This window comes from Euphorbia lathyris, chromosome 8 (genome assembly GCF_963576675.1).
Source record: "Euphorbia lathyris chromosome 8, ddEupLath1.1, whole genome shotgun sequence".
Classification (NCBI taxonomy): Eukaryota; Viridiplantae; Streptophyta; class Magnoliopsida; order Malpighiales; family Euphorbiaceae; genus Euphorbia; species Euphorbia lathyris.
This window is the reverse complement of record NC_088917.1, coordinates 80,181,770-80,253,858: the sequence shown is the minus strand read 5'-3', so window position 1 is coordinate 80,253,858 and position 72,089 is coordinate 80,181,770. Positions and strand designations below refer to the sequence as shown.

Sequence of the window (72,089 nt, the reverse complement as noted above, 5' to 3'; positions counted from 1 at the left end):
AAGAAGTTCCGGCCTATTTACTATGCAAGCAAGACATTAAACGAGGCCCAACAGAATTACACAACTACCGAGAAGGAACTTCTTGCGGTTGTGTATGCCTTCGACAAGTTCAGACCTTACTTAGTGCTATCCAAGGTTGTTGTTCACACAAACCACGCTGCGTTGCGATACTTGTTTGCGAAAAAGGATGCTAAGCCGAGGCTGATCTGATGGTTATTATTGCTTCAAGAGTTTGATCTAGAAATAAAGGATAAAAAGGGAACGGAAAATGTCGCAGCTGATCATTTGTCAAGGATTGATCACCAAGGCAGTCAGGAACAACCAGAGATTGTTGAAAGGTTTCCAGACGAACATATGTACACTGCACAACCTGCGCCATGGTTTGCCGATATTGCTAATTACCTAGCAAGTTCGCTTAAGCTTCACAAACTGTCCACTAATCAGAGGAGAAATTTTTTTACTGAAATTAAATATTATTTTTGGGAAGACCCCTATCTTTTCAGGCTATGCGCTGATCAAATTATTCGAAGGTGTATATCGCAAGAAGAAGGACAGGATGTTCTAAGCCACTGTCATGATCGAGAAGCTGGAGGACACCATAGCGCCAACAGAACTGCAGCCAAGGTTCTTCAATCAGGTTTTTTTCTGCCAACACTTTTCAAAGATGCTCATTTGTTTGTTAGCACTTGCAATGAGTGCCAACGAACAGGCAGCATCTCGGCTAGGAATGCTATGCCCCTCAACAACATAGTTGTTTGCGAAATTTTTGACATATGGGGCATAGATTTTATGGGTCCATTCCCTACATCTTTAGGAAATAAATATATCTTAGTGGTTGTAGATTATGTGAGCAAGTGGGTTGAAGCAATGGCTAGTCCCACCAATGACGCCCGTGTGGTGGTAAAATTCCTGAAAAGGCTGTTTGCCAGATTCGGTGTCCCACGAGCGATCATTAGTGATCAAGGAACCCACTTTTGCAATGCCAAATTTGAAAAGCTTATGGGCAAGCTTGGAGTCTCCCACAGAATTTCCACACCTTACCATCCACAAACGAGTGGACAGGTTGAGATTTCCAATCATGAAATCAAAAGAATTTTAGAAAAAACTGTTGGCAATTCTAGGAGAAACTGGGCAAACAAGCTTGACGATGCTCTTTGGGCATATAGGACTGCCAATAAAACACCAATTGGAATGTCCCCGTTTAGATTGTTATACGGAAAGTCTTGTCACCTTCCTATTGAAATGGAACACAGGGCCTTTTGGGCATTAACTTTCTTAAATTTTGAGCAACAGGCTGTTGGCGATCAGAGAAGACTTTAACTCTACGACATGGAAGAGTTCAGGTTGTTCTCATATGAGAATGCCGTGAATTACAAAGACAAGACAAAGCTGTGGCATGATAAAAAAATCCAGACAAAAACGTTCCACGAAGGTCAGAGAGTCCTCCTGTACAATTCAAGACTCAGGTTGTTTCCTGGGAAGCTAAAGTTAAGATGGACGGGACCTTATATGGTGCACAAGGTGTTTGGTCATGGAGCGGTTGAGATTGGCAGGGAAGGTCAGGAACCTTTTAAAGTGAACGGGCAGAGATTAAAACCATATTTAGAGAACGATCACACAAGGAAGATTGATATTGTTCATTTCCAGGACCCCCCAAGCCAGTAAAAGCACAAAAAGGGTGTTCGCTACAAACACCAATTGTAGCACAAGTAACTTTGCATTTTAATTATTTTAATTTGGTTAAATAGTGTCAAATGTAGTAGATTCATTTAACGTAGAACTGTGATTCGTAATAAGTATCTCATGAACAGGCACAGTGGTAAAACTCAAACCTTTTTCCTAAAGGTGTAGTTTTACAAATGTACCTGTTCAGTAGAGGAGCAGTACCTTGGGAAATTGGGCGGCAAAAGTATAAGTCAGAAAAAAAAGTAGAAACGTCCAATCCTATTCCCATAGGCACTCATCTCGCATGTCTTCCTCGATGAAATCAAACGGATAGGGAGCAATAAATTCGAAATTTAAATCATGACCGTTCGTCACCCCTGCTCCTATTTCGAATGAACACGCCTTTTTGCCAATCTGTCCAGGTGGCGTCCTCTGAATCGACCTCATAATGATAGATTGGCAACGGGACGTATCTTCTCTCCCTACTTAAAGAGCTCTATTTCATTACGGTCATTTGCTCACTGTATTTTTTTTCTTTTTCTTTTCTTCGTTAGTTCTTTTCATTTAGACATTCCATGCTCTGTGCCCTTTACCACTGGGAAACATTATTTAAACTAGAGCACAGCATGAGAACCCGTTGTTCAGGAAAACACGTAAAAGTTGAGGGCTCATCCAAGAAAGAAAAAGCAAAAGGGAAGATGATGGAGCCCAGCACTGTAGCTTTTGTTCCAGACGAAAAACTGGTGAAGAAACTTTCCCAGTTCAAAGACGCAACCATACAGGCTTACTACGAAGAGCTAGCTAAGCTTGAGTTCGGACCCATCCGAACAGTTTGTTGGGAAACCCTAAGGCGGCTAAAGCTTGATGCTCGTGTGCGCGCATTGATGGAGGCAAGCCACTTTGGATGCTTCTTTGAGATGAAGGAACCTGCCTATCGGGAACTGACGCTCGAGTTCTTGGCCACTTTTAGGCACAACGTGGAGATAACCGATCCTGAGGAAGAGGGAAAGTTCAGCTTCCGACTCATGGGTCACACCTAGAGGCCTTCGCTCAACTTGTTCAACCAGATGTTAGGTGTTGCCGATGATGATGACCTTGAATCTGAAAGCTACAAAGAAGCATTTACCAAGACGCCAGATGTCTTTGACCCTACGGTTTTCTGGGAATCGATTTCGGGACAGAAACACTATGACGGTAGCGTGTCCAAGGCTTCCAATGTTGATGACTATGCAGTTCGCTACTTGCACAAGCTAATTTCCGGCACAATATTTGCCCGGGAAAATCAAGCCACCATGCCACATGCAGATCTCACCGCTTTGTGGAGTATGGCAGTTGGGCCAAGAATGAATCTAGACTACTGGTTCGGAGAATACATCAGTGCTTTCTGCAAGAAGAACTCTTCACTCATCTGCTGTGGGAGCATCGTCACCAGGATTGCTGAATCTATCGGAGTTTTTAAGCCCGAAGACCACTCTCGTCTCACGATTGTGAACCACCCGGACCAGATTGACCTCCGGAGCCTACAGAAGATGTTGTTCGGAAAGATGGTAAATGGGAAATGGGTGTGGATGTCGGACTTTGTTACATCAAGGCGAACAGAAAGTCGAAAAATGAAAAGCGAACCAACAGTGTCGGTCTTATCGGATTCTGAACAGGTCGAGAAACCAAAGGACCTGGCCTTCTATCAGAAGTGTGCAAAGCTTTCTAGTGAGGATATAATGGACCGATTCAACGCCATGTTTGCCCAAAATCAAGAAAACCGCGAAATGATATTCGCCCTGGAGCAAAAATACGAGTCACAATAGGGGTCGATCGACATGCTCAAAACCATTTGTATTGAGGAGCATGGCAAGGAAAGTCCTTCTAGTTTTTCTGAAAAGAGTCCGGTAAGATAAATGCCTGAAACACCTCCTAGTGCTAATGTTAATGCTAATGCTGGTACGTCCTCGAAAGGGGAGGGCATTCCTGCCACTGTGGATAGAGAGGTTAACTCCTCTCTCTCCCAACCCACCTGATCTATCCAGATAGTCGTTGTCCTAGCATTTGGTAACCTCTAACACCCTTACTCTTTCAAGTTATGCTCTGCCTGTATTATTATGCTTTCACTTATCTACAATCTGCTGCCGTGTTAATAACATTAAGGACAATGTTTTGTTTTCATTTGGGGGTGGGGATTGTGTATCACAATTTATGCGGGCATGACATGATAAATGCTTTAAATTCTGTTTGTTTAAATTAGTGATTTGATGTAGAACAAATATCCCTTGAGAATCTCTATTGCATATGTCCTTGGTAATTATTGTGATGTTTGTTTTCATTTTCTCTTCCACATGTTTATTCACTATCTATTCGATTGTTTTGTGTTCAGTGGGAATCAAAGAACAGACTGTGCGTGTTTTGATGTAGTGGTTTAGTGTTACTTGCTTGTTTGCATTTTGTGTCCCCAAATCAGGAAGTTCCAAAAATTTTCAAATTTTTTTTCATTCCTCTTTCAAAATTAGTAACCCTTGCCTTACTGCATTTCCCCAAATATAGTGAGAACTTGAGCCTAAGAATGCATCTATGGTATGCATTGATTCTTTTCTGAGAGGGCCAGCGCTCACTATCCTTAGGGAGAATTTGCCTTGGTGCCCTGTTGAAATGGTGATTAGTTCTAACTTTCATAGAAGGAAAAAGGCATTTAGTTTCCCTCTCCGCTACACAAAAAGCCACCTGTGCTTTGCACTCCAATGATTAGGATAACCAACTCGAGCCATGACCTGCTCTTTCTGAAAAACAACGAATGATAGCCCTCTCCCTTCACTTATAACTCTAAACACCCTGAGTTCTGTCTTGTGCTTCGAAAAAAACCAACTGTTTAAAATAAAATCACGTGCTTAAGTTATGCAAATGTAAGCGGTTGAGCAAATATTGCTAAGGAAAAGACTGAAAGGACTTGGGAATATAATGTGGGGAGGAAGGAACCTTTAATGACTGTTCAAAAATAATAAAAAGAGTATTGTGTTATGAGGAAACAGGTTGTGTAGATGGGCTAAAAGGGTAAATAACAGTAATCATTGTAGGCTGTGTAGGTTAAATAAATTGCAAAAAGACAGAGTTCATACACTGAAATAGCCTTTCACTGTCAAACCAGAACCTAAGCCTAACATTACAACCTTTATAAAGTCCTTTGGACTATGTCTGGAGGAACTTTGACCCTTAGATTCGGGACCAATAGGCAAACTCGCACCCTAAGGGTGTGGTGACTGAGCTGAGGAGTGAAATCGCATTCTTTTTCCTATGGTAAGTAAATGCCATGCGAGAGTGAGTGAATTATTCCATTCCTTAGTGAGGCATGATTGGCGAGTAGGTAACTCCTTGTGAAAGAGGAAGTCTAAATTTTAAGATTTAAGGAAGTTCTCGAGCAAAAAGGACACAATGTTTAAGACAAGCTTTAACTCTTCGATGAAATCTTAGCATGCATCTGTTCATTTCCTCATTGCACAAAATAATCTTTGTTCCCCTTATCATTCTCTGAAACAAATTTCATTCCTAACTCTTTTTCTGATTCCTTCTTACAATTTGTTGCTTGAGGACAAGCAAAGGTTCAATTTGGGGGTATTTGTTAGGCATGAAATTGACTAAGTTTAACATAATATTTATAAGGGAATTTGGGTGTTATTTATGCTATATTGCAAAGAATAAGGACTGATTAATGTCTTTATGCAGATTAGTAAAGATAAATGCTAAACATGCTGGAAACAGCTTGTTTCGCTACTGCCAAAGAGGAGTGGAGCCTTTCTTAAGTCCAGCGGTCAAACGCCGGATTACTCAATGATGGACAGCGGCAGATCAGAGGTGGCAGAGGCAGAGACAGAGCAGCAGGTGGAGGAGTGTTAAGGTGGCATTACTCAAAGAAGCATGATGACATGAAGTATCAACCCTTTAGTGTTCAAGGGTCAAAGAGGATTTTTAATCATTTCAGTTTATTTTGTTTTAGTATTAGTTGACTTAATTTCTGGAAGGGTACTCGAGTTGTACCAATTTTGTCCCTGTCTTTCTCCTTTAAGTAGGCGTAGCAAAGGAAAGATAGGAAGTTCGGAACATTTGTAGTTTTAGAGATAGAATAGTTATTTTAGAAAGAAAGAAAAAGAGAGCTCGGATGGACTCTCTGAAGGTTTCAAGAATGACCGATTACTCACTTCTCGATATGAGTGAGTAGTCCATTTTGAATGGGCACGGCCAGGCCGAGCCGGTAATGTAAGTTTTATGTCATTTTCAATGAATGTTTAGTATTTTGCCAATATTGTGATTGATGAGGATTTAACTTTCATGCTTCGGCATTTATGCATGTGATAGATGGATGTTAGGACACTGCTTGCATCTTCACTGATATCTCTATTAATCTCCCAACCTCGAAGCTGACCAGTTAGATGGTTGTGTCAAGGGTTTTCTTAATCAGAAATGCAGTTTCGATCTTAATGCAAGAAAGAACGTAATTAGGACGCTAAAGGTTCTAGTAAATCTTAGGAACTTAAGAACACACGAAAGTTGACTTAAGCTCGCATTAAAACTGATACTTTGGCTTCATTGGCATTATCTCGTATTCATTGGAATGTTGTAAGGCTTAGCACAACCTGTTTGGCAGTGTCGCGCCTGTTCTATCTTTTAAATCATTACCAAGTTATCATATCTCTTACGTCATTAGACCTCTTTTATCTTAAGTAACCAACATCAAACAATCAAATTAAAAAGGAGAAACCTATTTGACCCACACGCTGTTTAGCAACAATTTCTAATATAGATTTGAATCTCAATCCCTGTGGAGACGATACTTAACTTATCACTTTATTACTTGTATCTAGTGCACTTTCTAGAGTCTCATCTGAGGACAACAAGAACCTAATGGATGGAACATGGGCCTTGGAACCGGAGGACGGAACAATAATTTAGAGAGGATATAGGGTGGCCGAATTTTATGTAGTCTAGGGATAAATAATTTAATTGATAATGATAATTGGATTATTATTGTAAATTAAATTATATGATTATGAGATAATGTTAATTAGAGGTTTTAATGTGATTATAACTCTAGTTAATTATCCCTAAACATAAAATAATATCTAATTAGATTAGAATCATTATCTAATTATATTGGAATATAATTTAAGATAATGATAGATATTTAATTGATTATCTAATTAGCAATCATATTTCAAATTAGATTCTAATTAATTAATAATTAAATTAGGGTTAGGAATTGAGAAGTCTATAAATAGACCTCTTCCCCTATGATTTTCGGCCAGCTCAAGTTTGGAGGCTGAAAATTCTCCCGAGATTATTTCTTTTAAATTACTATTTCTTCTATTCCCTCTTTAATCCCGTGTCGAAACTTTAGAGGCAATCAATTTAGATTGTTATTCATTGATTGAATACTAACTGTTTATTTTCTGTTATTGTTTTTCCAATTGACGGTCATCTTCAAATACGGAATTGAAGTTGTGGACACTTTGTTTGCAACAGTAGATTGTTCAATGAAAGGTACGGTTACCCAATCTCTCTTTATATGAAATAAAAATTAAGGGATCTTGGGAAAAGGAAATAGATAAAATAGATAAAATTTTATATTTTTGCTGTGCCTAGACTTATCTATTTTCCTTCAGATGGTATAATTTTCGTTTTAAGTGGTGGCCGGAATAAGGAATTATGAAGGAAATTAGGGTAAAAGGAAAAAGAAATTCAAAGTTTGCAAAGATTAGGAAAAACGATGGTGTACTGACAACTTCTTTTTCTTTTTCAAACTCAACCTAATCACCATAATAATAATAAATAATAATAATAATTAATGGATGGGCTCATATCATATCATTTAATTTTATATTTTATTATTATTAATGGTAGATAAAAATTTGGATGTTATACGTAGCTTTGCCCTCTGCTCTTCTTTTAGAACGGTTTGTACACCTTTTATCTTCTTTTTCCTAACCATAAGAGAATCATCATTTTCTCCTTCTCCTTCATTTTCCTGTTCTTCCTCTTCTCTTCCTCCATCTTCTTTTTCTTCCACGGTCTAATAAATCTTAAATAAACTTTATAGATCTACGGCACAATTGTCAATATAGTCATGGGTTCTCTTAAAACACACACACACACTTTCTCATCATCTTCCATAACAAGTTGAGAATATGGATCTTCATATACTACAAAACAAAATATCCAATGATCAAAGTATAAATAAAAGCACGAACTGGACAAAACACATATTAAAGGTGTGCATATATACAAAACATTTTATTTACTTACATTGAACACTTCTGCTACTTCTTTGAATATCAGGGTTTTTTTTTACCGTTATCCATCTAGTCAGACGTGGGAGGATGTCAATTGCGCACTTGATATAGAACATTTTATTTAATTTCTTTTATCTTATGTGGCGCCTTCTATATCTCGAATATCCAAACATGCACAAAATTTCAAATCAATTAAAATATGTTGATACTAAATTAAATTCACAATATTTATACATGAATCATACTTGAAATATATGCTAGCCTAATTAGTTAATATGGAACGATGATATCGATCTTTCCTTTAATGAAATTCTCAAACTTTTCTTTCTTGACGAATTATAGCCCTTTCCATGGTCTTATATGTCTCCTCCCAAGCAACTACTCTCCATGGAAACTCATCAAACATCTTAGGAAAGTGAGCGAGGTTGATGATATTGTTATTGACTGTTGAGCGATTTCCGCAAGTGCACGGTTTCGCTTGTAGTAATAAAAATATCGATCCCACAGAGATACGTTTTTTAACGAAAAACTTATTTTTGAATCTTTAATTTCGAACTTGTTAGATTTATAAAATGTAAATAAAAAGTGAAAATTGGATTAATTGAATTTAGGAAATTTATTTGATTGAATTTGAAAACTTTGAGTATTTGAAAATGCTGGAATAAGATTATATATTTAGAATAAATCGATTGTTAGAAAGATCTTCTGATTTTAAGGATGAATTTTACAAAACAGGAACATTTAGAACTTATTAGAAAAAGGAATGAATTTGTTCATTTGCATTAAGCAAAGAAAACAACTTAAACTTTGTATTATTATGATGATGAAATAAATGACGGAACCTCTAATTAATTGGCTTTGAACGCGACAAAACCCTTTCGGGATAGTTGCCCTTACTCAAATTAACACTCTTTCGAGATGATAATTTGCCTAAGTGTTCAACAAAGTTTCTTTGTAATGATTTTGAATTCAAGTGCATATTAATGAAAACACCAGCCTCACTTATATTGGATTGGTTACCATAAGTGCTGCATAACGATTTGTCGAATAGAACGGACTTTATTAGATGAAATATAAATTGATACAAGTTTACAGAGAATAAGGAGCATCGAGTTCTTCGAGGGCGTGCAAGTGAAGGGCTTGATCGGTTCCGCTTCCTTGGGTTTCCTAGGAGGTTGTCAGGCTCGGGGGCGAACACTTTACTCAATCTTCTCACTATAACTTCGTAATAGGGATTCGGTCGGCCACTACCATGATGCAAACTAAAACTGGAACAATGTCTAAACGCTACTGAGTTGTAATTAAACTATAAACAATATGTGTACCTCATCTTGTTTTGTACAGAATCTAATTTCTAACTCTCGAAATGTTTTTACTTAGAACTTCGACATAAGTTCTACGCTCTGATTTCTATATCTATATTATAGCATTTCATTACACTTTTTCTCAACATCAACTCTTTATTTATAGATGTTGAAGGGTTGTGTTTGAAGTGATGTATCCGTTGGTTAAGAGTCGTGTCCGTTGTGAAAGGACGTCTTTATCCACTTGAACGAACGCGTTTCTTGGATTTTCAGCATGTGTTAAATGCTCTTGGTGAATTTCTGCACTTACCGAGGATAGTAATCCGCGGCCGTGAATGACGTAGCACTGAGCTTGAGCGACGGACGAAGGGGAGAATTGGTTGTACCGCGCGTGTCGCGGCCGCGGGTCTGGGATCCACTGTCGCGGCCTGGCAGGTTTTCTTACTTCTTGCTTTCGTTCGTGTCCTCGACTTGGCGCTTTCGATTTACGTCGTCTTTGACTCCTTTTGTAGGGTTTTTCTTCTGTTTTAGATCCTTTTTCGTTCCTATTTGGATTTTACCAAATATTCAAGTACCTTGCAAGAAAGAAAGATATTCGAAAGTAAAAGTAATCTAAATAGATATAAATAACACAAATTCGTAATAAAAATGATGTAAATGTTAATGATATTTTAGGTATATTTTGGGCTTAACAAATCTCCACACTTAATCTTTTGCTAGTCCCGAGCAAAATTTCACTGAATTTATTCCTTAACTAATCTCTTTATAAAAAATAAAACATATATCTTTGTGTTTACCTTTTAAATTAGTTAAGCCGAAAAGACTAACTTCACATTGCAAATTTATACGCAAAATATCAAACTAACTTAGTATAAATACGATATATCATTCGTCTTGTATTTCAATTTTTAAATTGAAGTATTCGGGACGATGTAAGCACGCATGTTATTGAGTCTTTCATCTCAAGGCATTTCAAAGCACCAAATTTCCTTTCCCAAACTTGAATTATTAAGTTTTAATTTATTTGCTTAGTTACGCCCGTGATAAGGGTGGCCTCGATCGTAACTTTATATGCATTTGTTTTGTGTTCGCTTAAGAGGTACCGACCATGCCATGGGTGGACGCAATCGTTACTTTAAACTTTAAACACGCTTAATTTTTCTAATTTAAACGTTCCTTTCGTACCTCGATTGTGATAAGGGTGGTCGCAACCGTGGCCAAAAGTACGCTTTACTTATTAATTTCTTCCCTTTCATACCTCGATTGTGATAAGGTTGGTCTCAATCGTGGCCAAAAGTTAAGAATACGATTTATTGATTATAACTTGGAAAAAAGAAAATTAGCACATTCATCCTATATTGACTTAAAATTCAACATGTATTATGGCTATAGTTTCCTTAAAAACTTCAATTGGTGTTAATGTAAGACAAAATCAAAACCGAGCTAAAAAATTTGTTAGTTCAAATTTAATGCCTATAAACCTAATTGAAAATTTAAAATAAGATTTATTGTATCATGAATTTCATGATATGAAATAGAGATTAAAAATAAAGAATTTTTACTTAAATACATTCACTCGAGACAATTTTACTTAAAATCGTGTCGAAGATTTGTGAAAAATATATTTTGAAAAATATTACCCGTATAGAAATATTTATTTCTATCGATAATGATAACCTAAAAATAATCATAAAAATTTTAACTTATGATATTTATAAATGTAAAAATGATATTTCATAAAAAAAAATGTTAAGTTTTTTCATTTGTTGCAATATATTTAAAAGTGTTGCAATATACGTTGCATTTGTATTTTGAAAAACAAGCGATGCATACATTCATTCATTCATTTGCATACATTCATTCATTCGTTTGCATAAAATGATATATGTATATATCTCCTCCCACACTTAAATTGGACCATGTCCTCATGGGGGCAAAAATGGAGATAAAACACTAAAGATAAAACAAACGGAAATAAACGAAAGATATAGCAAAAACATTCATCATAAAATTAATTAAAACTTAAATTGTACGAAACATAAGAAAGAGAAAAATGTACGAAACTGAAATTGAAATAAGATAAGATAAAAATAAAAGATAAAACCTAAGCATGTGGCGGGGAATCCGGAGGTGTTGGTGAAGTTTCCACATTTCGGCGTTGGAAAAATGAAAGCATCCGATGCCGAGTTGAACGATGCGCACGCCTCAAAGTATTGAGGTTGTCATTCATCACCATATTGTTCTCCACCAAATCATCAATTCGCAAATTCATTTGTCGATTATTTGCGTTGATTTGGTTCAAAATCCGCCTTAAATCCACCGGATCATTATCTTGTGTTGCTTGGGCTTGTGGTGCAGCGTCTCCACCTTCCTCCGCTCATTCTTCATCGGTACCTACATTATGAGAACTAGAAGCACCTCCACCCATAGTGCCACGAAGATGTGCAATACGGGTAGCATACGAAATAAAAACAGGAGGAGCCGCAGAAACCAATAAATGAGCCCGCTCAAGAGCCGCAATGTCCAAAACTGGAACATATCCATGGTAGGCGGACATATCAAAATTAGTCAATTCATCCCGTGCTCCCAAAACAATAGCTGTGATCAAATTACCGAGAGGGACTTGAGTGGTATGAGCCCTCGAAGCACGATACAAATTATCAAAAAGCATTCCAATGCTATCCACCTGCAAACCCTTGAACAAACAATCCCAAACAAACAAATCCCGGACTTGAATCTTGGAACTCTCAACACGACCAAAAAGTGAAAAGCTCAAATACTTGTGAAAGAAGAACACACAATTATCCTTAATTAACTTGCTCGAAGTGTTCTTAGAATCAAAAGAAGTTTGGTCAGACAGAGTTTGCCAAAAAGAGTTATTATCAAAATCCCGAGGCTTATCATAAAAGTCACTAGTAGGGAAACCAAACATATTACCCATAGCCTCATAATCAACTGTATAGGTAATACCCTTATTCCGAAAAGAAATTTCTGTCCTCTTTTTGTTCATTGTCAAAGTAACCAAAAACTCAACCACATACTCTTGAATTTGTGGAAAACGCATAGAAGCAAAAGTTTCCCATCCCAAAGTTTCAATAAAAGCAGTAATTTGTGTAGTGAAGTTCAACTTCCTTACCGAATCAAAGTCAAGAAACTGCATATCCACGAACTTGCGATTGGCGTGTGAAAAGTGCTTGAAACGTCCAACTTCTTCTTCAGAATGAATGTCGAAATAAGCCCCGCAACTAACCCTAAGGCGATTAGCCTCAGTGACAGCAGGCTTGTGTCCAACACGCTTTGCTCTAGGCATGGTTATGGTGTTTATGTGTTATGAATGTTAGGGTTTTAGAGAAAAAGATGAAAAGAGAGAAAAGCTTAAGGTTGAAGATGAAGTAGAATGGTTGTGAATTCTTGGAATTGAAAGGTGTAGGTGATTGAAAAGGGTAATGATGAAATTGGGAAAAGGAAAAGTAAGGTATTGGGAAGGGGTAAGAGTAGGGGATTGGTTAAATTTGGAGGTGATGTAAGGTTTGTGTAAGTAATAGGTATATATAGGGTTTGAATAACAAGGTAAATAGTTAGAGTAGGAATAGGAATTGGAATAGGTAGAGTTGAAATAGGAAGAGTAATTAATATAGTTAGAGGTTGAATAGGAAAAGGTGTAAATAGAGGATGAATAGGAAGAAGAATAGGTATAGGTTAAATAGAAAAGGAAAAGGTATAGGAAGAATGGAAAAATAGGTCGAAAACCGGACCTGGAGTGCCTGAATTACGCGTGTCGCGATCGTGGATGTATATCCGCGGTCGCGGATCGCGTTTTTCAACCAACATATCCTCTGAAATTTGAGAAGAAAAATCTGAAGTTACCGAGAATCCAACATTCACGGCCGCGAATCGCGCTGGGCAGCGAATCTTGTGTCTGAAATTTTCTGGATTTTTTCTGATGTTACCGTGGAAGCGCATCCGCGGTCGCGGATCACCTCGTGGCTACCCAAATTCAGCTTATTTACTTCATTTCGTGCATTTTCTTGATAAATTATATCCTGAACTTCTTGAAAAATGAAATCTGTACTTAAAACATAAATGAAAATCATTAAATGATAAGAAAAACCAAAGGTTTATCCTTATTAATGAAAGAAAAAAAAATAAATGAAAATGCTTTAATTAATGAATGTTAAAATTAGAAATATGAAAGGGTTGGAACTAAAATTAATTGAAACATTTATGTGCATTCATTAAGTTAAGTTAAATGAATCTTATGTTAGGAACTTGAAATTTAATTATTAATCAATTAATTAGTTAATGAAATGATTAAGTTTGCATTTAATTGATTCATTGGTCTAAATTTATGAAATTAAAATGTAACCATATAATCAAAAACAAAGTATAATGCAAAAGAGAAATTTTTATTTATTAACATTTATTTACAAACAAACAAAACACAAGCTATGCTAAAAATTCGTCCCCTTCAATCGGGATTTTCTTAGCCCTATATCGTTCTATTTTCAACTGCACGAAGGCTTGTCGTTCGGGTGCAGAAAGAAAATTTGGTCCTGATCGAAAAACTCGCTTCACTAGACCTTCAAATTCTAAAAATTCATAGTCTAGCATCGGGAAAGATTCAGCATCACTCCAAGGAACAGAAATACTTCCCTTGGTCCCTAGAATTATTCCACATATAATATTCTCGAACCCAACCTTCTTAGCCTTGGATCTAGATGCTGCAACAAGACCCTCCATCAGAATTTTTGAAGAATCAACCACGTTGCCTTGAAATATATCGCCAAGGACATAAAGATCAGATTCTTGGACGACACTACTGAATGTGCGACCGAACAGGCTGTGACTCAGAAACTTATGCAAATATAGTATAGAGTTGGAATAGAAAGACTTATTATAGGCAAGTTTTGGGTGGAAAGGCCAGATACCGGTGAGCATTCGCCAAATATCAGTGGACGTCATATCTCTTCCATGATGGCGTTTGGTAGCATCCTTCAAAGGAAAACCAAACCAAGCATGCAATTCAGGATATCCAAAAGTGAAAGTTTTGCCATCCCGACGAAAACTGAGACGCACACGACGCTTGTTAACAAAACGCACAGTGCAGAAAAACTCTAACACCCAGTCTCCAATTATAGGAAACTTCATATCGACAAATCTGGTCCATCCTAGTCGCTCCATGTAACGACTCATATCTTCCTTAATTCCTAATTGATCATTAAGAAAGTCGTCCATGTATAGCATTTCGACAAAGAATGTGTATCGTAGCCTCAAGAAGCGCCTTCCCTCTTCATGATTGAAGATAGGAAAGTTACATCCATAACGCTCTGATATATCCACATGTTTATTGCGTGAAGCAATAACTTTCTTAGATGAAGTGTTTGAGGAAGCCATGATTTTTGGAAAGAGTAAGGAAGAAAAGTTCTGAACTTAGTGTTTGGATTTTATGAATGGTAAGAAAATCAGAGATAGTTCTGATAGAGATGAAAAAGAAAGTGATAGAAAACTGGACCTCTAGTACCTATATATAAGATCCTAGGACGAAAAGAGGTGTTGTTTCGAAGTGAAAAGGCATGAAACAAACCGTTTAGAAATGAGAAAAACTTAGTGTTTCATTCTGAATAGTTACAACTGCTGAGAAAAGGTTCAATCTGGGCAAAATTTCCCCCGTGTCGCGACCGAGGATGCTAACCCGCGGTCGCGACACGCTGATTTTCCTGCGAAAATCAGTTGTCAAAACTCTAAACTCCTGATCCTCTACCGAGAATCCTCATCCTCGGTAAGTTCAGAAATTTTTCCCTTCAATTTTCAATCAGAATTCTCAACTGAGAATCTGAAATCCTCTACAAGTCCAGAAATTTTCCTGACTTCTAGCCATGCCTAAATTCTCAACTGAGAATTTGAAATTCTCTATAAGTCCAGAAATATTTCTACCTCATTAAGAATTTCATATATGTGAATTCTCAACTGAGAATCTGAAATTCTCAACTGAGAATCTGAAATTCTCAACTGAGAATCACTGAATTTTCTAATTTTTATGAAATTCCTAAAAATTAATCATGACTCGAATATATATTTCTATATCTAAAATTCTAAAATGATATAATCTAAAACAAAACAAAAATAAAAATAAAAATAAAAATAAAAATAAAAATAATAAAAGAAAAATGAAATGATTTAAATGTCAGGAAATCTTGTTACGAAACTAGTTCCTATTTCGGAAATATTTTCGTAATAGATTTTACATCGATTACCGTTAACTTTGAAACGCTTACCATTAGTTTCCTCAAGTTCCAAAGAACCATAGTCGAACGTTTTGATGACTAAATACGGTCCGTCCCATCTAGACTTAAGTTTTCCCGGAAATATACGAAGCCGTGAATTGAATAACAGCACCTTATCTCCAACATTAAAGTGTTTGACTTTAATCTTGGCATCGTGCCATTTTTTCACTTTTTCTTTATAAATCCTCACATTTTCATACGCTAGATGACGTAACTCATCTAACTCATTTAAATCGAGCAAACGTTTCTTTCCTGCTTGTTGTAAATCAAAATTAAGTTTTCTAATAGCCCAATAGGCTTTATGTTCTAATTCAACTGGTAAATGACATGCTTTTCCATACACCAAACGGTACGGAGTCATTCCTATTGGTGATTTCAATGCAGTACGGTATGCCCATAGCGCATTATTGAGTTTTTGTGACCAATCTTTTCTTGATGACGAAACAGTTTTCTCTAGAATCCATTTGAGTTCTCTATTTGAGATCTCCGCCTGACCATTCGACTGAGGATGGTATGGCGTTGACACGCGGTGGCGTACTCCATATTTTTTCATAAGCATATCAAAATTCCGATTTATGAAATGGGTACCGCCATCACTAACAACGTACCTAGGACAACTGAATGTACAAAATATATTGTCAAAAAAAGTAATAACTACTTTAGAATCATTCGTAGGGGTTGCAATTGCTTCAACCCACTTTGAAACATAATCAACGGCTACTAATATGTAAGTTTTGCCATTGGAAGGCAGAAAAGGTCCCATGAAATCAATTCCCCACATGTCGAAGATTTCGACTTCCAACACGTTTGTGAGGGGCATCTCATCTTTCCTTCCTAAGTTACCCGTTCTTTGGCATTTATCACAACGAGTAATAAAGGAACCAACGTCTTTAAACATTGTCGGCCAATAGAAACCACATTCCAATATTTTAGCTACCGTTTTATTAACTCCATTATGTCCTCCATACGAGCTGGAATGACATTCTGTTATTATAGATTCATATTCATTTTCTCCAACACATCTCCTAATTATCACGTCACCACATGATTTGAATAGAAAGGGATCTTCCCAAAAATATTGTTTAATATCGAAGAAAAATTTCTTCCTATGTTGGGGAGATAATCCTTCCGGAACGATATAGGTTGCAAGATAATTAGCAAAATCTGCATACCATGGTGACATGATACTTTCTACATGATAGAGATGTTCATCGGGGAAATCATCTCGTATACCGACAGTTTCACCTATAGGACCGTTTTCATCTTCTAGTCTCGATAGATGATCGGTGACAAGGTTTTCTACCCCCTTTTTGTCTTTAATTTCTATATCAAATTCTTGTAACAACAAAACCCATCTAATCAGACGCGGTTTTGCATCTTTCTTAGCAAACAGATAACGTAAAGCTGCGTGATCTGTATAAATAATAACTTTAGATCCTAACAAGTATGACCTAAACTTATCACATGCAAATACTACGGCTAACATCTCTTTTTCTGTTGTTGTGTAATTTAACTGTGCACCGGACAATGTATGACTTGCATAATAAATAACATGTAATTTTTTATCCTTTCTTTGACCTAAAACACATCCTACTGCTAGGTCACTTGCATCACACATGATTTCAAAAGGCAAATCCCAATCGGGTTTAGCAATTATGGGCACACTGACTAAGGCTGTTTTCAATGTTTCAAAAGCTTTAATACAATCTTCATTAAAGTCGAAGGTTGAATCCTTCATAAGTAAATTAGTAAGTGGTTTGGAAATCACAGAAAAGTTTTTTATAAATCTTCTGTAAAAACCTGCATGTCCTAGAAAAGATCTTACTCCTTTGACAGTTGTTGGTGGAGGTAATTTTTCTATTACTGAAGTTTTTGCTCTATCCACTTCTAATCCCTTTTCAGATATTTTATGACCTAAAACAATTCCTTCGTCGACCATGAAATGACATTTTTCCCAATTTAATACCAAATTCGTTTCTTCGCATCTAGAAAGAACTCTATCTAAGTTTTTTAAACATGCATCAAAAGAATCTCCATAAACTGAAAAATCATCCATAAATACTTCCATGATATCTTCGATGAAATCATTAAAAATTGCAGTCATGCAACGTTGAAAAGTTGCTGGTGCATTACATAAACCAAAAGGCATTCTTCTATATGCAAATGTTCCATAAGGACATGTGAAGGTTGTTTTATCTTGGTCATCCGGGTAAATATATATTTGAAAGAATCCGGAATAACCATCAAGAAAACAATAAAATGCATGACCGGCTATCCTCTCGATCATTTGATCGATGAAAGGTAAAGGAAAATGATCTTTCCTAGTTGCCTTATTTAGGTTCCTATAATCTATACAAACCCTCCAACCGGTGGTGGTTCGCGTAGGTATTAATTCACCTTCATCATTCCTTACTACAGTTATACCTCCCTTTTTGGGTACACAATGGATTGGACTGACCTATTCACTATCCGAAATAGGATAAATGATTCCATTGTCTAAAAGTTTAGTAATCTCATTTTTGACTACTTCTTTCATGTTCGGATTTAAACGTCTTTGTCTATCCGCTTTAGGTGGCTTATCTTCTTCTAAGTGAATCCTATGCATTACAATACTAGGATTAATTCCTTTTAAATCTGAAATCTACCATCCTATACTTCCTATTCTATTTCTAACAACTTCTTTCAATTTTTCTTCTTGATTTCCTGTTAATTTGTTAGAGATGATTAAAGGTAGAGTATCACTTCCCCCTAGGAAAGTGTATCTCAAATGGTTTGGTAATTCTTTAAGTTCTAATTTAGGTGGAACTATTACTGAAGGCGGAACTGGTCCATCTTCTCGAATCAAAGGCTCTGGGTCCTTATCTTCTAATTCTTCACCCATTATAGGTTCTATTATTTCTTCTCTTTGAACAATGTCATTAACACATTCTTCAATTAAATCAAGCTTCCTACAAGCGAAATCCTCCATAGGATATTTCATCGCTTGATTCATATCGAACTCGATCTTATCGTCACCTATTCGTAAAACTACTTTTCCTTCCGACACATCAACTAGAGCACGTCCCGTGTTCATGAATGGTCTACCAAAGATTAGCGGACAATTAGCATCATAAGCAAAATCTAAGATAACAAAATCAGTAGGAAAAATAAATTTGTCAACTTTTACCAAAACGCCTTCAATTATACCATATGGTCTTTTAGTGGATTGATCCGCTAATTGCAAAACCATATTGGTACGCTTGATGTCTTCTTCTAAACCTAATTTTTCAAAAATAGACAATGGCATCAAGTTTATACTAGCTCCTAAATCACAAAGACAACTTGGGAATTCCATATTTCCCAATGTACACGGAATGGTAAAGCATCCGGGATCTTTGAGTTTAGTAGGTAATTTGCTTGATACTATCGAACTACATTCTTTAGAAAGAGAAATGGATGAAATTCCTTCCCAACTAATCTTTTTTGAAATTAAATCTTTCAAGAATTTTCCATAGTTAGGGATTTGCGTAATCGCATCCATGAATGTTAAATTTATATGTAAATTTTTAAGTTTGTCCAAAAATGATAACAGTTGTTTATCATGGTCCTTATTTCGGACCCTGTGTGGAAAAGGTGGCTTTGGTACAAAGGGTTTCGGATTAGAGTCAATTGGTGTATCTTTTTGTTTTAATGTATCTTTTTTGGATTTTGGTAAATCATTTCCAGGTAAAGTTGAATTTCCGGGCATTTCCGGACCTAAATAGTTTTTCCCCGAACGAAGAGTGATAGCCTTAACATGCTCTTTCGGATTTTCTTCCGTTTGGCTGGGAAGACTTCCCTCTTTGCAGGATGGAATTGATTTAGCAAGTTGTCCAATTTGAACCTCCAAATTATGGATGCTAGATGATTGGTTTTTGATAAGCTGATCGAATTTATTTTCGATCCGTTTAAAACCATCGTCTTGATTACTTACCTTTCCATTCATAGCATCTATAAATTTGTCGATTTTTGAAGATAAAGTGCTAATCGTATCTCTTGTTTGATTTTGATAATTGTTTATACGATATTGATTAGCATTTGCATTATTATTATTATTACCATCTTTCCAGTTAAAGTTAGGATGATTTCTCCATCCAGGATTATAAGTATTAGAATAAGGATTAGTAGTTTGGTTTTGTCCTTGGACAAAATTTACCTGTTCTATCTCATTCATACCTTCGTAGTCAATGTCTCTCTGGATCGGATCATTAGGATCGCATGGTGCCATAAATTTATCAATTTTGTGCGATAAGGCAGAAAATTGGGCTTGTAACATTGCTACAGGATCAAGATTCATTATACCTTTAACCGATGATGTACATGAGGATGATGGTTTCGCCGTTGGTATATGTCCACGCTCTGTGGGCCACATACTGCTGTTGATTGCCATTTCCTCCAAAAGTTCTCTTGCTTGGGCGGACGTCTTCTTCATAAATAACCCTCCAGACATAGCATCTAATGAACCTCTAGTCGTAGGATTTAATCCATTATAGAATGTCTGCATTAAAAGTGCATCTGGCAATTGGTGGTGTGGGCATAAACGTTGAAGTTCTTTAAAACGTTCCCAAGCTTCATAAAGAGTTTCATTATCATTTTGTGTAAAAGATGTCAACTCTTTGATGACTCTTGCGGTTTTTGCTAAAGGAAAATATTTTTGTAAAAATGCTTGGGCTAATTGGTCCTAAGTTTCAAATGTTGCAGCAGGCATAAAAGTTAACCAAATTTTTGCCTTATCCTTCAAAGTGAAAGGAAAGAGGCGAAGTTTGATTGCTTCGGCTGTTACATCAGTAATTTTAAAAGTGTCACAAATTTCTAAGAAATTTGTCAAATGTGCATTAGGGTTTTCGTTAGGCAATCCGTAAAACGTTACGTTGTTTTGCAACATATTAAGCAAAGTAGGCTTAATTTCAAATTGATTTGCGTTTATACGGGGTCTAACTACACTATTAGTTACACCGGCCAATCCTGGCCTAGCGTAATCCATAAGTGTCGGTGGATCGGCCATAATTTCTGGCTGGTCTACTTTTGTTTTTAAGGGTGTTTTGTCTTTTTTGTTGTTTTTGTTGTTTTTCTTAAGTGTTCTTTCAATTTCTGGATCAAAAGGATCTGGTGGCGTGCCCGAATTTCGTGAACTGCGCATCAACTTGAAATTGTAACACGAGCCAAACTACCTTCAAAACAAAATTGAAAGCAAATATGTTATAAAACTGAAAATAAATAAAATATAAAAGTTGTATAAAAATAATGTATAAACCTAGATTCGAAAATAAAATGCGAAAAATAAAAATTTTGTCAAAAATTTTGGCGTATCCCCGGCAACGGCGCCAAAAACTTGTTGAGCGATTTCCGCAAGTGCACGGTTTTGCTTGTAGTAATAAAAATATCGATCCCACAGAGATACGTTTTTTAACGAAAAACTTATTTTTGAATCTTTAATTTCGAACTTGTTAGATTTATAAAATGTAAATAAAAAGTGAAAATTGGATTAATTGAATTTAGGAAATTTATTTGATTGAATTTGAAAACTTTGAGTATTTGAAAATGCTGGAATAAGATTATATATTTAGAATAAATCGATTGTTAGAAAGATCTTCTGATTTTAAGGATGAATTTTACAAAACAGGAACATTTAGAACTTATTAGAAAAAGGAATGAATTTGTTCATTTGCATTAAGCAAAGAAAACAACTTAAACTTTGTATTATTATGATGATGAAATAAATGACGGAACCTCTAATTAATTGGCTTTGAACGCGACAAAACCCTTTCGGGATAGTTGCCCTTACTCAAATTAACACTCTTTCGAGATGATAATTTGCCTAAGTGTTCAACAAAGTTTCCTTGTAATGATTTTGAATTCAAGTGCATATTAATGAAAACACCAGCCTCACTTATATTGGATTGGTTACCATAAGTGCTGCATAACGATTTGTCGAATAGAACGGACTTTATTAGATGAAATATAAATTGATACAAGTTTACAAAGAATAAGGAGCATCGAGTTCTTCGAGGGCGTGCAAGTGAAGGGCTTGATCGGTTCCGCTTCCTTGGGTTTCCTAGGAGGTTGTCAGGCTCGGGGGCGAACACTTTACTCAATCTTCTCGCTGTAACTTCGTAATAGGGATTCGGTCGGCCACTACCATGATGCAAACTAAAATTGGAACAATGTCTAAACGCTACTGAGTTGTAATTAAACTATAAACAATATATGTACCTCATCTTGTTTTGTACAGAATCTAATTTCTAACTCTCGAAATGTTTTTACTTAGAACTTCGACATAAGTTCTACGCTCTGATTTCTATATCTATATTATAGCATTTCATTACACTTTTTCTCAACATCAACTCTTTATTTATAGATGTTGAAGGGTTGTGTTTGAAGTGATGTATCCGTTGGTTAAGAGTCGTGTCCGTTGTGAAAGGACGTCTTTATCCACTTGAACGAACGCGTTTTTAGATTTTCAGCATGTGTTAAATGCTCTTGGTGAATTTCTGCACTTACCGAGGATAGTAATCTGCGGCCGTGAATGACGTAGCACTGAGCTTGAGCGACGGACGAAAGGGAGAATTGGTTGTACCGCGCGTGTCGCGGCCGCGGGTCTGGGATCCACTGTCGCGGTCCGGCAGGTTTTCTTACTTCTTGCTTTCGTTCGTGTCCTCGACTTGGCGCTTTCGATTTACGTCGTCTTTGACTCCTTTTGTAGGGTTTTTCTTCTGTTTTAGATCATTTTTCGTTCCTATTTGGATTTTACCAAATATTCAAGTACCTTGCAAGAAAGAAAGATATTCGAAAGTAAAAGTAATCTAAACAGATATAAATAACACAAATTCGTAATAAAAATGATGTAAATGTTAATGATATTTTAGGTATATTTTGGGCTTAACATTGACCGAATGAGATGAACTGGTAGTGAAGAAAATGCAATATATAACATACAACATCGCCATGAATACTACATCACAATCTTCTTCGTTGTGTCAATTTATGTTCTCGAAAGCTTCATTATATTTGTTTGTGAGTTAAACTCCGACTTCTTCCAAAGTACATATCTCTCAATCTATTCTTATTATTTAAATTACTCATCCTTTGCAAAAATTGGTTTCATATCACCAGATCTCAACCTAGTGATAAGTCTGAACTCCCAATCTCCAAATTTGAGTTCAAATCCTTTGACGTTGAATCACATCTCTCTATGTTTCGGTTTAAGTGGAGTAACCTCTCTAGTTATTACACCATGAAATATGAGTATATAATGTGCACAATTCCATATCCACCAAATGTCTGAAACAACTTCTCTTAAACAATTCCATTTGATATTTTTTGATAATTTACTCTTCAATTTCTTCATTACATCCAGTCAGCCTTTACTATGATTGATACTTTTGTATTTAAGTTAAAGGGATACTCGAACCTTTTGATGCCTTTCATACTATCACCCTAGAGGTACTCATCTCTTTCTCTTTTTTGAATCCTTCTTAGAAGAATTATTGGTTGAGACCTTCATATTATAAAAAAATGGACATTTAGTGCAAGAGAAACAAGAAAAACAAAATTATTTGGCAGTTAATAAACTTCTTTACAATTAACCCAACTGCGAAAACAAAACAAAGTTAAACTCAGAGTTGAAGCAAATGCGAAACAGATGATAAAACTACAAAACAATTGTCTTTGTAGTGTTTTGGACTATGAAGGTACTCCTCTATTCAATTGTTTTCGCAGTCATGAAAAACCTTTCGGATTAGAAACAACTGCGAAGAAAATTCAACTAAATGATATAAATTTCCTCCGTAGTTGCTTCCATTGCGGAAGATTTTTCATGACTGTGAAACTATCGAGCTGCTGAAATAAGTTATTTCTAACATATTCAATCACACAAATACATCCCAAATAAGTTTACAATGCATAAATATGCTATTAAACACAACTCTAAACCCTAACAAGACCTTAAATGAAAACTATACCCGTAAACCCTAGCAAATCCTAAAAATCACAAGATTTCAAGTTATTAGATGTAAGGAGATAGAAACCTATATTTTTTTCCCGACCATTTCCAATGAATTTGATGCAAAAAATACGTCGAAAATCGTAGCCAAAGTCGCAAATGTTGTTCGCAGAAAGATGTCCGCAGTTGATTCGCATATAATGAGTTGGTGGTTTGAACAAAATTGGGATGTTTTGGAAAAGTAGATAATGGAAGTAGTTAATTTGGCAAAATGTGTTGTAATTGGTCTAAAAATATAAACGAGATTTTCAGGGCCAATTTTGTAATGGGTTAATTACAAATTTAAGCTTATTTGAAAGCCTATTTACATATTAGGACTAGTTGCCTCACTTGTTACCAATCTAGACCCTTTCATTTAGTTTGGACCAAAATACCCTCACTTTCTTTATAACTATAACATCACCATCTCCATACCCCGGTCACCGGGAAATGCAGTATAAAAGAAAATAAAACATTAACGTTAGATCTGGACCGTAAATACGGAGATCTAAGCAAAAGAGGAAAATTGGAGAAGGAAATCGCCATCGTCGTTGAGGAGTCGACAACCATGGGAGAAAACAGAAGCTATTATAAAAGGTGAGGCTTCAGTTTGTCTTTGGGAGAGGAAGAGAGTATGGCAGCCATGGATAGGTAAGGAACTTTAGGTCTTCTCAAAGGTTGAATAAGATTCAGGAAGATGGTGGCTGCGTAAAGATTTTTTTATGTCTTTTCAATGATTTTAATTACTGGGTTAATTAGAATGACATCGGTTGAGTATCTCAAGCTGTCACTTCTCTTCTCGTTTGTTTTTGTTCTTTTTTTTCTGCCTTCTGATCATGTTGCATATATAATTCGCATTGTCACGTTGTCATATAACACAACGTCGCGTTGTCGCGTTTTCATAACACGACGTCACGTTTTCATATAACGTGACATTATATATAAACTATTCTTGTCGCATTGCATATATAACGCGACATAATATATAAACTATTCTTTGTCACGTATTCATATAAGACGACAAGTAATAGTTTAAATATTATGTCGCGTTATATATGCAACGCGACAACTCGATAAGGCGAATTATATATGCAGCATGATCAGAAGGCATCAGAAAAGAACAAAAATAAACGAGAAGAGAAGCGACAACTTGAGATTGCTGCAATATCTAATTGGTTCTAGACTTTAAAAAATCAAGAGGTTTAGAAGAGTTCACACTTCAGAATAAACGTGGCTGTTGACGCTTTGCAGCCATGGAGCAGGGCCGGCCTAGGGCCCAAGGCCGGAGAGAGGCCCAAATTTTTTTTACCTTTATAAATAAATTGTTTATGTTTTACATATTATAAATAAATTCAAACTAGCATAATGGTATTACTTTGTCTTTCAACTAAAGAGAGTATGTGTTTGATTCCCACCTTTGTAATTTTTTTTTGATAAAAATCAATTGGTAAATTTTATATTAAAGGAAGAGAATAGAAGCCGTGGTCACAAGATTTAATATGTAAATGAGATTTTAAAATGACACAAATTTGTAATTAACCCATTTTGTAATTAACTCAAAAATAAAAGGATTAATGCTTCTCCAGCCCCTTAACTTGTCCAAATTGATCATTTTACCCCTCCAACTCATTGAATGTCCTATTTACCCCATTGACTCCATAAAAATGGCATTTCTTACCCCCTTAACTTGTCCAAATTTGTCATTTTACCCATTCTCAACTCATCGAATATCCTATTTATCCCCTTAACTCCATAAAAGTGGTATTTCTCACCACTTATGATCTTATGTACACTCTTAACTCCATAAAAATAGTATTTCTTATCTCTTTATAGTAGTAAAAAAAGTTGAAAAGAGAAAGAATGAATAAAAAATACAAATAACAAGAACATTAATATAAACAAGTTAAATACATTATATGTAGGGATAATGTACCAAAATATGCCTATGATTTTTGGGGAAGTATCAATTTAGGTTCCACTTACAAAATAACATAAATATAGGTTTAACGTTTAAAAAAATTATCAATTTAGGTTTCGAAAACGGATTGTAAGGGGTGAAAAATGTCACTTTTATGGAGTTAAAGGGGTGAATAGAATATTCTATAAGTTGGGGGATAAATGGACAAGTTGAGAGGGTGAGAAATATTACTTTTATGTAGTTAATGGGGTAAATAAGACATTCGATGAGTTGAGAGAGTAAAATGACCAATTTGGGGGTTAGGGAAGTACTATTACGCCAAAATAAAATTGAATATTATGCTTTAGCGTCAGTATTTAAAGCCTTTCCACCTCTTAATGTCCCAACTCAACTACTTCAGCTACCCAGCAGCGCACAGCAGTCACACCTGACACCTACGCATTCCTCTCATACGCGCACTCTCTGAAAATGGAGAAGAATTCATGGGATTTCTGGGTGGACGAAGCACTCTCAAAACTTCAATCTCTAAAACTACTTGCGTCTTTGAGACCAATTTACCTCTCCAAAGAACCTAATTACCTTCCAAAACATAACACAAGCGATGATTACGAGGTGTTTGATGAAATGCAGCACTGGGATCGTTCTTCTGTTCATGTCTCTATGTCTGACTCCACATTTCAAAAATGGCTCCTTGACATTCCCAGTTCAGGTATTGTTCAGAATTTTTCACTTTCTGATACGTTTTTGAAGGGAATGTGATTTTTTTTTTTGGTTTTGTTCAGGAAATGAGATTGTGTGTAGAGGTGGAATACGTGATTTGAATGTTGAGCAGTCGAAGAAGCTACTTCTTTTCTCTAGTAATGATTATTTGGGACTGAGTTCACATCCTACGATTGGGAAGGCTGCTGCAAAGGTTTGTTGGTGTTTACTTATTCTTATGTTCATATGCTGTTGGTAGAAATAAGGTAACGAATTAGCCTTAAAGTTCGGTTTTTCCTGAAGTGACAATTTAGCTCTAGCTATTTTTTTAGCTTTAATATTTGTGAAATGGTGCAATTATAACCATGGGTAAGGGAACTCGGAGCCAAATCATTGCTCGTTCACAACCCAAAAGGTACCCCAAAGGAGAAGATTGCCTCATATATATATATATAAGAGGCATATAACTTTCCAATTAACAATGTGGGATATTTAGCATGCCTTGGTGTGTGACGTCTATATGAGCGAGTGACCAACATTGAATAACATGGCTCCGATAACATGTAATAATCGGATGTTTAACACACCTTTTCATGCTCAATTCATTTGGTGCATAAATCTAATATCAGCGGAGGGCCAACATTGAATACCAATGGTTCTTCTGATAGCGTGTAAATAAAGGTCTAACTCATCCAAAAGGTACCTCAAAAAGAAGAGAATTGACTCACACATATAAGGAGGCATATGACTCTCCAATTAAGCAATACAACAACAACAACAAAGCCTTAGTCCCGAAATGATTCGGGGTCGGCTAACATGAACCATCATATAAAACCGTGAAAATCAAGTCGTGTCAGCGACACAGATTCCCTTAAGCAATATTTGATATTTAACATGATTCCCTTATGTCCAATTCATTTGGTGCGTGATGCTAATATCAATCGGAGCCCCAACATTGAATATCATGGCTCTAATACCATGTAAACAAAGGCCTAAGTCACCCAAAAGATACCTCAAAGAAAGAGGATTGCCTCACACATAGAAGGAGGCATGTAATTCTCCAGTTGAGCAATGTGGGACTTTTTAAACATCTCCCTCAAGCCCAATTCATTTGGTGCATGACACTAATATTATCGGGGACCCCAACATTGAATACTATAAATTATGCCCTGTAAACAAAGGCCCAACTCGCTTAAAAAGGCACCTTAAAGGGAGAGGATTGTCTCGCACATATAAGGAGGCATATAACTCTCCAATTAAGCAATGTGGGATATTTAACACCAAGCTATAATTGCACCATTTCACAAACATTGAGGCTAAAAAATAGCACAATTTTAGCATCAATGTTTGTGAAATGGTGCAATTATAGCCTAGATAACGAAACTCGGGGCTAAGTTGGTACCATTTTACAAAAGTTGAGGCATCAAGTTCTGTTACCCAGGCTATAATTGCACCACAACACAAACATTGAGGCTAAAATGGTGTTATTTTGTACATTGGGATTTAATTGACAATTCTCCAGAAACCTTGAAGCTATTTTGATACCTTATCTCCTTAGTATATAATTACACCTAAACTTGTTACGCTTTTTGCCGCTTGACACACTGAAATTATACTTGCACTTATTACACACCTAAAGGTAACTAGTCAATTTTGGAGCTCGAGTACTCTTATTTTGACGATATGACATGAAATGTGTTTAGATAAAAGTTTGACTTGGCAATGCCTGTCAGCTTTGAATTCTGTCAAATCAACAAATAATGGTGTCAAAGGTCCAAAATTGACAAGTTTAGGGGCTTAATTATTTATTTAGCATGTCCTATACAGAAAGGTTTAAGAGATTTTGAACTTAATGCTAAATCAGGCAGCTCTAGAAGATGGAATGGGACCAAGAGGTTCTGCATTAGTTTGTGGATACACCAATTATCACAGGTTACTTGAGTCTTCCTTGGCAGACTTGAAGAAGAAAGAGGTATATTCCTAGATGATTCAGAATGCCTTACACCAAGTGTTGCCTCCTGAAAAAGGCTAAATGCATATGTATCCTCAACTTCACCCAAAAAAACCGATTGCATCCTGAATTTTGACGATGTGTCATTCGCCTCCTGAACTTTGATGATGTTTCATTTGCCTCCTGAACTTACTTAAAGTGATTTACTGGCCTCTGAATTTGCTTAAGTGACCCATTATCCCCCTAAACTTACTTAAAGTGATTTATTGGCTTCCCGAATTTGCTTAAAATGACCTATTGGCTTCATGAACTTGCTTCAAGTGATACACGCTTCAAGTTGCCCAAATTTCCTCCTACTCTGTCAAGCAGCAATAGTTGGCTAATCATATCACATTAAGCAAGTTCAAGTGGTTAGTGAGATCCTTCAAATTTAGCAGGCCAATCGTTTTTAAGGCCAAATTTAGATGGTTTTGATGTATTCAACATTGTTTAACTTTTGAGACGACGTGTATGTATGTCTTGGACATGTATTTATATTGGCTAAATACATTAGGGGTTCCCCACACTTGGTCCAAAAAACCGATTTCCCTCTTGAACTTACTTAAAGTGATTATCTCCCTGAATTTGCTTAAAATGATCTATTAATCATGTCCAAGACATACATGCATACACCTATGTAGCAGTAGGGGGCTAATCATGTCCTATGTTGAACGGATACGGAAATGGACATGAGAATCAGTATTTTTAAAACATAAACTTCATAAAATAGCCTTTAGACGAAAATGGACGCAAACACGGAAAGCAAAAACGCTACTAAAAAGAAGCGTACATGCAATATAGATCATGTCACATGAAACAAGCTCAAGGGTTAGCAAGACATCATTAAGGTCAGGGGCGAATAAACACTTCGAAAGCTGGGGTGCAAATCTGCACCCCCAGCAGCCTCGTTTTGTGAAGACGGGGCTGAGCCACCCCTCTTAGGGTGGTTCCCGGAGGCCTGGGGTCCCCTCGAGCCAAAGGAAAATAATGCAAGCTGTTCATTTTACAATTGCCTTATCAGATGTAATCTATCATCCACATCACAGATAAAAAGTATAAATTTTTTTATTGAAATCAAAATAGTTCAATTCTTTGATTCCTTTGAGGCTAAATTCTATAAAATATCTACCTTTTAACATGTAGGATATTCAACTGAAAACTGATGCATATCCAATCCTAATTTATACTCTAGGATTGTCTTCTTTGTCCTACAGGGTTTGCTGCTAATATGGCAGTGATGGTAGCTCTTGGAAACATAAGTTCTCTCTTGGTTTCACCTGAAATATCTCTGAAGAAAGAAAAGGTCGCAATATTTTCAGATGCACTTAACCATGCTTCAATAATTGATGGCATTCATCTTGCTGAACGGCAACAGAATGTAGAAGTTCATGTGTATAGACATTGTGACATGTCTCATCTTAGTTCACTATTGTAAGTCCTAAACACTTTGTGACAACTATAAAATTGTGTTTCAATTCTTCTTTGGTCATTCAAGGTGTGTTATCTTTGACAGATCAAAAAGTATGTTGAAGAAGAAAGTTGTTGTCACTGATAGGTTAGTATTCCTGACTACTAGAGTTTGATACATTCTTCTATATTTGCTCCAACTATTTACTCAAGAACTGTACAAGTTCGAACACCCTGCTGTTGAGCAAAATCTATGAAGAATGAGATTTAAGAATGTAGAGTAAACCTACAATTTCAGCCACTTTGATCGTATGTATAAGCCTACTGAAGTGCTAATTATGTTCTTGCAGCTTATTTAGCATGGACGGAGACTTTGCACCGATGTCTGAGCTGGCTAAACTTCGCAAGAAGCATGGTTTTTTGCTAGTCATTGATGATGTAAGTTGTTTTGAAGGTTGAATGATAAATGGACAGCTTTTTTGAGCTATTTGGTACACCCAAGGCTTATTTGAGGGCTGTACTTAATCTGATACAAGAAAAGGTGTTATACTCCAATATGATTGACTAGTGTCTATATAAAGTAGTAATAGTCGGCTCAAATATTCGGAGAAACTATGCGTAATTGCAAAAGAAATAAACTTGCTGAGAGTAGTTTCTTTCAGGCTCATGGAACTTTTATATGTGGCAAAAATGGAGGAGGAGTTGCTGAGGAGTTCAATTGTGAAGAAGACGTTGACATATGTGTTGGAACTCTAAGTAAGGCAGCTGGTTGCCACGGTGGATTTATAGCTTGCAGGTAAGACTCTAGTGTTTACTGATTTAGCAGAATAGACATAAGGCGATAGAAGATGTGCTTCAACATCTTTGAAGGAAATGAATTTTTCTTATCATATCTGATCCATTTTTACTTTTTTCTTATTTGAAACATTGGAATGGAACTTTGTTCGGGTGTTACTCTTTTAGAATCATAACCACTCAACAGTTTTCAAGAACAAAGCCGCCTGGACCACCTAGGTCTCACTTAGGCGCTCAAAATCAAGAATCTGTTTCGATTTTCCCCGCTTAGGCCCTCTGGCTGTTTCTTGGCCACCTAGAAGTTGCTTAGGGGCTGCCTGGCGGCATAAAAACAAAAAATGTTTTCTTTTCCATTATTATTCTGGTTCTTTGCTTTATTATAATTCGCTTTTGAACATTTTGGCATTGTTTTTTGGTGAATTGTGTTTATTATTTCGGATATTTTTGTCTAATTGCATTCTCTACTTGTTTCCATGATATGGTTGATAGGAATTTGTAAACTCAGGGATCAATAATAGAACAATAAAAGAAAGATAATGGAGCTGTTAGTATATTGATGAATAAAATAGTAGAAAGGAATCTCTACAGTGATAAACTACCCCAGGGACAATGTCCCCTCACAGACCTCTGTGACAACAGAAAGGTCCCAAAATAACTAAACATACGCCCCCTCAAAAACAACCTACCTCTTATTATATATCCTCACTACAGGACAGACTCTTACTCACTTTCAAAACCAACCTAGCCTGCCACGACACCATTCTTTCTTTTCCTCCTTTCATAAACTCTCAAAACTTTAGGCCCAGCCCCCATTATCTCAGGCCTGGCCCTTTTGCTATCACTACCACCCTCATGAAAATCAGTCTTGTCCTCAAGACTGAGGTCAGGAAACTGAGTTTTGATGGTAACTTCATCCTCCCAGGAAGCTTCTTCAACACTGCGACCTTCCCATCTAACAAGCAGCTGGTTGATGTCTTCCCCGTCACGTCGAACTTTCCTAGAGGAGAGGATCGATTCTGGAGCGCTAGCCTCATTCATTGAAACTTCGAAACCTTCTGGTAGAGATGCTTCTACTGCACGAGGCTTGTTGGCTAGCTTCAGCATTGATGCATGAAACACAGGGTGAATTTTGGAGCCCTTTGGGAGTTGCAGCTCATAAGCAACTGGTCCGATGCGGCGTTTGACTTGAAAAGGACCATAAAACCGAGCTGCAAGTTTCTGATTCACTCTTCTAACCACCGACTGCTGCTTATGGGGTCGTAACTTCAGAAAGACCCAGTCACCTGCCTCAAACGACACATCCCGCCTGTGTTTGTTGGCCTGTCGCCTCATAGCGTCTTGTGCCTTGGCCAAATTGAACTTCAATTGTGATAGAACCTCCTTTCGATCATTCAATTCCCTAGCAACCCATTCTACTTTGATTTCTTCGGGAACAAATTGAAGAGGAGTCGGGGGCTTCCTCCCGTAAACCACCTCGAAGGGTGACATACCCGTAGATATATGAAAAGAAGTGTTGAACCAATATTCGGCCCACGGAAGCCAATAAGACCACGTACGGGGTTGTTCTACTGCAAAGCATCTGAGATAGGTCTCTAAACAGCGATTCGTTACTTCCGTTTGTCCATCCGTCTCGGGGTGATAAGCGGAAGACATTTTTAGAACAGTACCCTGCAACTGAAACAACTCAGTCCAAAATTTACTCATAAATACGGGATCCCGATCACTTACTATTGTTACCGGAATACCATGGAGCCTCACCACCTCTTTTACAAAAACATCCGCAATGGATTTAGCGGAGTAGGGATGTTTGAGGAGTACAAAGTGTGCATATTTGCTCAGCCGGTCGACAATCACTAATATTGTATCAAAACCCTTTGACTTCGGAAGACCGGAGATAAAATCCATTGATATGTCTTGCCACACTACATCAGGTATGTTCAAAGGCTGTAATAACCCGGCTGGTGCAAGTGTGGATGCCTTATAACGCTGACAGACGTCGCAATTTCTCACAAATTCTTGGACAACCTTGCTCATTCCGACCCAATAAATATTTGCCGCCAACCTCCGATAGGTTCTGTAGAAACCTGAATGTCCCCCGGTAGGAGAGGAATGATGCTCGTTCAATAAGGCTAGGATTTGAGATGACTGAGCAGAGATAACTAACCTGTTCTTATAGAGAAGAATTCCATTGTTAATTTGAAATCCCGGCCGGGAAAGAGGATCAGCCTGTAAATCTGCCCGAATCTTATTCAAATATTTATCGTTCTCGGCCTCTTTGATTAATTGAGCTCCATCTTCCCACTGTGGATAGGATGCAATCATAGTACCAAATTCCCCTTCATCCCCCCTTCGCGAAAGAGAGTCTGCTGCTGAGTTCAACTTGCCAGGCTTGTAAAAAATTTCAAATTGGTACCCGAGGAGCTTTGCTACCCAATTTTGTTGATCGCAGGTAGTAATTCGCTGGCTAAGGAGATGCTTCAAACTTTTCTGATTAGTGAAGACTCGGAATTTTCTGCCTTGGAGGTACGTTCGCCAGTGTTGGATTGCGAGAGCTAACCCCATGATCTCTTTATCGTAAGCTGACTTTGATAAATTCCTGTCTGTTAATGCCTTACTGAAAAAAGCAATTGGCCTACACTGTTGCATTAGGACAGCCCCCACTCCTCTTCCGTTGGCGTCGCACTCTATATCGAATACCTCTTCAAAATTAGGCAAGGCCAAAACTGGTGCCGTAGTAAGTGCTGCTTTCAATGCCTCAAAGGCCTGCTGAGATGACCCAGTCCATAGGAAACCGTCCTTCTTTGTCAGCTCCATGAGAGGTCGAGCAATCTTGCCGTAATTGGCAATAAATTTCCGATAATACCCGGTTAATCCGAGGAATCCCCGTACGCCTTTTACTGATTTTGGAACCGGCCACGATATTACTGCTTCAACCTTTGTGGGATCCATAGCTACGCCCTCTCCAGAAATAATATGACCGAGATATTCTACCGATCTCCCTCCAAATTGGCATTTGTTGTAATTAGCCACGAACTGCTGCCTCATAAGTATACCTAGAGTAATCTCGACATGGTGCAAATGAGTCTCCCAATCCGGACTAAATATCAGAATATCGTCGAAGAAGACCAAGATAAATTTCCGCAAATATGGTCTGAAGATTTCATTCATTGTGGCTTGAAATGTTTCGGGGGCGTTTGTCAATCCAAACGGCATTACCAAGTACTCATAGTGGCCATCGTGTGTCCGGAAGGCTGTTTTCTCAACGTCCTCGACCTTCATTAAAATTTGATGGAATCCGGCTTTCAAATCAACCTTCGAGAAGTAGTGAGAACCATGAAGTTCGTCAAGGAGTTCATTCACCACGGGAATTGGATACTTATCGGGCACGGTTACCCGATTCAAAGCTCGGTAATCTACACACAACCTCCACGACTCATCCCTCTTCTTAACCAATAAGACCGGGCTAGAATATGCACTGCAGCTGTGGCGAATAATGCCCTGTTCCAGCATGTCTGCAACTTGCCTTTGTATTTCGTCTTTGTGGTGGTGCGGATATCGATATGGGCGGACACATACCGGACCGCTTCCTGGTATTAAGGTTATGGCGTGAGAATTTCTCCTCGGAGGTGGTAGTCCTCGGGGCTCTCTGAAGATCTTTTCAAATTTCTCTTGAATCAGCTTCAAGCTTCCCAATTGAGACTCAGTGAGTTCATGTGGATTTTGAGAATGGACTGATTTCCCAATGATCATATCATTCTCCTCGCCCTCCAGCAAACAGTTTAGCGGTGTAATCGACTCGCTCCCCATTTTCATTCTTCCTACCAACTCAATCAATTGCCCGTTTTGCCAAAACTTCATCTTTCGCTGTCCCCAATCGTGACTGACTTCTCCTAGGGTCCGTAACCATTCAATTCCTAGAATTAAATCAAGCTTCCCCAATTCAAAAGTTAGAGCCCTGACCTGACAATTGAAGGAACCCATTCACAATTTGATCAATGGACAATGTTCTGTGATCTTTACTGTGTGACCATCGCCTAACCTGATGCTGATCTCTCTGCCTTCATCAGTTGGAAGCCCCAAATATTTCACCAGGGATTTGGAGATAAAATTATGGGTGGCACCACTATCCACCAAAATTGAAATCGGAATACCTTGGATCTCCCCTATGACCTTAAAGGTCTTGAGTTCACTATCATTGTACTCAATCGAGCCGTTACGCTCTAATACATGACATTCTCCTCTAACGATCTCGGCTTCCTCATCCTCACCTGAGGGAACTGCTTCTGCCAATACAATTTCACCGTCGGCGTCCACGTCTTCATCGTCGGCCAATAACAGGATATGGAGCTTTCCCTCTGCACATCGATGTTGTGGTGAGTAAGGTTGGGAGCATCTGAAACAAAGCCCTTTTCTTTTGCGTTCATCCCACTCTCTTTGGGTAATATGTTTGGTGCCCCTGTTTTTTAGAATTGAAGTGTTTGCAGTAGAAGAAAGAGATGAGGCTCTAGAAGAATCAGCTCTTGGGCCATTAAAATTTCTTACCTCTGAACCATCCCACCTAGGTGAACTTGGGCCTGATGTATTTCCTGCCCTATTAGGCCCATTTCCTGTACCATAATTCAAGAGAGAGTACGGACGTTTATCTTGAGCATTCCAACTCCTTCCTCTGGAATTTCCGGCGCCGCCCCTTTCCCTGTAAATCGTGGCTTCGGCCGTCCGTCCGAGTCTCATAGCTTCTAGGCGAGAACTAGGGTTGTGCATCAACACCTTGTCTCGAACCTCTTCCTTCAAACCGTTGACGAAATAACCCACATATTGCAGCTCTGGTTGACGGGGAACCAGTGAAGCCACTCTTTCAAAGTATTCTATGAACTCAATCACCGTTCCGGTTTGTTTCATCGCAGCTAACTCTTGATAAGGATTCTGAATATCAAGGGAACTGAAACGTTGAAGGAGTTCCTCCCTGAAAACGTCCCAAGACAGCAGTGGGGACGATTCCTGTAATACCGAAAACCAATTTATTGCCGAACTCTCCATACAAATCTCGGCGTTTGAAATCCACATTTCCTCCGGCGTCTGGTTAATACGGAAATAGGTTTCTGCCCTGGTGAGCCACCCCTTAGGGTCCACACCGTCAAATAGGGGCAACTTCACTTTCCGGCCGCCCAAATGATTATCGAATGGTGGTCCTCCTCCACTTGAGCTAGGAGTGGTTGGAGCCATAGCTAGTTGGCGTCGAACCTGCTGTGTTTGATTTGGACCCAATATCATCGCTCTTCCGCCGCTTCCTGTCGTACTCGCTGCCTGTGGCTTCCGGCCAGCAGAGACCGTTTCTTCACTCTCTCCGGTCAGCACATCCATCTTCCTTGCCAGGTTAGCTAACTGAACTTTAATCTCATCCATTGAGAGTTCCATGGAAGTCATGTTTTGTGACAGTCGAGTTACCTGACTTCCCACCCCAGAAATTTGTTTCTCCACACCAACAATCCTAACAGCAGTAGCATCAAACCTGTCTTGGACCTTCGGATCCATCTCGCCGCTGGTATTGGACATCCGGCAGGTCGGACCAATGATAGGAATTTGTAAGCTCAGGGATCAATAATAGAACAATAAAAGAAAGATAATGGAGCTGTTAGTATATTGATGAATAAAATAGTAGAAAGGAATCTCTACAGTGATAAACTACCCCAGGGACAATGTCCCCTCACAGACCTTTGTGACAACAGAAAGGTCCCAAAATAACTAAACATACGCCCCCTCAAAAACAACCTACCTCTTATTATATATCCTCACTACAGGACAGACTCTTACTCACTTTCAAAACCAACCTAGCCTGCCACGACACCATTCTTTCTTTTCCTCCTTTCATAAACTCTCAAAACTTTAGGCCCAGCCCCCATTATCTCAGGCCTGGCCCTTTTGCTATCAATGGTTGAAGACTTTAAGGATAGTGTTTCATAGTTTTCGGTTAATAATATTACTTATGGACATTATTTTTACTTATTTCAATTGTTTCGATGATATTGTAGTTGAAATAGTTTTTTTACACATTTTTAAAGATATATGTTATAGTTATTAAAGGCTCGCCTTTGGCGCCTGGCGCAGGCCTTAGCGCCATGACACCCTCATGGCGTGGTGCAAACGCCATGGCGCACGCCTGGTTCGCCATTTTGTGCCAAAGGGCAGTTGCCAAAGGCGCACCAAGGCGCGCCTTGGTGACATAGGGGCAATTATATGGTTTTTATGACGGTTACATATTTGGAACAAGTGTTCTGAAGGGTCCCAAATGAGAAAAAAAACAAATATCAAAAAGGAAGAGAGAGATTATATGTTTGAATTAATTAGAAGAGGAAGCGACATAGTCTTATTATAAGAGGAAGAAGTTTAGTAGAACAAAACACATAAAACAAATTCAAACAAAAACAAAGCAGTCAAGGGGAATTTGAATTCAACATGAGTGATGAATTTGGAGAGTTTTGATCGGGATTAGAACTTAGGCTTTAATATTCAACTTTAGCTTTCTAACATGGGTTTTATTTTGCATTTTAAAATTTATTTATGCTTAACAATATTGTCATGATTTAGTATTCATTGCTTTTTTATGTTAGTTTTATAGTTTTATAATTTTTGTTTTTGCAAGTGCGTATTGTCTCGCCATGGCAAAGGCTTCTGGACCCATGCACCTTTAATAACTATGTGTACTAATATACATGTTTTTCTATATTAAATCATTTTATATTATTATGTTTAAATAGTATAATACATTTTTAATTGCATTTATATAAGAAAATATAAAAATACAAAGTTGATTAATCCCCGATTAATCTCCGACCAATCCTGTATGCCCAACTAGAGCCTAGCTTTATTTACAATCTATCTATTTATTTAATGCTCTAGTTATCATTACCAACACTCTTGTTATGTTGATTCTATATGAACAGCAAAAAGTGGAAAAAACTTATACAAACAAGGGGCCGCTCATTTGTATTTTCAACTTCAACCCCAGTCCCAGTTGTTGCTGCTGCTCATGGTAAATCTATATAATTTCGGGTTTTTTGGCTTAATATATAAATTACACGCCTGAACTTGTCGCTTTTTACCTTTTGGTACCCTGAACTTATACTTGTGAAGAAAACAATTACAATTGTAATTGTTATATTTCATCTTATTGGAAAATAACATGTATAAGCGTGTTTACATAGTACAACATTTTAACCGATATGAAACCTATACTATAACAGAGGAAAGGAGGTGTTAACTAACATAATTATTAACAGTTTATTTTTGTGTACAGCAGCAGTTTATATTCCAACAGCCTCCCCTCAAGATATAGTTGTACCAACAGTAAATAACTTCATCTTGATCAATGCAGTAGCCATTTGTATACCAGTTAAGGGTTTAGTAAGTAAATAGGCCAATTGGCTATTTGTTGAAATATATGGGGTGCATATTAAGCCTTCCATCAAATGCTCTCTAACTATGTGACAATCAAGGTCCACATGTTTCATTCTTTCATGAAAGACCGGGTTAGCAGCAACATGTATGGCTGTCTGATTATCACAGTACAAAGGTATAGCAATGACTGGTGCAATTTTAAACTCTCCTAAAATATAGCTTAACCACTTTACTTCACATGTAGTTGTAGCCATAGCTCTGTATTCTGCCTCTGCAGAACTTCTACTAACCGTGCTTTGCTTCTTAGACTTCCATGACACTAGAGATGAACCTAAAAACACACAATACCTAGTAATAGACCTCCTTGTTACTTTACATCTCCCCCAATCAGAATCACAGTAGGCTGTCAATAGCCTTGTATTTGAGTCTGCTGCATAGAAAAGCCCTTTAGTTTGAGTACCCTTTAGGTATCTAAGGACATAAAGAGCAGCATTCATTTGTAATTGAGTAGGAGCACCCATGTACTGACTCAATTGCTGTGTGATGTAGGCTATATCCGGGCGTGTGAACCCTAAGTATAGAAGCCTTCCTACTATTCTTCTATATCTGTCAGGTTGAGCAAACAATTCTGACTCGCCAGTCAATTGTACACCTGTTTGAAAAGGATTAATTACTGATGTTGCTTCATTCAAGCCCGCATCTTGAATTAAGTCATGAATGTACTTGGTCTGTGATATGACCAACCCTTGTTGTGATCTAGCAAGTTCAATGCCAAGAAAAAATTTGGCCTCTCCCATATCCTTTATAGTAAAACATTACTTAAGATGATCTTTCACCTGTTGAATGAGATTAATTGAAGTTCCAGTCAGTAACACATCATCTACATAGACAATTACTACAAGAAAATCAGTTGCAGTAGTCTTTGTAAAAAGACAATAATCATGAATAGACTTCACAAATCCAAGTTGAATAAGTTGCTTAGAAAAAGCTTTGTTCCACACTGCCTACTTTAAGCCATAAAGAGACTTATCTAGCTTGCATACTTGACCTTTCTGTGCCTTGTGATACCCCTATGGTGGAATCATGTAAAGTTCTTCATTAATTGACCCATGCAAATATGCATTGTTGATATCAATTTGATGAATTGGCCATCCTTTGGCAACTGCCAAAGCTAGGAAAACTCTGACAGTTACAACCTTAGTAACTGGTGAATAGCTCTCATGGTAATCTACTCCATATTGTCCTCTTGCTACAACCCTTGCTTTGTATCTGGAAATAGTGCCATCAGTTGCATACTTAACTTTGAATATCCATCTAGATGAGATAGGCCTCTTTCCTTTAGGTAAGGAAACTAAAACCCATGTGTTATTTGCTTCCAAAGCAGTTCCTGCTTCCCAGTTAGGATCTCCTTGTGCCTCTCTATATGTCTTGGGCTCTTGAATTTTGGCTATGTTGCTCAAAAAGGCTGTGTGATCAGCAGACCACGTAAAGACATTTGTTGTATCTGTACTGCTATGTTGAGCTTGATTGATCAGAAAATCACTCATCCATACAGGCTTCTTCTGAACTCTGTTAGACTGTCTTCTACTTGAATTTTGTACTTGTGGTAATAAGTTATTAGAAGTGTTGACTGACTGTGAAGAGCTAGAACTTCTAGAACTTGAAGAATTAGAACTATTAGGACTATTGATATTTTCTGAGGTAACTCTGTCATTTGGCAATGGACTATGCAAATCCTCAGATTCTGCAGGAAGTGTCTCCACACTGCAATTCTTCTTTTCTTCTTCTATTATGACAGAATCATTAGAGACAAGACTAGGCAATGTGGGAAAAAATTGTCATCTGTAGATAATTTGATTGAAGAGTTAGATGCATAAGGAAAAACATTTTCTAGAAATTTAACATCTCTAGATACTTCAATTTGTTGAGTATTAACATTATACATCCTCCAACCCTTCTGTCATGGTGAATCTCCTAAATAAACACATTTATGAGATTTGGCAGCAAATTTGTCTTTCTTAGGCTGGAGAGTTAGGACATGTCCTTGACAACCAAACACCCTAAACCTATCATAAACAGGTTTCTTCCCATACAAAACTTCATATGGTGTTTGCCAATTTAACACTTTAGTTGGTGACACATTTAGAAGTGATGTAGCATGCAACAATGCTTCACCCCAAAATTTGTTGGATAACTGTGCCTGTTGTAATAAAATCCTTGCCACAGTTCCCAAAGATCTGTGCCTACGTTCTACTACATTCTGCTACGGAGTGTAGGTACATGTCTTTTGATGTAAGATCCCAAACTTATCTAGCATTTGCCTCATTGACTGATTCACAAATTCAGTGCCATTGTCGGTTCTTATTTGTTGAATTGATACTCCAAATTGTGTCCTAACCATATTAATGAACTTCTCAATTAGACGTGGTACCTGATCTTTGGTTTTGAACAAAATAGTCCAAATAACTCTAGACATGTCGTCAACAATGGTTAACATGAATCTATCCCCTGACAATGATTTTCTTTTATAAGGCCCCCAACAGTCAATGTGTAATAAAGCAAAAGCTCTTATTGATTTAATGTGACTGCTACAAAATGAACTTCTTACTTGTTTGGATGTAATACAAATATGCTTTAGCTTTTCAATAGTCATATGACCTAACCTTTTATGCCAAAGCTCTACATTATTCTTAGTATCTATATCAGATGTCAAGCCTGCATGCACAACTCCTTCATTCTCCCCATGCTCCCTAGCAAATGAAATGTCAGATACATAATAGAGACCATTATGTATCCTGCCAACAGCTAGAATCTTCTCAGAATTCTGGCCCTGCAAAATGCATTTCTTAGACAAAAATTTGACCTCTAACTGTTGTTCTCTTAAGTAACTGACTAACTGATAACAGATTATATTTGAACTGTGGAATGTAGAAAACATTCTTTAATGTGAAACCAGTACTAGATATCATTTCTCCAATATGAGTGACTTGTTTGACTGACCCATCTAGCAAAAATACCTTTCAAGGAACAGCTAATTGCACTACATTGTCCATTTTCTCACAAGCACTGCTCATGTGTGCTGTGGGACCAGAATCAACTATCCACCATAAATTCAAAATATTATCTTGAGATTTAGTGGAAGTATGCTTACCTGCACAAGCGCCTGCAAAAGCAGAAAAATCTGCACCCGTTCCTCCACCAGAATCAACTGTTTTGCCTTTCATTAATTTGGTGATTTCCTTCTGCACTAACTGTTTGACCATCTGTGTGTTACCAGAATCATCAGAATCTGAGTCAGTATTATCAAGTGGAGTAGATCCTTCTTGAGTAAAATTGGCCTGTTGATTTCGAGATCCTTGAACTCCTGAAACTCTTCTTCCCTTGTACCACTCCGGATAACCTTTCAAATGAAAACATTCATGCTTTTCATGTCCTCCTTTCTTACAATGATGACAAAATTTATCCTCCTTTCGCTTGAATCCTGTGCGAGAATTAGACGAATTAGAAGTAGATCTGTAGTTCTTTGTTGCTGCAGACCTTGCATTTTGTGTTTTGTGACCTCCAGTAGTAATATTAGCAAAATCTGCTTGTGTTTCATGAAAACTGACATCACGTTGTTTTTCAATGCGCAATAACATTGAATAAGCACGATTTACAATAGGTAGCGGATCTAGCAAAAGTATTTGATCACGCACATGATCAAACTCAGAACTGAGACCAGAGAGAAACTGCATCAATTGCTCTGCGTGACACATCTTTTGCGATTTTGCGAGATCCTCCACATTTACAAACCACAATGGGCTTAAGAGCAGCATATTCATCCCATAGCCTCTTAATTTTGTTGAAAAATTGAGCTAACGTAAGCGATCCTTGATGAACTGCACAAATCTCTCGACGCAAATGAAAAATCAGAGGACTGTTGCTATCTCCATATCTTTGCTCAATTTTTTTCCAAAGTTCATAAGATGATGGTGAAAAGAGAAATACATCTCCTAATTCACGAGATAGAGAGTTGATGATCCATGAGAAGACGAGATCGTCTTCTTCCTTCCATCGTATGTACTCTGCTGATGTATCATCATCAGGAACTTGATTTTTCAAAATGAAATTTGTTTTTCTTTTGGCAATCAGTGCTAGAAGCATCGATCGTTTCCAAGAAATGAAGTTTTGTCCAGTTAGCAATGTGCTAACTAGAACTAAGCCAGGATTATCGAAATGATGCATACTCTGCGATTTGCGATGGTTGTGAACTTCAGAATCATCAGAACTAGGTATTTCTTCATTGTTGTTTGAATCGCTGTGTTTAGATCCATTTTTGCTTGAATCTGGAGTTTTGGAAGACATCTTTTCAGATTGTAAAGCCTACAAATAGGTTTCTTCTTTTCAAATCGTTTCATGAACTGGTAGAGAGAGAGTAGCGAGAGAAAATTCAATGAGTCACTGGATCTATTTCTAGTGCTCTGATACCATGAAGAAAACAATTACAATTGTAAATTATATTTCATCTTATTGGAAAATAACACGTATAAGCGTGTTTATATAGTACAACATTTTAACAGATATGAAACCTATACTATAACAGAGGAAAGGAGGAAAGGAAAGAACTGTTAACTAACGGAATATTAACAGTTTATTTTGGTGTACAGCAGCAGTTTATATTCCAACAACTTGAAACTTATGAGATACCTAAAACTCGTCAATTTTAGGGCAAATTATTAGAAGTACCCCGGTTCTCCATGTCAAATGGAAGACCTTCCATACATATTTTGACACGTGTAATATGGATCCACGTATATTATAAGAGGTCCCACTATTTTAATTATTACGTGGGGTCACAATACACGTGTCCAAATGTGAATTGGGGTCCTCAGAGTGACATGGAAGACCCAGTGCTTAATATAAGAACTCCAATTTTAGACCTCCGACACTCTTATTTGTTGATTTTCCACGCTTTGAAGTTGACATGGCACTTTTGAGCCAAACTTTCAATTCAACTAAACATATAAGAGTGCCGAAGGTCCATCTAGAGTCTTTGGAAATGCCTTAAGCATGCATACTTGTTTTTGACATTCATATTAAAGATATGTTTCATAAATAATCAGAAACTTAATCCTTAAAACCGTGATCTGCCAGCTGCAGTAATTGTAGCAAGAAAGGAAGTGTGGCGTAGACGGGCGGTTTGGAAAAGAGTGCAAGAGTTTCAGGCTTTAACTGGAATCCCTATCACAAGTCATATTGTTTCCCTTATTATAGGGAGTGAAGAGAAAGCCCTCGAAGCTAGCCGGTTCTCTCTCTTTCTTCTACACATTTAAATTAGGCAAAAAGCATCATGACTTTCATCATGACTTTCTTCTATACATTTAAATTAGGCAAAAAGCATCGTGACTTTCACCAAGTTTCACCGAGGCTTCTCATAGTACATAAATAATAACTATTCTGAAGCTGTCTTGAAACTTTATATACACACAATAACTCTTAGTTTCACCAACTCTTACCTTGGTGGAACCTTGTGAAAATCTTGATGAAACTCATGAGGAACATAGTGAAAACCGGACTGGACCGGCCGGTTCGAACACGAACCGGTCAGGTGTCCGGTCCAGTTGAGACTGAATAAACCGGACTGAACCGTGTGAACCGACCGGGTCAACCGGTTCGACCGTGAACCGGTCTGGTTGAGCGGTTTGGTCCGGTTAATCATTCATCCATATTTAGTTAAATAAAATAAATATGTAGGAGGGATTCGAACCTAGGCCATTAGCTATGACAATAAACACCTTACCACTAAGCTAGCTTTCAACCTATGTTTAATAACAACACTATATAGTTATATATTATAGGGTAAAGTTCAAATAAAACCCCTGTGGTTTCACTAATTTTCAGATAAAGAACTGTGGTTTATTTTTTGTCAAAACGAGGACTGAGGTTTTCAACTTTAGCAAAATAAGGATTTTTTCGATTGATTCTATTAAAATCACCCTTAACAACTTCAAAAATGACATATTTTAAGAACTACTAATATTCTAAGCAACTTTAATTCTTCAACTTTTTTATTTCGAGATTATTTAGATGATGTTTGGTAAAGAGAGAGAAAGTTAATGTTTAGAGAGAGAAAGTTCCAAAAACAGATGATTTTCTAAAATCGAAAATGTAGTTCCATAGAAAATATGACATTGAACAACTTTAATTCTTGAAAATTTTTATTTTCATGTCGTTAAAGATAGTTTTAATAGCATTATTAAAAGTGTGAAACCTCAGTCCTCGTTTTGACAAAAAGTAAACCACAGTCCATTATCTGAAAATTAGTGAAACCACAGGGGTTCTATTTGAACTTTCCCCTATATTATACTAATACTAAAAATTTAAAACTTAAAATATTATTTAGTATTTATTTTTTTATATATTTTAATAAATATTATTAAAAATTTAATTGATCTTTACAATATAAACAAAATTTACTTGGTATTTAAATTTTAAATATACATAAAATAAAATTTAAAGCTCTTAATAAATTTAATAATTTAAATTAAATTAAAAAATATATATTTATTTATTTATTTATTACGTCATCCGACCAATCCAAGCCATCTAATCTGACCAAGTGACCCGTGATCCAGTTACAAATCCGGTTCGATGTCCGGTTCGGTTCTAATAACATTGCAAATAACGTTTTATTCACTGAATTTTATGTTTAAAGATTACTTTTCTAGTCAAAAGGCGTTTAATGAAAAAAATAAAAATTAAAAAAAAATAAAAAATAAAAAAAAGAATAAATAAATAAAATAAAAAGATTAAAAACTTAATGTATCGAAATAAAAGATATAGTACTCAATCCACTGAAATCAAATCAGAATGATAAAATGCCTCGGAATGCTTTCTATTTGTCCAGCAGCAATTGACTCTTCTAATTTGACATGGATCAGGTACTTGTTGAAATGTGGTTTTCATGTTATTCCCATCGGGCCTCCAACAGTGCCTCCAAACTCGTGCAGGTTTTTTTATCCTATCTTTCATTATTCGTTTGGTAAAATGTAATGACCTTCGTAATGGAATGAGAAAATCTTGAATTAAATTTTGTTGTAGAAATCTTGTAATCCTCATTACATAGAAAAATGACTTGAATTCTCATTACATTGTTATTTAACATCTCATTTCTCAAATCTCACCTCTCAATCTTACATCTCATTCTTGTAAAAAAACGCAAAAAGTAGAAAAACATGAAAATTGAAAACGAAAAAAATGAAAAAAAAAACGAAAAAATGCGAAAAATGAAAAACCGAAAAAGGAGAAAATAGAAAAACGGTGAAAAATGTTGAAAATGGAAATTAAAAGAAACGAGAAAAATGTAAAAAGATAAATATGAAAAAGCGAAAAACTATATACTAATTATTGATTTCGATTAATCTAATTTTGTATTTGATTTCGATTTGATTTTTCACATTTTTCGTGCTTTTCACGTTTGCCATGTTTTTCTTTGATTTTAATTATGTAAATAAAATTTTATGATTGCATTTAATTAGGAAAATATAAGTATTGTAATGATTATTACATTCCATCATAATTGTCAACCAAACATGGTAATAGAATCACTATTCCATTCCATTACATTATAACTTTGATTACATTACGACCTTGATTACATTACATTACATTACGGCATACCAAACGGGACCTTAATGGTTTCAGGCTGAGACTTTTTTCTTTCTTAATCAATTTAGTGTATTTTTGGAGTAAATTACACCCATGGTATGTGAACTTTACTCATTTTTACGATATGGTCACTAAAATTCAAAATGTAACATAACATTATGACCACTAAATTTTAATTAACGTCTCACAATGACTGTTGGGGATCTCAAAATGGAAATGATTTTGGAAAGTGAAAAATGTGGTTACATGGTAATTGTGGTTCTAAACAACTTTAATTCTTGGATATTTTCATTTTAAGATCATGAGTAGTCATTTTGAGGCATTAATTAAAGTTGTGTGACCATAATGTTAGAAAGTGTAAAGTTGAGTGACTTTTATGTTATGTTTTGAAATTTAGTGGTAATATCGTGAAAATGAGCAAAGTTGAGTAGCCATGGATGTAATTTACCTTATTTCTTGGCATATATTGTGCACTTTGTGGTTTAGCCGATTTGTAAAGACAGTCCGGTGGTTTAAAAGTTTACAAATAGGGTCTACTGGTTTGTGTAGTTTGCAAACTCGGATATTTCATAAAAAATTTGTTGTGGTGAGTTTTTTACCTTAAAAATGAGCTATTTTAAGTAATTTAAATAGCTTGATTTTGTAAATTATCTCATATATAAGGCCCAACTTTGCAAATTAACCTATGAAGCACAGACTCTTCCCCGGGGTCGCCGTGGCCGTGTCGGACTCCCCGGACTCGGGGACTCGGCGGTGACATGGGACACGGATGGGACTCGGCAGTGACACGGTAGGGACTCGGGGGACACGGCGGGGACTCGGCTAATGGTGAAAATATGTAAAAGTTTAGGGTTTTTTTTTAATCTTTTAAAACCTATGGTTCAATTACAAAATTTGACAAGAAAAAAACCTAAACTACATCTAATTCTCACCTGTGTATCGCGATTATAAACGCTTAAAGCTTCTTTCTCTTCCTTCTTCGATTTGTTTTGTGATTTAGCAAGTTTTTTATATATATTTTATATCTAATATATATATAATTAATTATATAGAATTTGCCGTATCCCGCCGCATCCGTGTCTCATATTTTCTAAAAATGCCGTTTTCCGTGTCCGCACCCGTGTCGGTGCTTCATAGAAATTAACTAAACCACAACTATTTTTTGATTGAAAAATTGACTCACAGATCCTTTAGCTCCAAACTTTATAATCCTAAGACTCTGGTTTTTAAACCATGAAACTGTATTCATAAACTGAGCATACCATAATAGTTTATTTTTGTACTTTTCTTTTTCCCTATGGCGCATAAACTTTACTATTACTTTCATTATGACTCCTGAACTTTAAAATCAAGCGTTATGGTCCCTGAACTTTGCACTTTATTACAGTAATGACCATGTTTACCGTTACCCAAATCCAAATGATCAATGCCGATCTTAAAATGGAAAAGTTAAAAAAATTAAAGTTGTTAACAACACATTTCTAGTGGAACCACGTTGCAATTTTTCAATCACCATTTTCAGAGCGCTCTCTAAACAACTGTTTTCTCTCTCCTAACCAAACAACACACAAGCGATCTCAAAACCAAAAGTTTAAGAATTAAAGTTAATATAATATACGATAGCTTTATAATAAAGAATTACATGCTATTGGTCATCGTGCTCAACGGTAAAAGGAGCCATAATGTTAGTAAAATGTAAAATCAAGGGCCATAACTTCTAATTTTAAAATTCATAAACCATAATGAAAGTGAGAGAAAGTTTATGAGCCATGGATGCAATTTACCTTAAACTGAACTTTGCTTTTTCTTTTTTAACAGTGTAACCAATTTTTCATGATATGACCATTTCAAAACGTAACGTAAAGCCACTCAACTTTATACTTTCTAACATTATAATCACTAAACATTAACTAACACCTCAAAATAACAATTAATTAACTTAAAGTAGAAATGTTCTTTAAACCACATTTTTGTTTCCAAAATCACAATCCTTGGAGTTTTCTTTTTTTTTTAAATGCATTTTCTCTCTTCTAACCAAACAACACTTAAATGAGCTCATAATGAAAATTTTGAATAATTAAAGTTTCTTAGAATATCATCAATTCTTAGAAATTTTTTATTTTATTTTGATGTCGTCAATGGTTATTTTTGATTGAAGTTTAGTGGTCATAAATGTTAGAAAACTTAAAGTTAAGTGACTTTTATATTACGTTTTTAAAATTTAGTAGCCATATTGTAAAAATGAGTAAAGTTTCGTGGTCATGGTGTAATTTACCCATAAAATAGCGGGTAAATTACATACGTGGTCTACAACATTTGTTCTATTTCACACTTTGGTGTACAACTTTCAATTTTGCACACTAAAATATACAATTTTTTGGTGATCTCTCACTAAAGTGTACAACCAATAATTGTAACTGGTCAATGCGAAGTCAACATGCCACTCTAGCAATTTGACATCCATAAAAGTCAAAGTTGGCCAGTCAACACAGTTAACGAGCCACGTCAGCATGTTTGACTTTTATGGAGATCATATTGCTAACATGGTGTGTTGATCTCGCATTGACAGGTCACAATTATCGATTGTATACTACCCTAAAATAGCTCAATGTACTAAATTAACATTAACACCGAATTAATCCAGCAATACATTTTTTGTTCCTGTCGAGAATTAAAATATTATGGAAATTTTGCTCTTTTTAGTATAGTTTGAGGACTATAGATGTAATTAATCTAATTTTATGTTTTTTTTTAAATAAAATTATAGACTACGAGTGACACTATGTGCAACTCACTCAGAAGATGATTTGAAGGAATTGATAGCTGCACTATCAAGTTGCATCAATCTACAAGAGATTGGCGGACACAACTTAACAGGGTATGCTAGACTGTAGGAGATTAAAGCACCAAATGAGATATTAGCATCATATTAATTATATTTTTTTATTTTATTTTATCATATTGGAGTTGATGTATTTATTTCATTGCCAAGTTCAAATCTGGCATTTGTGTTTATATAATGACTAAAGGGATACCCTCGCTTCGCTTCGGAAGCAAATAAATTAAGTAAAATTATAGATCATGTATATTTACTCAGAAAATAATCGTTCTTAATATTGTATAATTATACAAAGAAAATAATTAACTTAGAACTCTTTAATATAACCATTAAATTCTAATCTAACACCTATTTACCTTAAAAAACATTTAATATAACCATTAATTCATGCTCTTACTTAAGAACGATTCATATGCCCTTACAAATAATTTAAAAAGCACAAACTTTACGAATAATTAAAGTTTCTTAAAATATCATCAATTATTAAATTATATGAAAATATCATGTCAGTATGGATAACAATATTTTTCTGTCAGAACTATTAACAGTTGAACTTCTACACTTAAACTCATTGGAGTATCTATGAAATCCAGCATTGAACTCTGCAGAAAAGTGAAGCTCCTCAAATCCATAGTATATGCTATGAAATAATAATAATAATAAAAAAGTAAATTTCAAATAAAACCCATGTGGTTTCACTAATTTCAGATAAAGAACTGTGGTTTACTTTTTGTCAAAACGATGATTGAGGTTTTCAACTTTAGCAAAATAAGGACTTTTTCGATTGATACTATTAAAATCACCATTAACGACTTCAAAAATGACATATTTTAAGAACTACTAATATTCTAAACAACTTTAATTCTTCAACTTTTTTATTTTGAGATTATTTAGATGTTTTTTGGTAAAGTGAGAGAAAGTTAATGTTTAGAGATAGAAAGTTCTAAAAAAGATGATTTTCGAAAATCGAAAATGTAGTTCCATAAAAAACCACAGGGGTTTATTTGAAATTTACCCAAAAAAAAAAACCATACAAAAAGGGTGTTGTTAAACATAGCCTCAATTTCCCACCTCTAGCCTCGTGAAAGGACGAAAATACCCTTTGAGGCTTTGAGGTGGGAAATGGAGGAAAAATACCTCTCTCGGCACGCGGGCGTGAGGTAATCACGCCTCACCCTGTGGTGAGGCGTGATTACCTCACGCTCGCATGAATAAATCCCAAAAAAAATTTGTTGATGATTGTGGGTAACTCGAATTAACCGTTTAGAAATAAAAATTACGGCATTTTAACTCGGATTACACTTTAACAAATAAAATTTAACAACATAAACATTAAAATAGAAATTAATAAACATAAAAGAGTATATATAATATCAAAAGTGTTAAAATGTAATAAAAGAGTACATATAATTACGACATTTAGTTCGCCCGACGCCACGCGTCCATAAACTCATCTATCTCCCTCTTAGTGAGTGGACCATCCTCGTCAGATCGGTGGGTAGCCGCTAGTTGGGTGACACGTCACAATCAGCTAACCCTCTGCAAAAAAATAAATAAATATTAAAAAATAAACACATATAAACTAATACTAAATAATAATATTAAATAATAATAAACTTACAAATTCGCTGTTGGCGCTAGCATACTGGACCGATCCATCCTGTGGTGCATGAAGGAGATGAGGATGCGAATATCGCATATACCAGTCCATGTAAGCAGCATCATAGGCAGTGGGATCGTATCCAACTGGCCGGCATCTCCTCCGATCAATGCCCCGAGCCGATGGAAATCTCCGCCAGGTATCCTCAACTGTGACAGAGGAATGCGCGAGCCTGTACGATAAAGACCTCCATGGTCGTACTGCTTTATCAGGTCTAATACGCTCAGCTAGGATAGGCTGAGTATATCCGACCTGTCGCAATGCTCAATCCGGCATATACGGCTCGACAATGTCTCTACACCGTATCCAACCGGCGTAGGACACTCGAAACCGATCATCATAGGGGACAGGACCATAAGGCAACCACGTCACCTGCAAAAAAAATAATACTCAATAATAAATAATAATATACTATAAATAATACTGAAATTAATACTAAAATTTTATAAAATACATCTGCTGCCGTCATACGGTCCAGCTGCCCAAGTATGGTATCTAGTCGGGTGGTCGTCTTGCCTGGTACCTCGACCTCCCATCTGCATGCACGGGCCTGGTCAGCTGGGATCATGTGAGCTAGTCTATGCGGCAGGAACACTGGAAATACTCGTATATCCACGCCTGTAGTAGGGTCAAACATCCGCATATACCAGAACAGTCTCCTCTGCTCGCTATCCCCAGCTGCCGATACAACGTGGCAAGTATAGCAGACCCCCATGAAAGTCCAGCTGCCCCTCTGACACCGCCGTAAACCTCAGCAAGATGGGCCGGCCTAATCCTATCTCCACTCTTGTCAACAAACAAAGTGGATCCGAGCATAAGCCACATCCACGGGGTAAATTACATACGTGGTGTACAACCTTTACCTATTTTCACACTTTGGTGTACAACCTTCAATTTTGCACACTAAAATATACAACCTTTTGGTGACCTCCCACTAAAGTGTACAGCAGGTAATTGTGACCGGTCAACCCGAAGTCAACGCGCCACCTCAGTAATTTAACTTTTCTAAAAATAAAAAATTAACCCAATAAATATAACATTACTTTTATATCCTTTATAAAATCATCTTCTTCGACCTCCACCCTTATTTTCTTTCTACTTCATTTTCAAAAAATTATTTCTCTTCAACCTTCATATTTGTGTTTTCTTTGTACTCCATTTTCAAAATGATTTCTCTCTCTAACTCTCATTCTCTCTCTAACTCTCATCTTTCTCTTATTTTCTCTCTCATCACTTCTCTCTCTAACTCTTCCATCTCTCTCTAATTTTATAAGCTAGTTAAGAAATTATTACGCTAATACATGCCCAAATGTATAGAACATTGTAAGAAATGCAGTTCAGAAGAAATTTCAGCAGACTTTTGTTACTATTCCGGCTACTCTTCGTCTGTTCTTCCATGATTGTTTTGTTCAGTTGATTATTATTTGTTAATTTATTGATTAATTCTTGTTTTGTTACTGAGAAATACATTAATTAGTTCATTAAGTAATGTTTGTAGGGATGTGATGCTTCGGTGATAGTTGCTTCGACTCCGAACAATAAAGCGGAGAAAGATCATTCGGATATTTATCATTGGCCGGAGATGGATTCGACACCGTGATTAAGGCTAAAGCCGCCGTGGACACTGTCCTTAGTTGCAAAAATAAGGTGTTCATGTGCTGATATTCTTGCTATGGATACACGAGATGCTATTGCTCTGGTCCGTCTCTGCCAATTTCTTTTTGTCTTTTGTTTATTTTTGTTTTTTTCTTTTTATTTTGAAACCATTTGGCCACATTCGAGTAGGTTTTATTCATGTGCTAAAAATTACAAATGGTAATCAAATGGTCCAATTTAATAATTTTGTTGAGGTTCAATTAAACAACGATATGGAAATAATTAAAATGGCAGTCAGGTGGACCTTCATATGGTGTTGAATTAGGAAGACTTGATGGATTAAGCTCAAAAGCTGGCAATGTTAATGGGAAATTGCCTCAGCCAAATTTTAGCCCTTGTTTGGGAGGAGGTTAATGAAAGTAAATGGGAGTAATTGAAGGTTAAGTATTGAGTTAACCTTGTTTGGGAGTTATTTTTTTAGAGTAAATGGAGATTAATGGGGTTAAATGTTTACTTCCTCTAACCTCCAAACTCTAACCTCCAAATTGGGGGTTAATGGGAGTAACGTAAACTTTTTTAAAATTTCTTGTCTCTACAGAGTAAATTTAACCTTCCTTCCCCTCCATATTTAAACTCCCAAACAAGGTTAAACATTTAACCTCATTTACATCCTATAAACTCCCAAACAAGGTTAATTGTTAACTTTCCGTTCCATCACTTTCCTTCCCTTTCTATTACCTCCTTTAACTCTCCCCTCCATTAACCTCCAAACTCCCAAACAAATTGAAGCAGCTTAATTCTATGTTTGCTGCTCATGGGCTTTCCCAAGCTGACATAATTTTATAAGCTAGTTAGGAAATTAATCTTATAAAGAGTTAGAGAGAGAAGTGATGAGAGAGATGAGAGAGAAAATAAGAGAGAGATGAGAGTTAGAGAGAGAAATCATTTTTGAAAATGGAGTACAAAGAAAACAAGTATGAAGGTTGAAGAGAGAGAAATAATTTTTTGAAAATGGAGTAGAAATAAAATAAGGGTGGAGGTTGAAGAAGATGATTTTATAAAGAGTATAAAAGTAATGTTATATTTATTGGGTTAATTTTTTATTTTTGGAAAAGTTAAATTGCTGAGGTGGCGCGTTGACTTCGGGTTGACCGGTCACAATTACCTGCTGTACACTTTAGTGGGAGGTCACCAAAAGGTTGTATATTTTAGTGTGCAAAATTGAAGGTTGTACACCAATGTGTGATAATAGGTAAATGTTGTACATCACGTATGTAATTTACCCCACATCCACGATGTGGCCCGAGTAGCTTCATCCCTACCCTCGATGACAAGCTTGTGTACAACATCAACAAATACACCTCCACCACTCCAGAGATGTCGGGTCGGCGACAGAAGCTGCTCCCGATCCACCCCGAACATCATCATGCACATGACATGCAGCCGGTCAGTAGTGGGAGACTCGGACACCATCGCACCATCGACCGGGATACGAAGAGTCTGCCATACATCATGCAGTTGGATAGTCATCTCCCCGAACGGCATGTGGAAGGAGTTCGTATCGGGTTGCCACCACTCCACGAACGCAGTCAACAGCGGAGTGTCGAGGTTCTTAAACATGATAGATGGAAGGTGAGACAACCCAGTCTTCTCGATCATATCCTTCAGCTGTAAAATGACACATATACAATTACTGATTGTTTTTGAGGTTTATAGTTAAAAATACAAATTACAATAAATGTTGACAAACTAAATTATTCTTACCTCGGGTGACGCACCAGAAAACCACACCCACAAATTCTGACATGCTGTTGATCTGTTGTAGCATGTCAGAAACGACCGAAGCTCTCCTCCCAGCATCCGTGAGGCAACATGTCCTAGAAAACTAGGAATCACGGAACCATCAATGGGGCCACTATCCACCGGTCTACTAACAATCTAGCTCTCGTCCTCACTAGCTTTGGGACGTTTGCTGGTCCCTGAAATATAAAATTATACTAAAATTATTAAAGTATACTAAAATTATACTAAATTTATAAAATTATAATAAATTTATAAAATTATAATAAATTTATACTAAATTTATAAAATTATACTAAAATTATATTAAAACTATTAAATTATACTTAATTTATAAAATTATACTAAAACTATTAAATTATACTAAAATTATACTAAATTTATAAAATTATACTAAACTATACTAAAGTTATAAAATTATACTAAAATTATACTAAAACTATTAAATTATACTAAAATTATACTAAAACTATTAGATTATACTAAATTTATAAAATTATACTAAACTATACTAAAGTTATAAAATTATACTAAAGTTATACTAAATTTATAAAATTATACTAAATTTATAAATTTATACTAAAATTATAAAATTATACAGTAAAACCTCTATAAATTAATACTCGATAAATTAATAAACTCTTTAAAATAATAATTTCTTCTGGTCCCGACTTGGGCCAGTTCAAAAAATGATCAATTTTAATAAATTAATAAGATAATAATTTTCTGGAACAACCCTTTATAAATACATTGTATTATTACCTCTATAAATTAATAATTTCTCAAATAAATATGTGAAATATATATAGATATACATACTTAAGATAATTTAGCAAAATATGAATCTATAGTATTTTATTTTTTCTTAAAATTTAAATCTAGTTGAATTTCATCTCTAACTATTATCAGTGAATTCAAAAGTTCCGCTATATCCTTGTCAAATTGTAACAAAAAATTGTAAAGAGTGAATGATGCTATAATTGTTTTCTTTCTTCTGACTGGTCTCAAAGGTACCGAATCATCCCTAGCTTCATCCTCAATTGAATTTTTCATAACGCTCGATACAATTTCTTCTAAACTTTGGATTTGTATGCATTCATTGTTTTCATTCTTGTGATCGGTCATGGTTGATTTATTGACATCTTTTAGATGAGAAGCCATTTTTGGTATGATTTGAAACAACACTCCATGTAAATTTATATAATAATTCATTAACTATGATACATTGAATATTTTTAACATAAATACAATGAACTTCCAAGTTCAATTAACTTATATAATGCAAATTTAATTTTATTTGTTCATTGATTTTAGATAAAAACTTTACTTAAATTAGTAATTTAAAATTTATTTTTTATAAAAAATTAAAATCACTCTATAAATTAATAATTATTAATTTATCGATTAATTAATAACTCTATAAATTAATAAAATTCTATGGTCCCAACATTATTAATTTATAGAGGTTTTACTGTACTAAACTATACTAAAGTTATAAAATTATACTAAAGTTAATAAAATTATACTAAAATTATACTAAAAAATACATGTACTCGCAAAGCGACCTCCTCTGCGCTGGATCGGCTGTCTAACCGGGGTCGGCTGCTCATTGACATCCTCATCGACATCCTCACCCTCGCGATCACGTGCAGCTGCAGACTGTCGCAGTACCTGGGCTACCACATCCAAGTAGTCTTTCACAGAATCGCTATCAGGTTCTTTGTCATCAAAATTCGTCGCCCCCTCTGATCCAAGAATATCGGGCTGATCCACAATCGGACCCCTCCGCACCTGCTCCGTCGCATCCCCTCTCTGCCTACGACCAGATATATCAATACCACGCAATCTCGTATGCCGTGGTGTATCATCCTCGTCGTCCATATCTAGACGACGAGCAAATGACGGGATGGATTTCCCCCCGATAGTAGGCCGCTCCGTCTACAAAAAATTACACTAAATTAATCTAACATTGTAACATATAGATTATAAATTATACTAAATTAATTTAAATGTAAATATAATTAAAAAAAACACCCTCGGGCGTATGAACATCACGCCCAAACCACTGGTCAGGCGTATGAACATCACGCCCGACCACTGGTTCGGGCATTTGGCTATCACGTCCGCACCACTGGCCGTACGTGATGTTCATACGCCGGAACCACCGATCGGGCGTGATGTTCATACGCCCTACTGCGATTCCGGTGATTTCAAAGAAACTCTCACAGATCCAAAAACGAAGCGTAAATCAACAAAAAAAACCCGTAAATCGTACCATTTTGGCTTTTCCTTTTCTCCTTTGTCACCATCCATGATTTGGTTCAAAAATTAATCCGGATTTGATCAAAGAGTCTATAGGATTCTTGAGAGGTTTTGTCTTTTTTCAATTTTTGTAAAAAGGGTAGTTCGGTCAATTCCCGAGGGTAGAGGTAGGAATTTGTGGCTAGGTATAGCAATTCACTACAAAAATCATACATGTGATGAACTACCTTTTAAAGAAACTCATTATCACACCTTTTCTTGCCGCCGCCCACCTCCTCCTTCTCACATTTTCTTGCTGCCGCCCACCTCCACCTCCTCCTCCTCTGCTCTCTGCTTTCTTCTTTCTTCCATTTCCTTTTCCAAATCCGATTTTTACAACCTTAAGCTAGAACAAAGCAACCAGATCTAGTCGGAGGAGGGAGAAGGAAGCTTGTATTCCTTCTTCCTCCTTCCATCCATGGCTGTATTTCTGTTTTTCTAGCTTGTTAGTGTTTTCCTTTTGTTTTTGTTTCTTTGTTTTCAGTTGAAAACCCATACCTTGCTTCGGATTTTCTCCATCTGATTCGCATCTGTTAGCTATATCTCCGTCGTTTACACTTTTTTTAGATTTAGCAAGAGCGGAAACGTTTTATTTTATACATAGATATACAGATCTACGGAGTTACACCAGTAAAAATGACTCAGATCCAGGTAGTCCAGTTGGTCGAAAGAAACTAAATGATGACGATTGGCTTGCAGTGGCTTTCATATGGAGTTGGATTCGGGAGAAGTATGAGTTTTGTCGTTTTACTATTTTATTTGTACCTTTTATGGTTATTTTTGCTCTTTGTAGTCCTTATATTTCCTTTATGGATATTGTATTAGGCATTAGCCTGTACTTCTGTAAGGTTTTATCCCTTGCTATTTTCTTGATGTACTTGTATTTTATCATCTAATGAAATGATTGAGTATCTTTATCACACAAAAAAAACTCATTATCACAGTCAACTTACCTTGAGCTCGATATAATATTTAATCATAATATCCCCTCTTTCACATTGAGGCTCTTAGTTTGCTCTTTTAGTTTGCTCTTTGGGTTATGACAAAGAGAGAAATTATCCTTTTTTTTCATTAAATTAACTGCTTAACAACTCTTCATATCATAAATAAGGGTTCGCAAATAATAAAATTTCATTTGAACATACCAGTCTTGATCACATGCATTTTAATGAGCATGTAGAATTTGCTCATTCACCGTTAAATCTAGGCTTATTAGAATCATAAGGTGGAGATTCAAAGCATCATGAGGCTTAGATTTAATAAGCCTATATCTAACGGTGAATGAGCAAATTCACCGTGGTCATTAGGGTCCATGTGAACACTACTGTATAAGTGCAACCTTGAATAGTTAAAAAATCATAAAAACATAAATGATGAATAATTATTGATAACAAACATGGAAAAAATACATCTTCATCAACCATCGTTCACAAAAGAATCAAATGTCAGTAAGACGTGGAGCTTTATAAAATGGTAAAACAACTAACATTTAAAACAACATTTGAAAATTGAAGGCATTAAGGTATTTTAAGAACAAAACAGAGAACAATTTTAAAAAATCACCAATCTTAACATTAAGAAACAAAATTGCCCATCTCTTCTCGAGAAAGAAGTGGGCTTCTTTGTAAAATTGTGCTCAAAATTCAAAATTAGAACCGGAATAATTTTTTTTTATTTTTTTTATTAAAGATGGAGGCAGACGGAGGAGAATCCCACCGCGTGGCCCAGAATAAAAAGAAAAGAAAATTGTTCATACAATATTCAAAGCCATAAAAAAGCAAAATAAAAGCTAACGAAACCGAAACTGAACGACATCATTACAATCATTAGAAATTTCATGCCTGCAAAATTACGGAGCTGAGTCCCACAAATGCAGAGTAGTAGAAGTGACACCGTAACGAGCAAGACAATCAGTGACTTTATTACCTTTGTGAAAAATATGAGTGACCACTAACTGCAAACCAGAGCATAATGGTTTGCATTTCTTCCATCTAGGCCTTAAATGTCAGGGAACTGAGATGTTATTGTACCTAAAGAGGTTAACAACATATATGGAATTGACTTTCAACCACAGATTGAACCACCCACGCTCACAGGCATGCTCAATTGCAAACATAGCTCCCATAAGTTCTGCCTCATACGCAAAAGCAGGTGAAATGGAAAAAGAAAAAGAGCCAACTGGTATACCTCTACTATTGCGGTAAATACCTCCAGCTCCTGCCAGTCCAGGGATGCCAAAAGATAAACCATCAGTGTTCATTTTTAGCCAATGAGCCGGAGGGCGTTTCCAATGAACCTCTAAGATAGTTGGAGCTGAAGCAGGTCTGCGAACAATGAATCTAAAAACTGATCATTGCAAATTGTGTGTGTTTTTTTTTCTTAAATTACATATCAATTGTTCTAGGAAGTCGGTGAGAGACAAATGCAACAGATCTACGACCACTTCCGAAACACCTAGGGTTAAATTAGGTACCATTGTAAATCATGAAGAATAAAACTAACACCTGCATAAATCACACGAATTGGAGAACCCAGAATCCCAAAGCGTTCTGAATGAAGAATCTGTGAGAAAAAAATATCAATCTGGAATTAGATGTGGCTCCTGGGTTTCCAATCGATCTCAGAATGGTGTACATAGAAGCATGAATCTCATCTTGGCTACGGCAAAGGTCAACAGCTAAAACAATGGATTCCATCTCCAATCGTTGTTCATGTTCGATGATTAAGAAAAGAAAAAGGACATGAAGGAGGAGTTGAGAATAGGAAGAGGCAATTGATGAGTTTAGCGTAAAAGAAAACTGATGAACAGATGGAAAAACAAAATAACTTTTTTTATTAGTTTAAGTTTAATGATAATTTTCAATGCAACTGAAAATTAAGAAAGAACAAAAATAGATGGACAATGATTTTCGCACTATACTTTCTAGTTTTGACCAATGTTGTCAGGCTCGGACCGGACCGGCCGGTCCGACCGGTCGAATCGGGAACCGGTGAGGAGACAGACGGACGGGATAATTGAAATTAATAATGATCTGAAATAAATAAAAATAAAAAATGATTTGATATTAAAAAATAATAGCAAAATCGATCAAGTTAAGGACCTTATTACAAGGCGGCATTCGCGTCGCCCACGTCGTGGGTGTGCGCCCCTAACCCGGTGATTACTCGATTGCACCCCCTCCTCCCTGCACGTGAGAGAGAATTTTCCCTAGTAATTAGTTAAAACCTTGTAAAGCCCATTTACTTATAAACTAGTTAGGTTTTTTATTTCTTTCCTATGTGGGATGTGAATACTTAATTTCCTTTTATTTTCTTCCAAACCATTTCATTTCAAGTCGTTCACTTTGAGCATCAATTTCTCATTCATCAATTGTCCGTTTTGAGTTTATAATATATTTTTAAAAAGATCTCATGACATAGAATACGTTGATATGTTTCAATTTATTATGAACTTAATTTGTTCATTATATATTTAAGACTTAAATTAACCAAAAAAAAAAAAATAACAAACCAAAAGTAGTTTATAATTTATTTTGAATATATATAATGCATAAAAAATAATTTTAAATTAATTATATATATTTAATATATATAAATATTATTTATTTATTTATTACGTCATCTGGTTCGACCAATCCGAGCCATCCGATCCCACCAAGTGACCCGTGACCTAGTTACCAGTCCGGTTTGATGTCCGGTCCGGTTCTGATAACATTGGTTTTGACTTTTTTTTCCCACAAATCGCAAATTACTTCATAAAGTTTTTTTTTGGTAGAATAGGAAGGCTCAAGGCCCGGAACAAACAAACAAAGGGAAAAGAGAAACTAAAAACAATAACAAAAAACTAGAGAGTGCGAGTTAGGGAAGGGGCCGTAATTCTGAACCATTCTACTTAGATACGATCCTCTGTTATCGGAAGAGAGAATCTTTTGAAGGCCTGCAGGAGGCACATCAATCTCATGATGGCCCAAACAATAAGAACCTGCGAAGTTCGCCAACCAGTCAGCAGCACAGTTGCCTTCTCTAAAAGTATGCATAAAGACAACCCTACAATCTCTATCACGAAAACATTAACTGTAAAAGATTAAATAGTATTTATTCACAAAGAAAATAGTCATATTTACAGAAATAATCTTCAGTCATAACTTAATGGCAAAAGCATCCTGAGGCCCCTGATCTTTTATTGTTTGTTGCATTAAGCCCTCGATCTTTTATTTAGACACATTGAGCCCCTGATCTTTCATTGTTTGGTGCATTAAGCCATCGATCTTTCATTTAGACACATTGAGCCCTTGATCTTTCATTTATGGATATATTAGACCCTTGCTTAAATCAATTCATATATGTGTGTATTAAGGGTCTGTTTGGTTCAATTATTAGCTGATAGATGTTGCTATTGTTGTTAGCTATTTGTGGTTGTAGTAAGCTGTGTTTGTTGTTGTTGGTTGTTTGTTATTAGTTGTTTAATTATTAGTGTTTGGTAAAATTATACTGAACTGTTGCTGTTAGTATTTATTTCTAATATGGACCTGTTTTAAATTAATCAACAAATAAATTATAAAATAAAAATTATATTATACAAATTAATAAAAATAATTTATATAAAAAATAAAAAATTTATTAAAGGCAACAAAACCTTGTTTTTCGATAATTCTGTTCTAGAAATAAAAACAATATTAAAAAGGAAACACATTTTGTGGAAATAAGAAGGATAATTTTATCAATAACAAGTAATTACAAACAGCTGTCCATGAAAAGCTCTAAAAAAGAGCTTTTCATGAAATAGCTTTTCCGTCGAGTTTAGGCGGCACACATTGTTAGGGTGATTCGGCCTACTTAAGTAAATAAATAAAAATAAAAGTTTATTGACTAGAATAAATATAGGGTAAAAAGTAAAAAGAAATTACAGAAATCAATTTACACTAGGTTTTTCTAAACTCGATCTTCTCCTTTCCCATTTTATGATTTTCAGTATTGGAATTGTCAAATTGATCATCTCCTTTCCCAAACTTGATGGAAAATTTTCCTTTAAAGTTAATAAGGACCGGATCCATAACATAATCAATGACTAAGGACTCAATGTGGAAAAATACTTGATCAAGGACTTGATCCGTAAGACATGCAAAGTTCAGAGATTCAATTATGCTTTTTTCCCATAATGATATATATGTCTTTATTTTATTTGTCAAATTAAAAATGCAGTCCAAAAGTTCTCCTCCCTTTGTCGTATTGATTCTGTGCAAACGATGGATACTGATTCATGTGACCCTGCTATATGTAACTGTTGTGCTTTGGATAGCAGTCAAAAGGATACTACGCTATCTTAGAGGCACATCGACTTTTGGTCTCCATTTTTGTCCAAATCGTTCTTCACCCCAGTTCGAATGCTAATGCGTGAAACTCACTACCCCAATTTGATTGATTGTTGTATAAGAATTTTGCTAACAGAACAAGCATGACATAGGGTAGACTTATTTGCGAAATGAAAAAGAAATTTGATTACTGCCTAATAGTTTTTTACTACAACATTAGAAGTAGGGTGAGTTACAAATAAATGTCATGTGGTTTCACGGATTTACAAATAGGTACCTGTGGTATTTTTCATTACAAACGTAACCTTCTATGATTTACAAAATTTTCATTTTTTGTTGATTCTGTCAAATTTGGTCAATAATGACTTAAAAATGAAAAATTTCAGGTTAAATGATATTTTAAACAACTTTAATTCTTCAAGAGGTTTATGTGGTATTTTTTTATGAGAGAGAAAGTTAATGTTTAGAGAGAGAAAACTTTGAAAATGGTGATTTCGAAAAATTAAACATTGTGGTTCCATAGTAAATATGATACTAAACAACTTTAATTCTTGAATTTTTATTATTATTTTGAGGCCGTTTTCAGTCAAATTTGACAAGATCAATAAAAAATGAAAATTTTACAAACCACAAGGTTGTATTTGTAACGAAAAATACCACAAATATCCATCTGCAAATCTGTGAAACCACGTGACATCTATTTATAATTAACCTTAGAAGTATATCCCAATCGGGCATGGCAAATACAAAAACTAGCAATATTAGCTCGAACTAAAGGTGATTGCTGAAGAAAACGAGTACAACGTCCATGCTCACTTCGGTCTTCGTATAAATTTTTCTCATTGCCAAATCCTTAATATGAAAATAATTACACAAAAATTCAACAAAATACCACAGTCTAAGATATTTGATGTGATGTGATGCTAACACTTTTATATAAAAAAAAAAACTGTTAAAATGCTAACAACTAATTCTGCCACATATAAATTAATCACAATTTTTTTTTTTGTCAAAGTGTTTAAAATGTTTACTATATTACTAATATCGTTCAAATATACAAAAAAGAAAAAAATATGAAACTGCTTCAATTTGTCGATAAATTTGTTTCAAATGTTTGATGCGACAATTAAATAACAATAAAACCAGTTCTTTCAAATTTTTTGTAACATAGGATTAAAATTGGTTTTACTTGGAAGCGTTAATATTAAATTTGATCATTTTTATGTTCTTCACGTTTTAAAAAATACAAAAGTCAAATTTGATCATTATTCTCTTTCTTTTAATAAAAAAAAATGCTATGGGTACGTGGGATATCTCCAGAGTTAGAGAACGCCTCAAGACCATAACACTTGTACATTATTCTAACGGCTTAATACATCAAAAGCCCTCTGAACTTGTTTAAAAAAATTGATTGACCATTTAAACTTACATGGTGTTAGCCCTTTGGACTTGTTTAAAATAATATATTGGATATTTGAATTTGTTTAAAGTGATCTATTGGCTCCTGAACTTATTTATAATGATCCATTTGCCTCATTAATTGCAAGAAAGATAATTAGGCTATAAAAAAACTTATCAAGAAATCGAACTGTGTCGTGACAAGTGCCACCTTAAAAGCGATTTCTATTTCAACTAAACTCTAATTATTTAAATTATACCTTAATTCACATTTTGATACCTGAACTATATCCTAATTCATATTTTGATATCTGAATTATATTTTTCTATAAAAATATACATGAATTAGCGATGACAGAACAATTTAATCTATTTTACTGGTCACTGGCCGATTAATGCGGCAAATTTTAATCAAATTTTTGGGACCCACAATGATTACAAAAATGCCCTTTGATTAAATACAAAACACTACTGTCTCCCTCTTTAATGGCCTTTCTTCCTCTTTATCTCTCTCCTTGATGGTCTCTTCTCTCTCCTTGCCCCATCTTCATTGAGAATCCGGACATGGAAACCCCTTGTTCTTCCTTTTTCTTCTTATGTGTAACACCAGCTGCAATACAATCATCATGATTTAAACATGGATTATGAATTGAAGAGATAGAATCCTGAAGTTCTTTGATCCACCACTCTAGAAACCTCTTCCTCTATCTTGTCGGTCGATTCATCAACCGTGGAATTCATTGATGAATCTATGAAAACCTCCTCCGATCGACTGAGAATCTTATTGATCCAAATCATCGTATAAACTTAATTGGTTAGATTAATGGCTTAATACGCATCCAGCCCTCTAAACTTGTAACTTTTTTCACCTGGCCCCCTCAACTTAGGGGACAACCTCTCAACCCCCTCAACTCTCCAAAAACATCACATACAACCCCTTATACCCCTATGTTCGGTCAAAATATTGACCTGTCGTACTTGACTGTTGACCACACCAATATCACGTGTCATTTTTTTTATTAAAATTTTCCATTCTGACATAAGAATTCTGATCGAAATCCATCTCTCGTAGTTGCTCGCCGAGCAAGGGTCTCAATGGAAAAATTTAATAAAAAATGACACGTGGCATTGGTTTGGTCAACAGTCAAGCGCGTTTTCTACACGGGTCAATATTTTGACCGAACTTAGAGATGTAAGGGGCTGTATGTGATGTTTTTGGAGAGTTGAGAGGGTTGAGAGGTTGTCCCCTAAATTGAGGGGGCTAGGTGAAAAAAGTTACAAGTTTAGGAGGTTGGTGAGCCTAGATTAATCTTACAAAGAAAGCAGCTCAATCGAAGGGGGAAAAATCACTTTCCTCCTCCCCTAACATACGTTATTGCTTATAATTATAATAGATATATGATGTGAAACCTGAAACCCGAAATCGCTTGGAAATGAATTCTTTCATTGCCCAAATTTGTAGTTAATCAATTGAGTTAAAATTGTTTGTAGGTTTTCTCATACAGATCTTGAGAGAGAAAATCTGGAAGAGAGAAGGAATATCGAGGGGAGAGAAGAAATGGAACAGAGAGAAAGAAATCTACGATAGAGAAGAAATGGAAGTGTAGAAAAAATTGGGCCGAGAAAGAAAATCGAGGAGAGAGAATGGAAGTGGGGAAAAAATTTGGTCAATTTTTATTAAAATTGGTCAATGTTAGGGTTGACTGGTAAAATTAGAGGTGGCAAAATGATATACGACCCGATTACACGACACGAACACGATACGAATTTTTAGTGTTAGTGTTGAGCTTAATAGGTAATGGGTCATTTTTGGGTTGACACGAAACTGACACGCTAATTTTTGGGTTGGGTTAGTGTTGATATGTAAACCCAAAAACGACACGAAATGACACGGATATTAAAAATTATTATTATATTCTCTCGTGTTTTTTTATGTCACTTTATTAATAAAGATAATAAAATTATAATTATTAATTGCAAATATTGATTTGAATTTCTTAAATTGTTATAAACACATTACATGACCCTCTAACATGATATTATCGAACTTTTCGATAATTATTGTTAACATACTAATCTAAAAATGATATAAAATGTTTAAAAACAATATCATATCTTCTTATATTTTTAAGAGTTATTATTAATATATATGCATAACAAAACTACATGTAACCCGAAAACACGACACGAAATCGACACTAACCCGAACAGGTTAACACGACTTTGGCACGAAAGTTTTTGGGTTGGGTTTGAGTTTACTCTTTTTGACACGAATCCGAAATGACACGACACGAACACGACTCGAACACGATAATTGTCAGATCTAGGTAAAATAGATTAAATTGTCTAGCCATCATTATTAGAAGCATCTGGTTCTCCATGTCAAATGGAGGACCTTCCATACATATTTTGACACATGTAACATAGACCCACGTATATTATAAGAGGTCCCACTATTTTAATTATTACGTGGAGTCACACTACACGTGTCCAAATATGAATTGTGGATCTTCCGAGTGATATGGAAGACCGGATGCTTAATATAAGAACTCCATCGTTAGTTCAAATATATTTTTATAATATAATATAATTCAGATATCAAAATATAAATTAGAATATAATTCAGATACCATTAATATAATTTACTTCAGGTTGTGAATAAATACTATATAATATAATTGCAAGGACAGAGAGAAAGAAGACTGTAATTAATTAATGAGACAATATGTTGATCCATGCCTTCCATCCTGATGCTTTCTTTGCCACTATTTCTGATCTTCCTTCTGTCATTTGTGGTTGCCTTTGCTTCTTGCATAGCACAAACTTCCTGCTTCCTCCTTTTGATCCTATTGTCTCCCATGGATTCAGAGCTTTTTGTTTTTTACAAAAGAAAAAAAAGTTAGGAGTAATTAAATTAATTATATATATATATAGGTGTTGTGGAAACGATTAGCAAATTGAAGGTTAAAGTATAAAACAAATAGAGAAAACACCAGAATTGAACGAGAGAAAGAAAGAGAAATCAACTAAGACTTGGAATTAAAAGAAGCTTGTTGTGAGATGCTTTAAGCCTAAATCCCCAAACCCAATATATAGCATTAGAAAAACTTTAGGCTTAATGAATATTTACACTCTCAAACTTGACACGTTTTGCTTATTGGCATCATGAACTTTTAAAATAACTTATAACACACTTATAGTTGACTTTAAAAACCAATCACATACCTATAGTTGGCTTTAAAAACCTATCAGACATCTATAATTGGCTCATTTGGACATTTTGCATACAAAATCGTTAGTATGCCATATTTGACAGATGAGATGGCATGTGGCCACCTTATTTTTCAAAGATGACATTGGGTTTTGTGTTTAAAAGGTCTAAATGAGCCAACTATAGGTGTCTGATAGGTTTTTAAAGCCAACTATAAGTGTTTAATAGGTTTTTAAAATCAACTATAAGTGTGTTATAAGTTATTTTAAAAGTTTAGGGTGTCAATAGCAAAACGTGTCAAGTTTGAGGGTGTAAATATACATTAAGCCAAAACTTTACTAAGTTATATTATTTTTCCATTGTGGAATACAACTAAGGCTGTAAGCGGGGCGGGACGGGACATGGATTGCATTAACCATCCCCGACCACTGGTCTATCGGGGATTCCCTGCCCCGTCCCCGAATAACATATGGGAAAAATTTCGCTACCATCCCCGCCCTGTAAGGAATCCCCATCCTCGCGGGAATCCCAATCCGCGTTTAAGTTTTTAATTGCTTTACTTTTTTCAAGGTTTCTAAAGTTTTGATTATCCAAGATCTTCATCTTTAGTGCATGCATTACTTATGAGTTTTCAATTTTTCAATTTTATAATTTCTACTCCTAATTGCATATGTTCCATTTTAATTTTAAACCAACCTAATTAGAGCTCTTACTTCATCTATCTTAATTTATTTTTAGAATATATTATGTTTTAAACCAACCAGGTTACAACTCAATCTTTTTAGTTTATCTAAATCATATATTTTTTTTATATTCAGGTATTTAGTCGGGGATCCCCGTTGGGGACATTCGAGTACGGGAACGGGGATAAGACACTTATAACCATACCTGCCCCGTCCCCGACTGTCGATGACAATAAAAACCATCCCTGCCCCCACGGGGATTTTCCGTCCCCAACAAGCCGGGTCTCCAACGGGGATGCGGAATCTCCAACTAATTGACAGTCCTAATAACAACATATATACGTCTCATTTTCCTCTTCTTCCCTCTTGACTTCCAATGTAAGATTGGAATGAGAACCGATCTTTCTACAATAGGTAAAGTGAATAAAAAAGAAGCATACCATCAGAAGCAGTGTAGAGAAGGAAGTCATTGGGATGAGAAGAACCAAGAAGAGGAAGACGACCTTCTCCAGTATATGTCTTTAAAGCAGTATGAATAACAGAACTAACTACTTCATCATCATTCACTACAAATCTTAAATCTCCTGCACTTCCCAAAACATTTATACTAATCAATAATCTATTCTTCTTCTTATGATTATTATTCCTCCAATTTCTCTTCATCTTTTTCTGTAAATAATACCAAGATTGCTTTGAAATCAAGAAATCAAAAGAAATCAAGAAAGAAAGAAAGAAAGAAAGAATGAAAGAAATTAAGAAAGAAAAAATCAAGAAATCAAGAAAGAAAGAAAGAAAGAATGAGAGTGTCCACCATTCAAATGTTTAGGATTTGGAAGTGACAATTGGGATTATTAAGCTTTTTATTTAAGCTTTACATCCTCCCATAATCTTGTTAAATATTGCATTATTAACCTTTTTTTAATATTTATATCAATATTTCTATCAATTATTGAATTGTTTGTTTTTTTTAAGAGCTTAAGAGCATCTCCAACAACCTCTTAAGTTGACTATTAAGTTAAAATTTGAGAGAGAATGAAAATTCATCTCCAACAGCCTTTTATTGGCTCCTCAAATCACTAAGAGCATCTCCAATAAAGGTGCTTAAAAGAGTGCCAAAACTTACTAAAATATAGTATTTTATTGTCTCTTTCATCCACATCATTTTTTAAACTTTTACTTAAAAAATGCTCCAATAGAGGTTGCTTAAAAAGTTGTCATTATAATCCTACAAATTATTATTTTATTATAAATAAAATGTTCCAGATTTTATTATTTATAGGAGAGTATATTAAAAAATAATTAAACAAGGTTGCCAAGAGGTTGCCAAAAATTGGCAACTTTCCTTGGCACCCACAATCACTCCAATAGTGGGCACCCTTTAAAAGTTGTCAAACCTGATGCCACATCAGCTGGCACTCTTTTAGGCACTCTCTATTGGAGATGCTCTAAAAGCATCTACATCCTCTCTATTAATAGAGAGTTTCTCTCCACCTCTTAGTGCCTCCTAACTTCATTTTTTATTATTAATTTATTATTGATGTGTCTCTCTCCTCACACTATTTGTAATGTAACAATAAAAAATAATCTTAATAATAAAATAATAAATAAGGAGTGAATATAAGGAGCATTGTTGGAGATGATATATCTTAGTCACTCTTAAATCACTAAGAGTCAATTATTTATATTATTTTTAGAGAGCTCACTAAGAATCTCTTGGAGATGCTCTAATACATCATTTTCTGAACTTGGCTAAAAAAGTTAATTGACCCCTGAATTTTAAAAGTATTCTTATAGTTCTCTGAACTTTCATAAAATGTTCAATTAGTCTCCTAAACTTATGTCAAATGTATCAATTAATCCAGGGCCGGCCCTGGGCATAGGTCCAGGGTGCGGCGGCCTAGGGCCCAATGCTGGAGAATGTCCAAAATTTTTTTAGTCTTATATGTATATATGAAAGTTATTTTTTTAATATAAATAGTGATAAAATCACATAGGATGAACCATTTCTTTCTGAAAGTACATTGATTAAAAAAAAAAAAAAACATACCCAACTTTTACATTTTTAGGGGCTCTTATTGCTTATTTTGCCTATAGCTCCTAAATTATTAGTTATATCTCCAATTTCCCTCCATCTTTTTCTATAAATAATACCGATATTGCTTATCAAGAAATCAAGAAAGAGTGTCTACCATTCAATGTTTAGGATTCTGGAAGTGAAAATTGGGATTATTAAGCTTTTTTATTTAAGCTTTGCATCCTCCCATAATCTTTTTTAATATTGCATTATTAACCAACTACCTTTTATTCTCTTTTCTAAATATTTATATGAATATTTATATCAATTATTGAATTATTTGTTTTTTTAAGGTTTGTTGTTTGAATTTGTCCAAAAGATTGATTGATTCCCTGAACTTTTAAAGTGTTCCGATAGTTTCCTGAACATGTATAAAATGTTCAGTTAGCCCCCTGAACAATTAATCAATCGGTTGTAAAAAAAGGTAAGTTAAATGCGGAAGATATGTTGCACGCATCTAAAAAAAATAAAACAAGCAAGATCATGGTATGTGATTCTAATATTAGAGAAGAAAACTATTTATAGTTTTTTTTTTTAAAATAATACCAAGTTTTATTAACTTAAATCAGATGAAAGAATATTGCTAAGAAAATATGGTGGACTTTGTTGAAACACCTTTTCCACAAGATTTTGATTTGACAAAATCATCCATGATTAAGAGGCAATTAGATTTAAATGCTTTGATTTAATTGTACTAATGTGTTTGTTCAATATTGAGTGCAAAAAAAAATATATAAAGTTAGACAGGACAAAAGTCAGCATAAGCCAAGCTGAGTGGAACGGAACTCATCATGAAAGAATAGAAGCTGAGTGGAGTAAGAACTGAGTATCAGAAGTCTCCTTCAAAGTTGCCAGAACGAAGCTGACTAAATTAGAAGACTCCTTCAGAATTGTATAAACAGAACGGAGCTGACTAAGAAGGAACTCAGCATGGAAATTGAACATTCGAAGATAACGAATGAAGCTGAGTGACAGTCAGGATAGCATGAAGGATCCGTTCACTAAAGGACAAAGTCTGCCAATCTTCTGCACCAATAATTGAAGCCTCGAAAATACACAGAAGACTAATTCCAAGAAACATGGGTCAATGGATTATTGGTAAAAGACAACTGCCACAAAAAGACAAGTCTGTAGGAAGAAGACAAGGCTGACACCTGAAGAAAACAGATGACAGGATTGGCCTACAAAACTGAAGCTGACCAGAAGCTGTCTACTAAAAGAGCCGTTTTGGAATCAACGGACACACCAAATTCAAATGGTCTAATCTCCAGAATTCATCTATAAAATGGACAAGGATTTCACTTGGACATAAGCCGAATTACAAAGAAGAAAAATCCAAGAGAGAAATCTTCAAAGCACTCAAATACAAAGATCTTACACCAAATCTTCTATTCTTTGTGTAAATGCTAGAGTGATTCTGTGTAATCTTCTAAAGTGTTCTTTACTGAAAAGAGAACAAGTGTTTATCAATTGTAATATTGAGAGTGTATGCTGAGTGCTTGGTTGTAAGCATTCAGTGGTAGAAAAATCTAAGTGTTGGGTTGTAGTACTTAGTAGGAGCTGAGTAGACGAATAGAGGACCTACTCTTGCATACTCACTGCCTTGTAAAGGGTTTGTGCTCTACCTTGAAAGAGCTCAGTATTGGATTGAAAATCCCAGGAGGAACTGGGGACTGGACGTAGGCAGAGAGGCAGAACCAGGATAAGTCGTGCTGAGTAACTTCTAAACTCTTTCTCTCAATATATATATATGTGCATGTGTTGCTTGTGATATTTACTCAGCATATAAATTGTTAAAACTGAAACTGAGTAAATCTGAGTGCTGAGTTGGAAGCTGACCTCTCAAGAGTCAATTCCCAACTCTCAAGTCAAGCAGTCTTAGTCAGCATAGAACTAAAACTGTCTGACCAATCAATCGGCCGTGCTGACCAACACGCTGAGTTAACAAACTCTTAAAATAACATTAAGTCAGCATAATTAAAAGCGAAAAAGTTACATTAGTTCCTATCCCCCCCTTGGAACTAATTACTAGGGACCAACAAGTGGTATCAGAGCCTAAGCTCACTACTCAAAGATCTAACAATCTTGAGCTGATCCCTAAAAATGGGTGAGAATAGCACTCGTTTCCTTCCCGGGAACCAAACAACACAGATACTCCCTGGGGGATTATCAATCACTAGACCTCTCATATTCTTTGGGTCAAATTATACATTCTGGAAGAATAGGATGAAGAACTTTATTCAAGCCACAAACATGAGTGCATGGCTTGCAATTGTTCAAGGTCCACATGTGCCATACAAAACTGTTAACAATGAGAAAATTGTTAAAAGTGAAGCTGAGTGGACAGAGGATGACCTCAGAAAATTATAAAATAATGCTTCGGCTATCAATATGCTTCAATGTGCTCTAGATGCTGCAGAATACAATAAGATTTCAGGTTGTGAGTCAGCACAGGAGATCTGGAAGAAGCTGGAAGTGACTTATGAAGGCACCAGCAAGGTCAAGGAATCCAAAGTGAACCAACACATGCGATTGTATGAGCTGTTCGAGATGACTGACAATGAGGACATCTCAGCAATGAATGCCAGGTTCACCAACATAATAAATGAGCTTAAAAGAGTCGGTAAGAATTTCACTGAAGAAGAACAAGTGAAGAAGATCTTACGAAGTCTTCCCAAAAGCTGGCAAGCCAAGAGACAGCTGTAGAGGAAGCTCAGGACTTGACCACATACAAATATGATGAGCTGATCGGTTCCTTGCTGACACATGAAATCTCCATGAAAAAATTTGAAGCTAAGGAGAAAACCGAAGATAAGAAGCAGAAATCATTAGTGATGAAAGCTGACTCCACTGAAGCTGAGTCAACTGATGATGAAGAAATGGCCATGTTTACTAGAAAAATGAAGAAGTTGTTCAGAAGAAATGACAGAAACAGCAAACGACCATACAAGAGAGGAGACAGACATAAAGCTGAGTCCAGTGACACCAGATACAAAAAGGACAGCTCCAAGCCTGTCACATGCTATGAATGTCATCAAACTGGGCACATTAAGTCAAGTTGTCCTAATCTAAAGAAAGATAGGAATGGAAGCAAAAAGGCAATGGTGGGCACGTGGAGTGACAGTGATGAGTCAACATCGTCTGAAACTGAACAGAATGAAACAGCCAACATATGTTTCATGGCAGATGATGGAGCTGACCAATCTCAATCTGAACAAGCTGATCTCTGGAGATTCTGAGCAGGAGGAAAACAACAATGAGGTAACACCCTTACTTTTGTTTAGAAATGAGATGGTAAATGCCCTGAGTGATTTACATAAGCTAACTAAAAAATGCAATAACAAAATAAAATCACTCAGCAGGCGATGTGACGAGATTGAAGAGGTCAAGCTGAGTGACCTCCGATATCTCCTCCAGGACAACTCAGATTTACATACCAACATGCAAATCATGCATAAGTTTGTCACGGAGGTCCAATCTGAGTCAAAGAAACTTAGAAAGGATGTCACAACCTTACAGAGTCAAGTGAATGGCTCAACTAGAAATAAACCTCATGCTGAGTACGCAAGTACTAGTCAGCATAAGCAATTCACTCAATGTGAGTGTTGTGGAAAAAGGGGGCACACAAAAGATGTGTGTTGGAATAACAAGCGGATTGTCCAATGTGACTTCTGCAGAAGAAAAGGGCATTCCACAAAAGTATGCTGGCATGCTCAACACAACAATGCTTACTATACTCAGTACAACCCTCAAAGGGTACCTTTTTGTGACTTCTGTGGTAAGCCTGGCCACACTATAAAAGTATGTCGTCACAAGTTGAAATATGACTTTGCACCTGTTTAC

The 72,089-nt window shown here is 35.9% G+C and overlaps 2 protein-coding genes, 1 long non-coding RNA gene and 1 other non-coding gene across 4 annotated transcripts; 3 read left to right on the top strand and 1 right to left on the bottom strand.

Moving 5' to 3' along the window:
• Positions 1-20,060: 20,060 nt before the first annotated feature.
• Positions 20,061-20,167, top strand: LOC136204975 (small nucleolar RNA R71). Its single transcript, XR_010675785.1, has one exon. It is a non-coding gene; the product is annotated as a small nucleolar RNA R71 (small nucleolar RNA).
• A 5,651-nt stretch (positions 20,168-25,818) lies between these two features.
• Positions 25,819-48,454, top strand: LOC136201945 (8-amino-7-oxononanoate synthase-like). The gene is made up of 11 exons (XM_065992334.1): positions 25,819-26,148; positions 26,222-26,352; positions 28,003-28,110; positions 29,321-29,559; positions 29,642-29,683; positions 29,886-29,973; positions 30,198-30,331; positions 37,272-37,360; positions 42,859-43,009; positions 44,646-44,714; positions 48,140-48,454. The coding sequence occupies exons 1-11, from the start codon at positions 25,908-25,910 to the stop codon at positions 48,264-48,266; spliced, it is 1,419 nt and encodes a 472-aa protein (XP_065848406.1). The 5' UTR covers positions 25,819-25,907; the 3' UTR covers positions 48,267-48,454.
• LOC136201946 (uncharacterized) lies at positions 40,386-42,852 on the bottom strand. The gene is made up of 2 exons (XM_065992335.1): positions 40,877-42,852; positions 40,386-40,555 (listed from the first exon to the last, which is right to left on the bottom strand). The coding sequence occupies exons 1-2, from the start codon at positions 41,544-41,546 to the stop codon at positions 40,542-40,544; spliced, it is 684 nt and encodes a 227-aa protein (XP_065848407.1). The 5' UTR covers positions 41,547-42,852; the 3' UTR covers positions 40,386-40,541.
• Positions 48,455-50,687: 2,233 nt separating the features above from the next.
• Positions 50,688-51,714, top strand: LOC136201944 (uncharacterized). The gene is made up of 2 exons (XR_010674218.1): positions 50,688-51,194; positions 51,370-51,714. It is a non-coding gene; the product is annotated as an uncharacterized lncRNA (long non-coding RNA).
• The last annotated feature ends 20,375 nt before the right edge of the window (positions 51,715-72,089 follow it).

Excerpts from the sequence above, each read along its gene's own strand:
- LOC136201945 (XM_065992334.1), top strand. The coding sequence starts at position 25,908 with ATGGAGAAGAATTCATGGGATTTCTGGGTGGACGAAGCACTCTCAAAA. Across the intron at positions 29,974-30,197 it reads TTTTGCTAGTCATTGATGAT|GCTCATGGAACTTTTATATG; the intron begins GTAAGTTGTTTT and ends AGTTTCTTTCAG. Across the intron at positions 43,010-44,645 it reads AAAGCCCTCGAAGCTAGCCG|GTACTTGTTGAAATGTGGTT; the intron begins GTTCTCTCTCTT and ends GACATGGATCAG.
- LOC136201946 (XM_065992335.1), bottom strand. The coding sequence starts at position 41,546 with ATGAATATGCTGCTCTTAAGCCCATTGTGGTTTGTAAATGTGGAGGAT.